The 72,089-nt window shown below is 32.9% G+C and overlaps 2 protein-coding genes and 2 pseudogenes across 3 annotated transcripts; 2 read left to right on the top strand and 2 right to left on the bottom strand.

The window, feature by feature from the left end:
* Positions 1-42,316: 42,316 nt before the first annotated feature.
* LOC107900270 (myb-related protein 308) lies at positions 42,317-43,642 on the bottom strand. Its single transcript, XM_016825942.2, has 2 exons — positions 43,357-43,642; positions 42,317-43,248 (listed from the first exon to the last, which is right to left on the bottom strand). Exons 1-2 carry the CDS (start codon positions 43,487-43,489, stop codon positions 42,557-42,559), a joined length of 825 nt encoding a protein of 274 aa, XP_016681431.1. The 5' UTR covers positions 43,490-43,642; the 3' UTR covers positions 42,317-42,556.
* Positions 43,643-44,374: 732 nt separating this feature from the next.
* Positions 44,375-44,856, top strand: LOC121220350 (30S ribosomal protein S11, chloroplastic-like; annotated as a pseudogene).
* A 57-nt stretch (positions 44,857-44,913) lies between these two features.
* On the top strand, positions 44,914-45,979 carry LOC121220349 (DNA-directed RNA polymerase subunit alpha-like; annotated as a pseudogene).
* A 10,289-nt stretch (positions 45,980-56,268) lies between these two features.
* Positions 56,269-59,160, bottom strand: LOC107900955 (protein LEAD-SENSITIVE 1). 2 transcript variants are annotated; one of them, XM_016826756.2, is made up of 2 exons: positions 58,600-59,160; positions 56,269-57,172 (listed from the first exon to the last, which is right to left on the bottom strand). In XM_016826756.2, the coding sequence occupies exons 1-2, from the start codon at positions 58,691-58,693 to the stop codon at positions 56,481-56,483; spliced, it is 786 nt and encodes a 261-aa protein (XP_016682245.1). In that variant the 5' UTR covers positions 58,694-59,160; the 3' UTR covers positions 56,269-56,480. The 2 variants fall into 2 exon arrangements, with proteins under 2 accessions (XP_016682245.1, XP_016682246.1); XM_016826757.2 differs by having other exon boundaries at positions 56,269-57,085; positions 58,600-59,153.
* Positions 59,161-72,089: the final 12,929 nt, after the last annotated feature.

The following is a 72,089-nucleotide window of genomic DNA, read 5'->3' as shown; positions in this document are numbered from 1 at the left end:
TTCTGTGGGATGTGGCAATAATTGGTACTATATATCATTTGTTGACATGTTTAGTCGTTTCACTTGGTTGTTTCTCGTTCAGAAAAAATTTCAAGCTCTTGAGCGTTTTCTTCAGTTTCAGAAGATAGTGAAAACTCAATTTGGGAAGGATATTAAGCAATTTGAAAGTGATTTAGGTTGCAAGTATCGTGCAGTTACATCAGTGCTTGCTTAACATGCTATGGCTCATAGAGTCTCCTCTCAACATACATCTAAGCAGATTGGTGTAGTGGAACAAAAACATTGTCATATTGTTGAAGTCGATCTTACGCTCCTTGCTCAAGCAAACCTACCATTGAAATTCTGGGGATACACCTTCACATGTGCTATGCATTTGATAAACAAATTCCCCACCCCTGTCTTGAGGGTAACTCCCCATACATGGTTCTTTATGACACGGATCCCTCTTATGATCATTTGCGAGTGTTTAGATGTTGTTGTTTTCCTTACCTCTATCCATTTCAAAATCATAAATTGGATTTTCGGTCTCAACCATACACGTATTTGGGATATAGTTCTTAGCATAAAGGGTATCAATGTCTTACGCCTGATGGTAAAGTTTTTATTTCTCGACATGTTTTTTATGAACATCGATTTTTATATCTTGAATAACCTATGTCTACTAATACACTAAGTGAGCATATTTCTACACATATTCCCATTGTGCAGCCTTTGTCCTCATCTACTGTGCTTTCTGATGGTTGTCCTGATACATCAGTTGGTCTCACTACTTCTGCTTCTAAAGACCTAGCTCATTTGACAGAAGATTTGAATGTCTTGCTTCCTAATAGGAGCCCTTCCTTTTTGGATACTGCCAGTTCTAGTTTGGTCACTCCTACTATTGCCCCTACACCTCTGCCACTTGGAAATACTCATCAGATGGTTACATGCTTTAAAGTAGGCATTTTAAACCTGAAGTTTTAGTTGTTGAATCTTTGAGCATAAGCCACGCACAATTGATGAAGCTTTTTCTCATGAGGAATTGAAGGTAGTGGCTCAGGCTGAGTATGACGCATTGATTCGGAATTGCACTTGGGAGTTAGTGTCTTTACCACCTAAAATAAAGGAAAATGGTTGTAAGTGGTTATTTTAGGTGAAAAGGAATCATGATGGTACTGTGGCTCAACGTAAGGGTCGTTTAGTTGCTAAAGGGTGTTCTCATGTACCAGGGTGTGATTTTAGAGAAACATTTAGTCTGGTCATTAAACCAACTACTATTCGAACTATTTTGTCTATTGTAGTATCCAAAGAAGTTTATATGCAACAACCTCCAAGGTACGTACAATATGATGATAATGGCAAACCACTTCTATATCTGTTAAGGAAAACTTTGTATGGATTGCGGCAAGCTCCACGAGCTTGGTTTGATAAGTTGAAAAAGTTTCTTCTCTCATTAGATTTGTTCTTTCGAAGTCTGATGCCTCTCTATTTATCCCTGTTACTAGCAAGTCAACTATGTATGTATTAGTATATATGGATGATATTATCATTATGGGAAATTCGTCTATAGATATTGATACGTTTGTACGATAACGTCACACTGAGTTCTCTCTTAAAGACATGAGAGATCTGTATTATTTTTTGGGAATTGTGGTTACTCATTTTGCTACTGGGAACCTTCATCTGTGTCACCGTAAGTATGTCATTAATCTTCTAGAATCGGTGCTCTTTGACCAATGCTGAAGCGGTACAAACCCCTATGGTTAGTTCTTCCACTCTATTTAAACATGATGGACATCTACTTGATAATCCTACTTAATATAGGAGTCTTGCTGGTGCATTACAATATATTATTCTAAAATGACCTGATACTACTTATGTTGTTGCCCGCATTTGTCAATTCATGCATGCCCCAATTGACACTAATATGATTTCTTTAAAACAAGTTTTACATTATTTCTGTGGTACTGTTGATCATGGGTTGATGTTTCACCTTTCTACTTGACTATCATTGGTCGGCTATGCTAATGCTAACTGGGATTGGATTTTGATGACCGCTGATCCACCACCGGTTATTGTATTTGTTTTGGTGACAATCCTATTTCGTGGTGCTCAAAGAAACAAGTTCTGTCTCACTCCACTACTAAGGCTGAGTACTGAAGGTTGGCTACCGCAGCATCTGATGTTAGTGGACAATCTCGTCGTTACAAGAACTAATTTTTTTTCCATTAATATTCCTACTATTTGGTGTGATAACTCTAGTGTTGTCGTTGTGGCTGCTAATTCGATTTTACACTCTAAATTCAAGCATGTTGAACTTGATCTATTTTTTGTTCGTGAGAAAGTGGCTACTAGTTCACTTCTTGTCAAGAAGGTTCCAGCTTGTGATCAGGTTGCTGATATTCTCACAAAGTCATTGTCTGTATCCTTTTTTTGTCGTTTTCAACATCTTTTTCGTGTCATTGAATTTAAGGAAGATCGGTGAATGTTAGAGTATAACTAAGCTACAAGTTAAGCAGTTAGTTTCTTTAGGTTGTTAGCATTTCTGTTAACATCAATTGAGGTACAATGTATTAGTATAAGTATGTGATTTAGTAGAAAATCAAGATTATGCAATACATTCATAAAGTTCTAAAGAAATTTGTTTCATCTAGTTTCAGATTCATTTCTCCTTAACTTTTCCATTACCTTTTTCCATTCTTCCTTTCAAATTGATAGTTAATTAATGTGTAGGGTGACCGCTGCCAAACATGCAAATGTTTGACTAGAAAATACTACACCAGTTATATATGAAATTAAAACAACAGTGTTTGCAAGTATACGGGTCAAATTGTAATACAGTATGTGTTACGACAAAACATTGGGATGTATTCCAAAGGTCGTACCCAAGGGAGGATGAATTAAATTTATTGAAAATATCTTTACAATACTAAGTTTAAATAGTAATAATTAAATTCTATATTACGATGAATCATGAAATAGATTAATGTTAAAAATTAAATAACTAAAATAAATAAACAATAAAATAAACAAACAACTAAATCAATTAAACCAATCAGGACGATAAACTCATTTGAGGGGTCGCAATTAACTTTAGATTCGACTTTTAAGGTGGATTAGCTATTAACAAACCAATTATTACCTCCCGATCTCTAACTTATTAATTAAGTTGTTAATACTCGTTTATCTCCTGACCTCACTTTTTCAACTAAGATAAATAGCAATTTACTCAGAAAACTTATCTCCAAATCTCTTTAACCTTTGATTACTTCTTAGGGTTTTCAAGCCTAGGGTTTAAGAACACATAATTTATACCAACTAATCCTATCGAAAAACCCTTAGTTGTAACAGCCTAATTTTCTACAGTATCGGAAATGATTATTTTGCAACTCCTTTTTTTGATGATCAAGTTAGTAAATATTATTTAGAATGTTTACGAGGTTATTACAGTATTATACTAAATTTTGGTTTAATAATTTTAGTTACGAGGAAAGTTAGTCAAGGTAGAAGTATACCAGTTCAAAAGTTAATGGTTTTAGAAATTGAGGTATCAGGAACTCGTTTCTTTAAATTGAGCTCATAAATATTTAATATATATATATCTGTTCATTTGAAAACATATTCCCAAAAATGTCTCTCTGTGTGCATAACATCGCAATACGATCAACCATCTTGGCGCATTCCTGGCTTGGTCCCTTCTTGCGAACTGGTTCAACCCAAGGACCTGCATTACAAATAAATGCCCATAAGATCAATGCAACTTAATGAGTGTTGTAAAATGATGATGTTGAATTCCTCAACATGAGAATTCTAAACTTCCATTTAGATTTTGGAGGATTTTTTTTATATTCCTGGTGGTCAACTATATGCCAACCTCTAACTCAATCACCTTATACATGTTTCATTTGATTGGTGGAGTACAAACTTCCCAACTTATAGTGGATACCATTTTTCATTCACTTGAAGAAAGAAATTGGTTACATTTCCTAAAATGATAAACCCACAAAAACTACTCTCGGTGAATTCATATATTGTCTCTGGCGACTATCAATCACACCGTATCTTCAAATTGGTCCAGACAACGAACTTATTCTGATGAATCAAATGTTTTAGGTCATTAAATAGAATCTAAGATGACTTCAATACCTAACGTGATAATTTCTCATTATAGTTACACCAAGCTTTTTGTCCTAGCAGATTATGAATGGCAGGTTTACCAGTTGGGTGTACTATTGAGAATTCTTTTAGAAAATGCCCTAAGGGAATATCCAAAACTCGCCACAAAGGCAAACTAACAACTCGTCACTTAGTCGTTATAGAATTTACCTCAAAGGCTTTCCAGGTAATATGCCACAAAGGCTTTTCAGATAATTTACCATAAAGGATTTTCAGATAATTTGCCACAAATGCTTTTTAGATAATTCACCATAAAGGCTTTTTAAAAAATTCACCACAAAGGCTTGGTCTTGTTTTCCGCTAAGGCCCCACACCATCTATTGTGTTTAACAATATGGATTTGCCTAAATTTAGCATAGCCTAAGGTTTTCCCATCATCGCCCTCGGAACACTTAGAAACCCTAGTAGACAAATGCGGCTCATCAGCCATTACCAGGATATACCATGGTCATGGTCTTTCACATACCTTCCATAATTGCTTATTCTCGTGTTTATTGTCCCAGTGGACCTTGTGTTTACGATCCTGACAGACTATATGCTTGTCATATTGGTCTTCGCATTTACTATCCTGACGGACGTCATCAAAGCACCACCACAGGGTCTTTTATCTTAACACATACTTTCTCAACACTTCGTTCGAACCCCCTTATTGCCAACCATACTGTCTTGCATAACTCAAAAAACATAATGGACACATTTACATATATTTCATTCATAATCTTAACAGAATCATACTTCCTAACCCTAACTTTCCATTCATGTTTACCACACATTGTCATATTCATGCAGCGCATCGTACACTGCAGAACATACATACAAATGCTTCATATAGAACATACAACTATACATACATACAACTTTTCAAGAAGATATGCACATCGATCATACAAGGAATCATTATAATATAGAATGCAGAAGTCAGGTCTAGGGACTCACTAGAGACATACCTTTACTTCGACCTAGAGTTTCTATTTTGATTATCTTTCCCAATCCAGTAGCAACAATTGTTTACAACATCATGGAATTTCCATTAGAATCCCTATTTATAGATAGTTTACTAACATTTCAACTACGTGCAATTCCATACAAGGACTTTCACTCACACCCTACTGTTCTTACACCTTTCATCATCCTTACTCATCAACAATCATAATGTATGGGGCTATAAGACTTACCAGAAGGTTGAATAATCAATTGATTAAACGAGGTATTAGCCCTATCTTATCAAAGAAGAAGATAACTTTTGGGTTGAAAGAAAAACCAAAACATAAAGTAGAAAGAGAACCATTTGGAAGGACTTCCTCCTTCACTAGATATAAACTCCCTATCCCCTACTGTGGACTACGAAAATCGCCGGCCTTTCAATATTGCCTCACACTACATCTAATGTAGGTAAGGCGTACTCGCACAATTTCCTTTAATCCATTAGGATTTCTTCTTGGATGTTTGTTTGCCACTCTTATGGACCGTCAAATAATGGATGCTCCTAGGGTAAATTAATTGCCATGGGTGGATTAGTGTTCATCGACTGATGATTGTGCTTGTAAAACCCATAATAGCTTTCATCCTAGGATTAGGGTTACGAAGTATCACCATACATTTTAAAACATTCTATAACAATAGCATCCAGTTCACTAGAATACTTAACTTTTTTTACAAACAATTCAAATCGAATTAAACATAAAGTTAGAGACCCTAAATTGGGCCTACGATGCCTTAAAAATAGTCTAACAACAATTAAGGACCATTTCGAAGCAAACCAGAAAGTTCAAGGAAAAACTAAAAATTTTAAAAAAAAATAGGGGTCACACGGCCGTATGACTCAGTCCAAGTCGTGTGGTACAGGGGCACACTCGTGTGGTGAACCATGTGGCAGACCGTGTACCTTTTGAAATAATTCCACACGGTCATGTCACAGGCTGTGTGCTAGCCCTTGTCATTTGAAATACCCTCGCACAGGCGTGTCGTAGATCGTGTGTATGCTGCACTTGAACACACTCAGGGCACACGCTCGTGTGGATTTCCCGTGTGTGACACACAATCATTTAACAACCCATGTCCTAGTTCATGTGTACCTAAAATTAACTCAAATCATGCACTTTTCTTCACCCATATACATAAGTACCAAAACATATTCAAACATACCATTTACAAGCCATCAAACATCTTCAATGACATTCAAAACATGCAAACATAACCAATCTAAGTGCCTGACCAATGTGCTATCATTGACACCACAATGTATTTCATAACATTTCATTTCCATAGTTGCATACACAAGACACAATTTACACATCAAAATCTACATCCATTTCATTTCATACCATAACTCAACTTAGATAAAACATGCATATTTCCATAGTTATTCAAACACAACAAAACAAACTATAAGTGTAAACTTGCACCAAACTAAGTAATAATACAATATATCCAAAAGGGTCCTATTACAAGCCATATATACCAAACCAAATCAAAGTTTACCAAAGATTCCTGAATGGTGTGGTTTCTTTATGCTGATCTGATCTCTCGATCCACAAATGAGTCTACATGAAATAAGACAATTGATAAGAGTAAGCTTTCATAAAGCTTAGTAAGTTCATCAATTGAATAGTAAAGCTTATCAAATCAAACATAAATAATAATTCAAATAAATACTAGTAAACATAGTTACTATCAATCACAACTTTCAATAGATGAATAATGATCAAAATATTATTTCAATATTTATTTTCGAACCATCAGTCCAGTGAGACCTCATTTCGAGTAATCAGTGGATATCATTCGTTTGAGAAAATATTCAATAATCAATGGGTATCGCTCATTTAAGCAAACATTCAGTATAATCAGTGGATATTGCTCGTTTGAGCAACTATTCAATAGAATTAGTAGATATTGCTCGTTTGAGCACTTCAGTAGAACCAGTAGACATTGCTCTTTTGAGCACGTTCAATAGGATCAGTAGATATTGATTGTTGAGCACTTTCAGTAGAATCAGTAGATATTGCTCGTTTGAGCACTTCAGTAGAATCAATAGACATTGCTCGTTTGAGCACATTCAGTAGGATCAGTAGATATTGCTCGTTGAGTGCTTTCAGTAGAATCAATAGATATTGCACGTTTGAGAACTTTCAGTAGAATCAGTAGACATTGCTCGTTTGAGCACATTCAATAGGATCAGTAGATATTGCTTGTTGAGCACTTTCAGTAGTATTAGTAGATATTACTCCTTGAGCACTTTAGTAGAATCAGTGTTCCCCTTTTTTTTTCTTTTTTAAGATCATACCATTATACAATATAACATTTAAGAAAATTATATTAACAAAGAATATAATAATCATTAGAAGTATAAATAAATGTACGAACTTACAGGATTGATTTGCACTAATGGCTTAAAGTATCTCAGTCAGTGATCAGTGTTATTTCAATTCGTTATTTCCATTTCAATTACACACATCAATAAAATTCAACACTATGAAATTAGGTTTATATAATACATTTATAAATGCACTAAAATTAAACCAAACGAACTTACTTGACTAAATTGCAGGAATGATGAAGGTACAAGGATAATTCGGTAATTTTCTCTTTTACTCAATTTTTCACTCGTTCTTGATCTAAAATAATATTTTCATTCAATTAAATAATTCAAATAGTAAAATCAGCTCATTTTATGCAATTAAGTCATTTTTTACATTTTTACGAAATTACCCCCAATATTTTATTTTTGTGCAATTTAGTCTCTAGGTCCAAATCATTCAATTAAGCCATTTTCAATTAAATCTAAGCTTAGCCGATCTATTAACCCCTTCATTACAGCCTATACATGCTATTTTTTTGCATCAAGTCCTTGTACTTTTACTATTTCACATTTTAGTCCTTGAACATTAAAATCAAGAAAAACTACTTTACAAAATAGTCCTATTTAGCTAACCAAGCCTGATATTATACCATAAAACTTCAAGAACAACTCAATATCATCAATTTCATAATCCAAAACATTTGACAGTATTATAAATTACTCCCCGGGGTTAGCTAGATTAAGCTAATACGAGCTCAAAAATATAAAAATTACTAAAAAGGGGCAACAATTACCTATTAAATAAGGAACCCTAGCTTGGATGAAACTTGCAAGGTCCTCCCATGTTGTATTCGATTCTCCCCCACCAAGAAGAAAGAAAAAATGATGATAATATCTTTTTATTTCTTTAATTTTAATTTTTTACTAAATTGCCCTATTAATATAACTTGTAGAACTATTAAATCATGTCTATAATATAAGTATAAGGTATAATTACCAACAAAGGAAGGTTTAATTTCTCAATTGGTCCTTTAATTATTTTAAATTTGAAATAAAGAAGCTTAATTTCAATTTAGTCCTAAACTAATTAGGACTACATGAGCAAATAACACAAAGGTTAGTGGATCTAATCATGCCACCACCGCTTGGAATTTTTTACCATGGTTTAATTACCATTTTGGTCCTTTTACTAGTCTAAATCTATAACAATTGACTTTTACCTTTTTAACAATTTAATCATTTTCCCGTAATTAAGTAATAAATCATAAAAATTGCTGGATCAAACTTCAATTCATGTAATGACCCAAAAGTTAGTGGAGTTAGAAACGATGGTTTCAGAATATTATTTTCCGAGGATAAGATCAGTGAATATTATTTATTAATATTTTCGAGGATATTACAGTATCATATTGAAGTTTGGTCTAATAAATTTGGTTATTTGGAAGTTAGAAAAGGTACAAGTGTATCGATCCTAAAGTCGATGGTTTAAAAAATTTAGGTATTTGGGCCTTGTTTTTGTAAACCAGACTCGTAAATATTTCTATTAAATATTTACGAAGTTGTTTTACAAACAATTTGAATTTCACTTAGATAATTTCGTTGAATTAGTGTGTAATTTGAGTACAGGGACTAAATCAAATAAGTGATAAAATTAGGAATTAATACCAAATTATAAGGTATAATTAGGTTAAAGGACTTATTACGTAAATAAGCCATTATTTAAATAGGTATGTGATAGTGGACGGTTATAGTAATATTATAAGTATTATATGTTAAGTTATTATAATACTTAAATTATAATTAAGTTATAAAAGAATATATAATATTAATAATATTATTATTAGATATTAGTGAGAGGAGAGAAGATAGACAAGCATATTTTCTTTTAATTTTCTTCTTTTCGAAACAAAAGGAAAGGGTGAGAAGTCACGCATGGCCAAGAGCTAATGTTGCATGTCTAATTTGGTTAGTAGATTTTAATTTTTTTTTACATGAAGTTTATGTTTTTGAAGTCTTAATCTCATGAGTTAATGTGCCCATCTTCAAATTTTTAGATTTAGTGAAGTTTGTGAATATTGCCATTGTAGGGAAATTAAGTTCTTGGTATTATTTTGTTGGATATTAAGTTTGGTATTTAAATAGACATTTTTGTTAAATGATTCTTGATGATTTTAAAGTTTAGGGGCTTAATTATGGAAATGGTCAATTCAAGGGTTAAATTGTGAATTAATTGAAAGTATGAGTTGTTTTGGACCTTGTGGAATAATTGGTTAAAATGGGATTTTCTTGGTTTTAATTAAATAATATGATTTATAATTGAAGATTTAATTGTATTGAGGGTAAATGTTGAGTGCAAATAACTAAAAATGAAATTAAATGGTAGAATGATTTGAATTTGAACTTGATATGGTGCTTGAATTAGTTAATAAATTAATTTATTATGTTTTGATCATGAAACAAGTAGATCGATTGTAAATCGGGGAAAAGAGAAGGTTGAGGAATAACCGTCTTCAGTTTTAAGTAACTTCGTAGTCCCTGAACTCGAACTTTATAAATTGTTTTAATTAACTTAGTTACTACTTGATGGTTTATTATATCCTTAAAGTATTTGTTAATCCAATTGAACGGAGGTTTATGGAATGTGGCATTATGCAATAAATTATTATATGATTAGTAGATAATTTGAGTGGATGTGTTATTAATTATGAAATATGATATTGAGTTATGAAAAGTACAATTATGGACTTGCAAATGAGTAATTGACATCGTCAATTCGTTCAAGTAGCGCTGGGCGCAACTTTCGTTAGTTTATCTGACTAGTGTGGGACACACATTCGTTGGTTTATCTTATTAGCGCTGGGCACAAATATCGTTGATTTATCCAACTAGAGCTGGACTCACTAATTATTTCATCGGTTTATCTGACTAGCGTTGGGCACAAATATTGTTGGTTTATCCTACTAGAGTTGTGCTCACTAATGATTTCGTCGGTTTATCAGACTAGCACTAGGTGCAAATTCTGTCAATTTATCTAACTAGTGCTGGGCACACATTTATCGGTTTATCCGACTAGCGTTAGGTGCAAACACTTTCGCAGATTATCTGTTAGGCACCGGGTGCCGTGTACCAACTGGACTATACATCAAGGTGTTATGAATCATCTAAGAAGGATGGTTATAGGTATTACTAAAGAATATTATATTTACTTATGTATATACATTTATTCATTAGAAGATATGATATATTCTTGAGTTATATTAAAGTTGTGAAATAAATTCAAATGGTTTAGATATACTTGTGGTTATTTGAATAAGTGAAGTTGCTTAATGTGGATTGGTTTGTGCCATAATATAAGTAAATTGTTGATTGATCTATGCAAAGCTACTCATATAGCAAGGGATGTGAATTAAGATATATGTTCAAACCAACTAAAGGTGAATACTTGTAAAAATTGAGTATAGCATGAAATAATGTGATGAAATGCATGAAATTGAAATAGTGATATCTTGTAATTGTATGTTTAGATAGTAGTATGATGATATAATTCAATTTGAGCATTCATGTATCATATCATGTCTTAAAATGTTCAAATTATTGAATATCACTGAGTTTTACTCAGTATGCGATTTTGTTTTCTGTGCGCATGTTAAGTACTCTATTTTGATCGCTGACTCAACATCCAACAACAATCCCGATCTCAAGTGTGGTGATGTTTAATTTGTAATGGCATGTACCTAGGATGTCTTTGGTTACTAGTTGTTTTTTGAATGTGGTGTAAGTTGAGTTATAAGTATATGTTTATGTTTGAAGCTTAATGTTAGTATGCGTTTTGACCAAAGGCTTGATATGTGTATGAAACTTAAAGCTTGATGTCTTAAGCAGCTTTATGTTAGGCTAAAATAAGTGGTTTTGGCATACTTTAAACTTTGATTTGGATGATGCATTTTTGATGTGTTTTGATGATATAAAATGTGGTACCAATAAGGATACATTGGTTAGGCACTTAGGATGATTATTTTGGCATATTTTAAGTATGTTTAATTGTATTTTGTATAGGTTAAATGATTGGTATTTTAATTGCTTAAGGCCCAAGTAAGCTTGAAATGGTAAACTTATTGTTTAAGGTACATTTTAGGTCCACACGGTCAAAGACACGGGCGTGTGACTCGGCCAGAGACACGGGCGTATGACTCGGCCGTATGAGACACACAGCTTGACGATACGGCCGTGTGTCACCAGTTGAATACTTAAGGTGCAAGTCAGTGAGTTACACAGGTGAGGACACGGGCTGGGACACAGCCGTGTGACCCTAGTCCAAAGGTTACATGGCCTGAGACACGGGCGTGTGTCTCAGCTGTGTGAGGCACACGGCTTGGCCACATGGCCATGTGACCCCTGTTTTCTATTTTTGTGAATTTTTCGTAAGCTTTCCAAATGATTTCAAATTGGTCCCGATTTGTTTCTAAATTATTTTTAGGGCCTCGAGAGCTCGATTTAGGGACGATATGTGTAGGTAGAAATGGTTTAAGTTATGTTCATGATTTTTGAATGAAATTAATTATAAATGTTCCAATTGTACGGTAATGCTCTTAACCTTAATCCGTGACGGAGAGGGGTTAAGGTTGTTACAATTCACATATAATATGAATTTTTAAATATTTAATAAAAATATTTATAACCTTAAATTACGGAAACGAGGTCCTAATACTTTTTTTTCAATAACCACTTGACTTTTGAACCAAACCACTCATACTAACTTTTAATTCAATCGGTTAAAATTCCTCAAATCAGAATTCAATAAAAATTTATAATTTAAATACTAATTATACAAACTTACTCATCGAATTTCAGGTCCTGAAACCACTAAAAAATGGGCTACTATAGCGCCTAGGTAATTGCTCTATATCTAGATATGGCTCAATTGGGGTACTTGAGCTTCAGGTCATAAACCACCTAAAAACTGAAAGGAAAAAAATTAAAAATAAAAGAAATAAAAATATTGTATCTATAGTCTTTAACTTTCTTATTTATCTTATTAAGTGTGAAGATATATTTTTAAATTTAATGTCAAAACCTCACCGACAACGGCGCCAACAACTTGACCGCCACCAAACGTGCAAAAATTTTACTAGAAAATACTACATCAGTTATATATGAAATTAAAGCAGTGATGTCTGCAAGTATACTGGTCAAATTGTAATATAGTATGTGTTATAATGGAACATTGAGAAGTATTCCGAAGATCGTACCAAAGGGAGGGTGAATTAAATCTATTGAAAATCTCTTTACAATAATAAGTCTAAATAGTATTGATTAAGTTCTATATTACAATGAATTAAAAAAGAGAAGAATGTTAGAAATTAAATAACTAAAATAATAAACATTAAAATAAAAAAAAACCTAAATCAATTAAACCAATCAGGAGGATTATCTCATTACAAGGGTTGTAAGTAACTTCGGATTTGGGTTTTAGGGTGGATTAGCTATTAACTAACCAATTCTTACCTCTCGGGCTCTAACTAACTAATTAATTGGTTAATACTCGCTTATCTCTTGACCTCAGTTTCTAAACCAGGATAAACACGATTTACTCAGCAAATTTATCTCCCGATCTATTTTAACCTTTACTTTATAGGGTTGTGAAGCCTAGGGTTGAAGAACATGTAATATATACCAACTAATCCTATCGGAAAACCCTTAATCTCTGTTAATCACATCCCCATCCACTCGTTAATCTCTCTTAGGGGATTTAGCTACACATGGTATTCATGATCACAATCTCAATTGAAATAAACATGTAAATAAACACAACTAAATCTAAAGACAAAAGACATGATGAAATAATCTTAATGATGTTGATTGAAGCACTAAGTAGAAAATCCCTCGATTAAGATAACAAGAATCATCGCTTGCAAAAGAGAATAAACTAAAATACCTCAATTGAATAAAAGAAATCTTCGATCGAAATCGATTCCAAGAGGAAAGAACAAAGCGTTTTAGAAAAAAAAGGAAAACTAAACCTAAATACTACTCCTAAACTACGAGGGTTTTTGGATGTGTCTCAGACGACTTAGTTACATCAAACCCCTAAGGTTTTATTTATAGGAGTGTTGGCAGCCCGAATTAGGTCTTCGACACATCCTAGGTCTTCAGCACTTCCTAAATTTTCCTATAAAGTTGATTGTGCGGACGAAAATAGCGTTGCAATGCTTGGGCACCACTTGACCCTATGTCATGCCACACACAAGCTATGGCACGACACAAAATCAATTTTATGCAATTGGGTTTATGAAATACTTTAGCAGCTCAGGAAGCTTGTACATCACTCGTCCCAAGTTCCTACGTCCATTGGGCCTATAATTCATCATCATACACTCAAATCAATACATTAAAACTACCTAAGGCCTGTATTGGCCTAATAGGTCAAAAACACTCACAAATGTGTTAAAAACACTTATTTTATTAATATTTAATACTAACTACTAAATACGAAAAATAAAGTAATAAATACGAAAATAGCTAGAAAACAAGCTCTCTAAGTGCGAAAATATCAAAAATAACTACTACATTTGATGTCAAGTCACATGGACTAAATTGTAAGAGTTTATCGCTATAGATTTTTAAATGTTTAGAGGACAAAAAGAGCAATTGAACCAATTTTTATTAATGGATAATGAAATTTGATGTTGGCGTCTACAAGTTTTAATTAATTAAGATTAAGGTTAACTAAATAAGGTTAAATTAATAAATTAAGATTAAATTATTTTTAATAAATGTGTAAAGGTTAAATTTGGTAGAAAGGAAGAGGAAGTTATCATCTTTCTCATAATTTACCTCCATGTTCAAACGTTGAAGGGAGAAAAACCCTTAAAGATTTTGATTTTCAATCCTTAAGAAGGTAAGCTCAATCAAGTCCTTTATTTGTAAATTTTATATTTTTGAGGTCATGCGAGCTAGATTATTCTGACCCATTCACCGCCTCTAGACGTACCAACGTCCAATGTAGAAATCTTGCACAAAATATATGAAAAAGCCGTATCCGCAAGTATATGGGTCATGTTGTAATATAGTCATAACGGAGTAGATGAGTACTTCGAGGATCGTACCCAAGGGGGACGAGCACTAAATTGATTCGAACCTAAGTATTAATAGATCTAATTAGAACTTTAGATGAATTATATTACGATCATATAAAGAAAGGTTTTTGAGATTCTTAATAATAATAAAACTAAAAGGAAAAGAAATAAATAAATAATGAGAAAAAAATAATAAAATTTATCAAATTAGAGTATGGGTTATTAGCTTGCTTCGATAATCATAACCAACTGTCTTTTTGGGTTTAGCTTGCTTCAGTAATCATAATCAACTGTCTCTTTAGGTTTTCTTGTTCAATCAACTAGTCGATATCGCAGCAGGATCTTCCACTAGAATAACGAGTTGGTGAGAACTACTTATCTCTCAACCTCACAGCCTAGATCAATTCAAGGTTAAGGTGTTCATAGATAGGCCATATCAATTTTGAGTTAATTCTCACCTTAATGACTTTCTAGGGTTTCAGGCTTAAGGTTTAAGTTATTCCTTTCCTAAACTGTTGATCCACTAAGAGAAACCTACAAAATAGTTAATTAATCATACCTCCACTCTCTAATCCCCCACATGAGGATTAGTTCCTCATAGATCTCATAAACTGATGCGAGCATCAAGGTCTAATCAAGGGAGCATGGACATGATTGGCTAACTCTACCTTAAGGCCTTATTACGAGATCGAAAGCTAAGCATATCAAGTCCAAATTGATTGTAGTAGTCCAAGAGTTTGTGCAAAAACCCTACAAGCTTATTCACATGAAAAAGGAGATCAAGATTCACAGAATAAGATTCTAAATCTTAGTTTAAGAAACCACATTCTGGAGTTGGAACGAAATGGATCACATTGACAGGCTTAAACAAGTCTAATCTTGCAATGAACAAATCCAGCATGCAATATCAGCCCATGGGGACGTCCATAAACCTATATTGAAATTTCAACTAGAGTCTATTTGGATCACTTTAGGACTTAGCTTATTTTTCAGTTTTAGTTTGGCCCAATATGTTAATGGCCCAATTAATAAGCTTAGTCAAGCAAGTTGTCTTCCATAATTTTTAAGGATTTGTTTGGCTAAATTGTAGGGATTTGTCTTCCACAAATATAGGTATTTGTTTCTCTTTTACCCAACCTCCTTGTAGTATAAAAAAGAGTGTTATCCACCATCTTTAGGACATTGTGAGTTTTTATTAGTACAAAAAATACTCTTTGAGTTTCTTTTTGCAAGATTTGTTTCTTGTTTATTTTAGAAGTTGCCCAAACAATCATTTTAGATTGTTGGGGATTGTCTTCAAGCTTCAACTTTCCAAGGGAGTTGTTGGATCTCTTTTTTGGAGGACAGATTAAAATCGATTTAAGGGAGTTGTTGGATCTCTTTTTCCAAAGGCTTCTTAGGGCGTCTATTCAATCAACCAAACTCCATCTTCCATCTTCAATTTCATCCACCCATCATGCTTTTCATCTCTTATTTTACTTTACTTAGTGTTTATTTTATTTATTTGCTTTCTTGAATCTAATCACTTCAAGTTCTTATTTTTTTAAGGTTCAAGAATCTAAAAATACGTTTGGTATTAAGGCTACATTTTTTCATTTAAGCCAGTCTAGCGCCTTAAGTCAAATATACAACTTGAAAGTTTTTCGATCCTAATACACTGCTTATATCATAAACAATATCAACTTGATCTAAAGAATAGATATGGATAATAATTCAAGAGTATAAAGTTTAGAAGAAGCCTGATTTGTATTAAAATAGAATGTCGAATCCTTATAAAGTTTCATCATGTTCACCAATCTTATTTATTCCGCAAAGAAAAGAACAAAAACTGAAATAAACCTAAAGCCTAAGAAAAGAAAAAGACTAAAAACTAAACCTAAGAAAAATTTATACAATATGAAAATTTTCCATAACATGTGTTAAATGAGCTCATTTATAGACTTTAGAGTGGTCGTCGTCCTTAACCCTAGGTCAGCTACTATCCTCATGCTTAATGTTGTCTTGTGTAGACCAAATACCCCTGGCTCGTAATTATTTTCCGTACGGAGGTGATGTCGCGACACATCAGGTCCTGTGCCGCAACATTGAGGGCAGTATGCTTCATCTTCAAGGTGTCTTTAAGGGTGTGTCGCAACATCCTTAGGCTGTGTCGCGACATCGAAGGAAATCTTGAAATTCTTCTATTCTGCTCCCTATGTTGCGACATCCAGCCCTCCGTGTTGCAACACAACGACCAATATCAAGTTAGCAGGTCTTCTAATGGTCTCTTGCACGTTCACAAAGTGTATTAGCTCACATTTAGGTCTCGAATTTGTTAAGATCTGTTTTGTACAAGTAATCACGATAATAATAGGGAGCATCATAAAACTGACAAATACTTCTTTCAGTTACCAGGACATTAACTCCTCTAAATTTAACAAAGGTTCACATCTCACAGAAAGTTTTTTCGCTTCCCTTTCTTTCAACGCAAGATAAAATTCCTATACAATGGGTATTACTGTTGGCTCTTCAAATGGCAAGCAGAAATTAGCCCACACTCTTTCTGTTGCAATCTCCCACAAGACTTTACAATTTCTCATTAATGGATCAAATCCTTGTTCTTGGACAGTGGCAAAGGAATCTTGTTTTCTCCACAATGATGTGTAGGTAATGAGAAGAGTGATGTGACCTATTTATCTTCGAAGAAGAAATTAATACACTTTGGGAATTATAATTGTGTTAGGAAAAGTATTTCTAATTTTTAAAAGGTTAAAGAGTTCTAAATTTACTAGAATCTAATTATAAAGATACCAGTTGTTAGTTTAAATTCGAACAGTAGATCACGCAGGTATGTTGCGACAACCTCAGAGGTGTCGCGATGTCGAAGGTGGTTTACCTATTCTAAATTTCGTGCAATGTCGTGACATGAAGTATTGAGGTCATAACACTGAGACTAGTTTCTGCTATGCTCTTTTCTTGCTTCAGCGTTTTTTGTCATGTCACTTATTTCATCCGTTTCCCATTTTTTCTTCAACTAGTCTTTGTTTTTATCTTGGCTCCACATGGTTTTGCATTGTAAGGTTTGAATGTCAATGAATTCCTTATTTTTCCCTCCAAATTAATATTAGACTCTTTACCCATCTACAGGAAAAAAATGACCTCCCTTTCTAATAAGTTCTATTTTTTGCTGAGTTGAGTCCATCTTGATTTTAGCTTACCAGGAAATAATTTCAATCTTGAATTAAATAGCATCACTTTTTTTCAAGGTAGGAACTCTCGCTTCCTGATCTTTGCATATGCCTAATTCTGCTCCTTTCTTTGTATAATTTCGTATTTTCATAAGCCATGAAATAAAATTCTTTTAACTTGTAATTGAAATAGTCTTTCTTTGTTTACCAGTTCTATCTAAATTCAATTCCTTGATTACCCATTATGCTTTTCTTTTTTAATTCAATCAGTAAATGAAAATTTTTTCTATAAACTAATTTATAAGGAGACATCCCTAACGGGGTTTTATATCCTGTTCTATAAGCTCATAATGCATCATCTAATCTTGTTGCCCAATCTTTCCTACTTGGATTTATTGTCTTTTCTAAAATTCCTTTAGTTTCTCTGTTGGATACCTCTGTTTGGCCATTAGCTTGAGGAAGATATGTTGTTGTCATTCGATGTCTCACATTGTACTTGGCTATGGTGGCTTCAATTTGTTTACTACAAAAATGTGATCCTTCATCACTTACCAACGCACGTGGTGTCCCAAATCTAGCAAAAATATTTTTCCTTAAAAATCTCACTACTGCTTTAGTATCATTGGTAGGTAATGCTACAGCTTCTACCCATTTAGAGACGTAATCAACAACTAGCAACATGTATTGGTTTCTAAAAGAACTTGGGAAGGGTCCCAAAAAGTCAATTCCTTAGACATCGAATACCTCTACTTCAATTATCCCAATTTTTGGCATTTCATCTCTTCTTGATATACTCCCAGTTCTTTGGCATCTCTCACATCTTTGTATGAACTCATAAACATCTTTGTTCATTTTCAGCCAATAGAATTCTATTTACAGTACTTAGCGGCTATTTGTTTTCCGCCAAAATGTCCCTTACAAGGAGATGTATGAAATCCTTTTAGAATATCATTTATCTCCTCCCCTGCTACACATCTTCATACCAATTTATCTGCACACTATCAGAAGATATACGAATCTTCCCAAATATAATTTCTTGATTCATGCATGATTCTTTTCTTTTGTTGCCATGATATTTGTGGTGGAAAACGCCCTTAGCGATGTAGCTTACATAATCTGCATACCATGGAGCCATTATTTCTGAACCTTATTTTATGAATGTCTACTTTGAACAACTGTTCGTCAATGAAAGTCTCTTTTATTTCTTCAAACTCTAGCTACTTCAAGTCATTTTCTATTCTGGATAAATGGTTTGCAATTTGATTTTTCGTTTCTTTCCTATCCATAATCCATAAATCGAACTCTTGATGTAGTAATACCCATCTCATGAATCTAGCTTTTGTTTCCTTTTTCTTCATGACATATTTTAATGCTAAATCGTTAGTGTAAACATAAACTCCATTGCCCATCATATACGGACAAAATTTTTCACAAGTGAGCACAACGACAAGCATTTCTTTTTTTGTTGTAGTGTAATTACATTGTGTTGAATTAAGTGTCTTACTTGCATAATGAATGGCTCAAAATATGTTATTTCTCTTTTGTCCCAACACTACTCCTGCAGCATAGTCAATAGCATCGCACATTATAATAAAATATTTTGACTAGTTAGGACTAATAATTACTATGAAAAATAAGGTTTTTCTTTTTTACCTCAAAAGCTTTGATGCATTCCTGGTTGAATACAAACAATATCTCTTTCTAAAAAAAGGTGATTTAGTAGCTTAGAGATGTGGTCGAAATTTTTTATGAATTGCCTATAGAATCCAGCGCGACCCAAAAACTTTTTCACTCCCCGAACTGTTGTAGGGTTCAGAAGCTTCTTAATAACCTCAATTTTAGCTTTGTCTACCTCTAGGCCTTTTCTTAATATTTGATATCCTAAAACCAACCCTTCCTTGACCATGAAGTGACATTTTATCTAATTAAGCACTAGGTTGGTTTCTTCGCATCTTTGCAGGACTTTTTCAAGATTGTCCAAACATTCTTGAAAGGAATCTCCATATACTAAAAAATCATCCATAAACACATCCAATCCTTCCTCCAACATGTCAGCAAAAATAGCAGTCATGGATCTCATAAAGATTGCTAGGGCATTGCAAATTCCAAATGGCATTCGTTTGAAAGCATAGGTTCCAAAAGGACATGTGAAAGTTTCTTTTTCTTAAATGTTTGGATGTATTGGGAGTATCCATAAAGAAAACAATAATAATCCTTCCCTACCAATCTATCAAGCATTTGATCAATGAAAGGAAGTGGGAAATGATCATTTTTTTGTTGCATCATTTAGTTTTCGATAGTCAATACATACTCTCCAACCAGTGACTGTCCATGCTAGAATTGATTCATTCTTATCGTTTTCGACCATTTTCAATCCACCTTTCTTTGGAATACAATGTGTACGATTAACTCATTCATTGTCGGAGATAGCATAAACAATGCGTGTGTCTAACCATTTGAGTAATTCCTTCTTCACCACTTCCTTTATATTCAGATTAAGCTGGCGATGTGCATCTACTATCGATTTTTTTCCTTATTCTAATCTAATCTTCTATTGACATTGCGTAAGGTTAATTCCCTTAATATCAATGATTGTCCATCCTATGGCTTTTTTGTGTGTTTTTAAAACACTTAGTAAAGCTTCTTCCTATTCTGAACTTAGCCCAATAGTTATAATCATCGGTAGAGTATTTTTCTCCCCCAGATATTCAAACTTTAAGTGTTCTAGTAAAGTTTTTAATTCTAACTCAAGGGCTTTAATAGTGGACGACACCATTTCTGCTGCATTCAAAATAATTCGTTCTGGTTGTCCCTTACTTAGATGCCACCAATCAAGTTGAAGAGCTATCTGGGCATTTTCCTGTTCAGTATCATCTCATTTCTCTTCTTCTGGTTAATATTCTTGATTAGCCAAATTTGATGTAGATGTCTCCAGCTTATTACACTTTTGCTCTTCTCTTTTGATTCTTTCTGATTATCCTACTTCTAATTCTTGACGTATCCCCCAGGAAAATTCATTTTCACTAAATCACTCTAATATTTCCATGACTTCCTTTCTTGTTTTCTTCTAGATGCTTCCCTCGATCATGATATCAAACTTTCGTCTATTTTGACTATCCAATTCGTCATAAAAATGTTGGATTTTAACCACAAAATGTATGTCCTCTCCCAATACTAATCTAATAATCATTTTAAATCTCTCCCAAGCTTGTCCTAACGTTTTAGCAACATGTTGTTTGAATTGAAATAAATTTTCATAAATACAAAGTACCTGAGTCATAGGTAAGACCTAACGAAGGAATAACTGCATAAAATCAATCCATGTAGTAATAGTATCGGGTGCGAGTGCATCTAGCCAAGCTTTCACGTTCCCATCCAATGCAAAAGGGATTAGTAATAATTAGATAGTGCCTGACAGAATTCTAACGTAAGCAACAGTGTCGCATATATATTGAAATTGTCGTAGAAAAGCTATGGGGTTCTCTGTCTTAGGATCATTAAATGTGGAATTATTGGAAATCCACGTTAGTAAGGAAGGATTTAACTCAAAAAGTGAATTATAAATAATGGGACAAGTAATACTAGACCACAACCAGCCTGTATCAAAAAAATTTCCTAGAGCTTACACCATACTTCCTATATTTTGAAATAAAAAAAGAAATAAAGAAATGTTAGTAACCTAGGATTTAAAATTTGTATCTATAATGCAACAATTTCCTAATTATTCTATTAACATGAAAAAATTAAAATCAAGTTAGTAACATTGCCTCCTAGGCAACGGCGCCAACAACTTGACCGCCTCTGGACGTATCAATGTCCAGGGTAGAAATCCTGCACAAAATATATGAAAAATCGATATCCGCAAGTATACAGGTCAGGTTGTAATATAGTTACAACATAGTAGATGAGTACTCCGAGGACCATACTCAAGGGAGGCGAGCACTAAATTGATTTTAACCTAAGCATTAATAGATCTAATTAGTACTTTAGATGAATTATATTATGATCAAATATAAAGAAAGGTTTTTGGGATTCTTAATAATAATAAAAAAACTAGAAGGAAAACAAATAAATAAATAATGAGAAATCAAATAGTAAAAATTATCAAATTAAAGCATGGGTGATTATCTTGCTTTGGTAATCATAATCAACTATCACTTCTGGTTTTCTTGTTCAATCAACTAGTCGATATCCCAGCAAAATCTTCCAATCTTCCACTAGAATAACGAGTCGGCGAAAACTACTTATCTCTTGACCTCACATCTAGACCGATTCAGTGTTAAGGTGTTCACGGATAGGCTATACCAATTTTGAATTAATTCCCACCTTAATGACTTCCTAGGATTTTCAGGCATAGAGTTTAAGTTCTTCCTTTCCTAAACTATTAATCTGCTAAGAGAACCCTGCAAAATAGTTAATTCATCATACCTCCACTCGCTAATCCCCCACAGGAGGATTAGTTCCTCATGGATCTCATAAATAATATAAACTTGATATAAAGAATATACATGGATAATAATTCAGAGTATAAATTTTAGAAGAAGCCTGATTTGTATTAAAATAGAATGTTGAATCCTCACAGTGTTTGATCACGTTCACCAATCTGATTTCTTTCACAAAGCAGAGAACAAAAACCGGAATAAACCTAAAGCCTAAAAAAAGAGAAAGACTAAGGACTAAATCTAAGAATAAATTTATACAATATGAAAGTTATCCATAACATGTGTTAAAAGAGCCTATTTATAGACTTTAGAGTGGTCATCGTCCCTAACCCTAGGTCAGCTACCGTCCTTATTCTTAATGTTTGATTGTGTGGACCAAAACACCCTTGGCTCGTAATTATTTCCTATACAGAGGTGATGTCACAAGTGTTGAGACATTGAGGGTAGTATGCTTCATCTTCAAGATGTGTCGCAACATCCTCACGTAGTGTCGGGACACCGAAGGCAGCCTTGAAATTATTCTATTCTGCTCCCTATGTTGCGACATCTAGCACTCCGTGTTGCAACACAGTACCCAATATCGAGTTAGCACACCTTCTAATGGTCTCCTGCATGCTCACAATGTATATTAGCTCATCTTTAGGCCTCATTCAGCCCTTAAGGTCAATAAAAGACTCAAATTACACAATTTATTGAACTTAGATAGAATTACAAGAACTTAACTAAAAGTTACCAAAAGTGCTTGTATTCAGGCTTCTAAAGTGCGAAAACTTGCTTAATCTACTACACCAAATTATAGTAGATCACCCATGTACCAATTTGTAAGACTGTTAAAATTTTTAAAAGTTTTCATTGATGATTTCTTGAATAAATAGGTGTTAAATTGATAGGTTTTAACCTTATATGTGAAAAAGGACTATATTGTAATGTGTAAATTGTTAATTTTGTCCAAAACAACCAAAGTGTAAAAAATGAGTATTTAATGAGAAATTTTTATAATTATTGATAGTGGAGGGTCTTAAAAGGATGTAGTTGAAATTGGTTTCAAAATTGAAGCTCAAAATTGAAAGATATTATTATTTCGATTTTAGGGAATAAATTGAATAAAATATAAAACTTTTAGGGCATTCAAAAAATAAAATTAAACTGGTTCATGCATATTATTGGATGATATAAATTTTTTTGATGTTGATAAATCGAATTGAATAATTGTATAGATCAGGAATTGAACTAAACTTGGGATAATCGAGGAAAAGACAGAATTTCCTATTAGTCATTGAAGATTAGGTTGCTTGTTGTTTTGAACAGGTAAATTGATATGGTATGAATGTATTAATTTTTTTATGTATTTGGATTATGAATATGTGTGTTTGGCTGAAATTTGGATTGTTTGTGATTTGGTACGAAAGGTGAGATTTGGACTTTGAAAAGAAATGAATATATAAGTGTGCTGAAAATGCTCTGGTGAAATTAGTAAAGGTTTTGCACAAACTTGTACGGATCGTATACCGATGGACTAGTAACCTGATGTCGTTTTAAAGGTTTAGCTTGGACTGGTAACCTTACATTTATATTTTCAGGTTGGCCAAGCAATTGAATTTGTCATTAAAGGTTTAGCCTCGACTACTAACCTAACGTAAATATGTATTTAGCTTGGACGAGCAATTATTGTACTAATAGACACCTCTGTAACCGAATTCGTTTACTAGAGTTCATTGCGCTAGGTAGCTAATGGAAAGAAAAATATAAATAAATTAACATGAGACTGATGTTCGAATGAATAAATGTTGAATTGAATAAGAATATGATATTGAGATATTGATTTTGAAATGAATTGGATTGGTATATCTTTAAATGATATTATATTTGATTTACATACTAAGCTCACCTTGTTGTTATGTGGTTTCCATGTTTAAGCAAACTTCTCAGGTTAAATATATTTTTGTATTAAATTGTAAATTGAGATAAGTTGTTGTTTAATGTCTATGAACTTACTAAGCATCGTATCTGCTTATCCCATTTTTTTTCCTTTTTTCATGTAGATTATCTTATGGAATGTGTCAAATCAAATCAACTAGAAGCTCACACTATCCTATCACCAAATTGGTAGATAATCTAATCATTTTGGACCCTAATGTTTTGGGATTTATATAGGTGTTTTGAGTCGTAAAATTCATTATGCTATAAACTTGGTATATGTAACTAGATTTTTTTTCTTGATATATAGTTTGATATGCTTGATCTAGTAATGGTTGATACCTAAATGAAATGGCATATTGTGGTTGACATACTTGAGGATATATGGGACAAGAAATGTCATGTTCATGAGTTAATCTGGTACATGTAATGTCGGTGAATGGATTGTTGAATTGGTATGCCCTAATGGTATTGAAATGCTTAAACTTAGTTGATAATTTTGAATTGAATGATTAGTTTAAATATTGGATTGGTTATTGAGCTTATTTGGCATGTTTTGGACATGTTTTGAGTCATGTTAATTCAACACTTGTTGCATATTTGGTATAGTTTGGTTGGAAGACTTGAAATAGATACCAAATGGTTCATTTTTACGAAAAATTGAATCCACGTCCCGACAAACAACCTTCCTCATTGCATTGTCAACCAACAATGTGTCACGTCACAACGTCGAGTAGCCTTAGGTCACGATGTGACAAACTATTTGGTGATGTCACTTCTTTGGCCCTGAAATTTTGAAACTTTGCAATTTGGTTCTACTTTGTGCTCGAGTAATCAAAGCAACTTTTGTAAGCTCGATTAAGATTTGAATTTTGTTGTTTATTATAATTTAAAGGCAATTAACTGATTTTAAAATATATAAATTATTGTTTTACAATGAATTTGATGGTAGTTGCTCTGACAACAACTATACCATTGACCCGCATGATCTTGTTTGCAGAAAAATAAACGATTTTATAAAACAATTTAAAAGAGCAGGTTTTTAACTGCCAGCAGACAATATCAATTGTAATATTTATAGTTTTGATGGAACACAAAGTATTTCAAGAGGTCGAACTCAAAGGATTACCAAGTCGGTAAATGTGTTTATCAAGTTAATTAGAGGTTAAGAAATTACTAGTCTAAGAGAGTCGAAAATTATTAGTGAAAATCCAAATAAAATGGGTTTTAAATTAAAATTAAACTAACTAAAGTAAACTTTCTTCCTATTGTTTTAGGTAATGTAAATGATCAAACGATGGTTGATTGATTAATTGAATGCTCATTAAACTAATGAACCTATACCAATTATATTGATTGTTACTCTTAGTTAGGAATATCCTCTCGGTCTCACCTAGGCATATAGATTACCTCTCGGTCTCACTACTCGACACGATTTTATTGAACTATCTCAGGATAAACTCTCCTCTCGGTCTCGTTTATCTAGGTTTTTTGCTAAAGGCATCAATTCTAACGTATTAAGAATTTCGATATAATTGAACAACCAATCAATCAACAATAGATGTTAACTTAATCTAACAAACAACCAGTCAATTAACCATCCAATAATTAGCATGTAATAAAGTTTAACATCCAAACAAACATTTCATTGAATAGTTAATAAGCACAATATAGAGATAAGGATAAGAAATTCTCATTTAGATGTGGAACCTAAAAAGAAAAGAAGAAATAAAATCTACTCTAAAAATAAAAGAGAAAACCTAAACTAAAAATGAAAAGAAAACGAAAAGGAAAGAAAAGGAAAGAGAAAGAGAAAGAAAACCTAACCTAAAAACTATAAACCCTAAAAAACTATTTAACCACCAAAATTATGAGATGAAAGGCTCATAAAGTTGTATTTTATAGTCTACTAAGATTTAACCTAACATTGATCATTTTACTCTTAAGTAAAAAGAAGACATAAGCTTGTTTCAACACAAAATTTACCTTGAAATTTTTTTTCACTCATCAGACTTCGGTATCGCGATACCCACAATAGTCTTGAGATTTAGAGTCTTGTGGTCTCGGTATCGCAATATCCATTACTTAGTATCGCGATATCACTGTAGATGGCTTCGATTTTTCTTTATTTTAGCACTTTCAAGGGTTTCATGACTTCTATGCTTCGATATCATGATACCCCCTTCTCGATGATGTTTTCTTCACATCCAGGCCACCATAGACTCCCTACACTACTCAATCAACTTGTTAGGATCCCCATGGCACGATTGGCCAATTAGGGTCTAAAAAATGGCTTAAACTAATAAAAACAATTTATTAACAACAAAACTAAAAATCGACAAAAACATATAAAAGAAACTTCAATTGCTTGCGAATAAGCTCCTTAAGTGTAATGGGGAACCTAATTTGACATATCAAATTACAAAAAATCAAGCATCATGTAGCTCAAACTGAATGAGCTAATCGGGTGAGGGGTGTTACACTATCATATCTATTATGAAAGGGTCGCATAATCTTCCAATAATAATTGTGTTCGTATCAACATATTATGAAAGGTGATTCTAAGGTCATATGACTACCAACCTAGAAAAAGCTATTTATTCTCTTATGAAGGGGTCGTTTAATCTGTCAACAATTATTGTGTTCACATCAACATATTATAGGTTGGGGAGAAAGCAAGTCGTGATTATGGCAACAAGACATATCTTCATGAAGACTCTAACAAAAGTGATGGATGTCAATCATAGTAAAATAAACTCAATTATGGTGCAAATTTTTTCACCTGAAAATGATACTTTTCAAGGAATGAGTTTGTTAGACAACAAATTGGTATCCCGGTTAGATCATTCCTAATAAATATTTAGTGTAGCCAATGCGATTGCGAGAGGTTTCAAGCACTCTGGTACCCATGTGTACATGTTGTGGTTTCATGTGCTAGTGTCAATGTCGACTGCATACAATATGTTAATGATGTATACAAGCTTACATGTGGTTTCAATGTATATGAACATGATTTCCCCTTAATGGTGGATGAAGAATATTCAAAAATACCTCCCCCTTTTTTAAAATTAACACCTAATCTGAAACCAAAGCTTTTAAAATCGCACTGATAGTCGAATCGATCAGGCAATCATCTTGTCGGTTTGAACTATCCATCCAATTTGATTAAATAAATCATTGAAAAATTCATAAAACAAAAATAAAAATCTAGTTCAACCGTCTAGTTTAATTTGATCATATTGGTTCCAAGTTCAACTGATCTAATGCCTCTCTCTAAAGCAGTACCCTGGCTAATTATTGATCCAATTGATCCAACTCAACCAACCTTTTTTGGAACTACGTAGACTTTACAAAAGTCGAGTATAGTCTAGTCAAATTTGTAGTGAAATGGATATTAAGGAGAAAGGGAAAATCGAATAGATGTGCATTATACAAAACTATAAGGCGTACCTTTATTTGATTTTGTACTAAAATGCTATTTTTGATTTGGTAATGAAAGATGTTTTTAAATTTGTTAGTGACCCTAAACTTTTGTATTTGGATTGGTAATAAAATATGGCTTTACATTACATTGATGAAAAATGTAATATTTGTTTTTTTTATATTGTACAATTATATTTCAATTGATAATCAAATGTTCTATAAGGTTCTTATACTTGGCAACATACTTATACAAGTTGGCATAATGGAGAACTTTACATTGGTAGAAAAGGAAGTACAATCAAATTAATAAAAATTTTTTAAAAATAAAACATTCAAAATATTATGGAACACCCCACGCCCGACCCGTTTGTCGGATCCGAGTATGGAGTGTCATAATTGGACCTAGTTCACCTATTCTGAGTTTTAGTTAACCTTACTTCTATAAAATAGATTAAGATAAAACTATTTAAAAATGTAAAACCGATAATAATTTTTTCCAACCAAAGTCTTATGCCACGAAATGCTTAGTCCCTCGAATTTCTAACTTTGGTCCAACCGTTTATTTACAATGGGCCTCTTAAAACTTATATCAAGGCTAACTATTCCATTGCCCAGATTCTAAGGGCGCTATTTGACTACATCATCGCAATTCCTGAGGCAAAGCCTCTGATGACACCCTCTTCATATATGAATGACTTTGATCTAACAACAATCCCCAATCTCCTCTCCATCTATCTTGGTCCCTCCTCAAAGTCCTCAATCATCCTTACAAGTCTTGTGAACATCAGCCACACTTCTAAAAGTTCAAATGAACTTAGTGAGTTCATTTGTTGTACCATAATTTAACCTTACCATACCAGGGTAAAAAACGTAAAATGAACTAAACATAATTTACACCCCGCTTGCATGAGGAAAATGTTTGATATCAGGGTGGCAGGCTCCACCAGATCTTTCAAGCTACTCAGATCACTTTGGTCGAACTCTCTACTTGATCGTAATTCAAACAGCTAGCCACATTAGTGAGTCCTATCCCTGCCCTTCATCCTTTCTTCCTTTCATTCACCCTGCATACTAGGTGTTTGTTGATCTCTAACATTTTTGGTTGTATGCCTATCTTCCCATCATGTACCTCTATACTAGTTTTCTCGTCTTTCTGTGCAAGGGTCCTTAAGACATACCTTCCTTGGTGGACTTCCATGGTCAGATCAGTCCTTATCGGGTTCCCTCTTTCCATACCATAGTCTCGAAGGATTCATATCATGCTAACTTATAGTCGACCTCTACACTCTGATGGACCCATTACTGTTCCACCTTAACGTTCACAATGGTGGGATTACTACAAGTAATCCACCTCTCACACTAGACCTTACTTGGGACCTCACCTATTCCATACACAAAGGTCAGTTTATCTTATTGGACCAACACGTTAGCATCCATCTGCTTATGCAAGCCTGTCATCCACTTGCTCACTTACTCCCTACGGGCTATTTTCATGGCGGCGTACCCACAATAGACTTTTCTCAATGAGGAATGGTCTTGACAAACATTCTGTCTCCTCTTGATTTTCGTTACTTAGGTAAACTCTTGCACGACCTATCTTTCTCTAATTCTTTTTGGGTCTTCACCCATACCTTGTTGGCTCCCATATTTTTTTTCACCTTTTCTTTTAACTCTTCTTCTATTTGTGTGGTTTTTCATACTTTACACTATGGCAATATACCGCGCACTTAATGTCCTGGAGGATTATCGACATTTATGTCCCGATAGACTCTATTGGTTGCCATAGTTGAGCTATGGTCTTATACCTTTCTCATCTTTTTTCCCTTGTCCTAGCGGACTTACCCCGTGTTTATTGTCATTCTAGACACTATATGTGTTTACTTTCCTAGCTGACTTTCTTTATTCTGTGTTTACTGTCCGAGTGGACTAACTTTGTTATGTCTTTACTATCCTAGCGGACTATCTTTGTGGATGTCATGGAGTCTTTCATCCATGTTCTTACTTTATCATATCTAGCTGCCATTACATTTTTCATCCATGTCTTATGCTACGTACCTCAAACCAGACTACCGTAGTGCCTTTAATCTATGATCTTACGCTATATATTGTCTACAAAATGTCGCCTCAAAGGACAAGTTGATATCGTAATTGCGATAAATACCATTCCATCATTTCATTTCTTGAAACCTGTTCCCATTTCTTCCATCACACTACCTAACCTTGATGCTCGAACATCGCAATATCCCCTACGCAATGCCCGAAGCTTCGCCTAAAGTGGTAACTAATAGGTTCTCTCCCCATTTCCCTTCCTAACTTCATCTAACCACTTGAGGTTTCCCACAGTCATGCAATACATGCACTTATTATCATGCTTCATGTATATACAGTCGTTGCATACTCAAACAACATAAATCATAACGTCCATAGAGTTTTAGGAACTCACATGAAGCTTCATTGCTCCACCGCTTCGCTTTCTCGAACGAAAAAACTTCCATTCTTCTAGCAGCTAAACATTACAATAAAAAATCACGGGTTATACTCAATATTCTTATGTTAAACCCATTTTCTAGAAACATGCATAATCCTTCAAATGGTTTTGAAGTCTATAACTTCATTTATTTAGCTTTTTTGTACACAAAAGAGTTAAGAACCTTACCAGCTTACTAGTTTCCTTACTTTTCCATCTCGATCCTTATGAAATTTGCTACAAGCAAAACCTTCCACGACTAGTCCTTCTTTGAACTATCGAAAAATATGAATAACGTAAGAAAATAAAATATATTCGAGAAGGAAATCATCCTTGGAAAGTTTTTTCTCAACTATTTATAGCCCTTTCTGCCCTAATTTCAATCCTATGAGAACTGTCCATATTATTATGTCTCTGATCTGTCGTAATTCGACGTAGCAAATTAAACTAATTATCACACTTTAGAAGCTTGAAAACAAGCATTTTCAATAGGTTTGAATTATGTTTTCTTAAGTTTTTAATAAGTTAATAAAATGTGGAAATTAAGTCTTTTATTGACCTAAAGAGTCGAATGAGGCCCAAGGGTGACTTAGAACACTTTGTGAGTGTACAGGAGACCTTATAAGTTATACTAAACTGATACTGGTAGCTACGACGTAACACGAGATGTCCGATGTCGCAACATAGGGAGCAGAATGGAGAAATCTCAAGACTACCTTCAATGTCGCAACACAGTCTAAGAGTGTCATGGCATACCCTTCAAGGTAGCTTAAGAGGAGTATATTGACTGCTATGTCATGACACAAGTCCTAGTGTGTCGCGACATCCACTCTGGACAAGAGATAAACACGAAACAGGGGTGTTTTGGTTTGCACAATCAAACTTAAAACTCGAGAACATCAACTAACCTAGGGTTAAGGATGATGACCACTTATAATCTATAAATAGGCTTCTTTTGGCACTTGTTATGGACATCATTCAATTAGCCTAGGTTCTCTCTTTTAAATTTTGTTTACTTTTCTTTCTTTCTTAGGTTTTTAGAATTTATTTTCAGTTGTTCTTTATTTTCAAGAGATTTGATTTGTGGAGATCATCAAACTCTATGGATTTGATTCCATCTTTAATACAAATCAGCCATTTTCATAAACTCTACACTTTAATCCATTTATCATGTTCTCTCTTTTCATCTATTCCATATTATTTATGAAAGCCATGAGGAACTAATCCACCTATGGGGGATTAGCGAGTGGAGGTATGATCTATTAACCATTTTGTAGGGTTACTCAACAGATCAGTTGTTAGAGAAAGGAAGAACGTGAAACAAACCCTAGGCCTGACAACCCCAAGAAGTCATTAAGGTGGAAATTAACCCAAAATTGGTATTGTCCATTCGTGAACACTTTCACCCCAAGCTAGTTTGGACTGTGAGGTCGGAAGATAAGTTTTCCTCGTTGACTTGTTATGTTAATGGAAGATCGGAAGATCCTACTAGGGTAACGACTAGTTGATTGATGAGGAACATGAAACAACAATTGATGGGGATTATCGAAGTGAGCTAATCACCCATAATCAAGATTTGATTTATTTTACTCTTGTCTCTTGAATTTTATTTTATGTCATTTTATTTTATCATTATAGAAACGTTAAAACCCTACTATTACATTCTCATACTTTAACTGATTTAGAGTACTAATTAGATCTTTTAGTGTTTAGGTTCAAATTGATCTAGCACTCACCTCTCTTGGTTATAATCCTCGGACTACTCACCTACTTCGTTGTAAAACTATATTACAACTCAACCCGTATACTTGCGGATATCGCCTCATATTTCTATATTTTCTTATAGTATTCACACTCTGGACGTTAGTACGTCCGGAGGCAATCAAGTTGTTGGCACCGTTGTCGGGGAGGCAATGTCACTAGTTTAATTTTAGTACGTCCGGAGGCAATCAAGTTGTTGGCACCGTTGTCGGGGAGGCAATGTCACTAGTTTAATTTTAATCTTTGCATTTAGAAAGAATAATTAAGAAATTTTTCAGTTATAGACACGATCCTTACTTTAGTTAACTAACTAACTTTACTATTACTTATCTATTTTTCATAGGAAGACTCTAGTGCATATTCGGTAGCAGAATTACAGCTGTCATAATTAAATAAAGTCGGTCAATAGAAGAATGGATTATATGTGGTCGAATAATGAATTAGATTATGATACTAATATTCACGAAGGAGTTTATGAAGACTAAGAAATACAGGAGAACCAACGATTGCTGATGCTTGAATTAAGTCAACTCCGAGGAGAAACCCCAATTGTTTCCCAAAACGACAACGACGAACTTGGTATACCATCAGTAAGGTAGCAAGAGGTGCTAAGTCCGGAGTTGAGAAAAGAATAGAATGTCGCTATAGACTCTTATGAAGAAGGAGAAATCCCAGACTATTATCCATCTCAACAGACAGAAGAATATTTAAACAAATTCAAAGCAACTGCAGAAAGAAAAGATATAGATCTAGTGGGGGAAATGGTCAGTGAATCGAAGAATAAGATCAGCATAGAACTCATGGTCTCAAAAATTATGGGTTCTACCAATAAGGTTGGAACACAAGAGCAGTATAACACAGACCAACCGTTAGATACAATGGTAATTATGGCTGATCTAATGGAAGAGTGTCTGCCGATTCAAGAATCCCCAGAGCAAAATGAAGAGATACTAATAGTCCCAAATGAGGGGCCTAAATTGACTATCTTTCCATGACCTTAGTCCTAAACCAAGAACCTAGAGATTTAACGACCTAGGAATTTTTCGGATGCTGAACAAAATTGGAAAAATACATATAGACAGGACCTATGATCATATAACAAGACTCAATCAAGCTGGACAACTAATGAGCATAGGCCTTAAGTTGCAGGCATCGCAGAAGTTCAAGCATTGTAAGAGCCATGCAAGAAAGCTATCTGTAAACAAATGGAGGAACTCAAAAGACCATGAATGGACGAATTTCAAAGCCTACAGAGTTGGAATAAAAGAGACTTAGTGCAAAATTCCTTGCTAACCCCTTTTCAAAAATCTGTGCCAATCACCACCTCAAGTACACCTGAAAAGCTATTTTGGATCAATGAGATGAGTAGAGATATAATAAACGACAAGTATGAACCATACTTTCCAACCATCTTACGAAGCAAGAATGCTAAGCACAAGCTAAAGTGGTTGAGTGGTTATGTGGATTCTCAAATGGTTAATAGCTATGATCTGCAAAAAAAACTATCAATTATCCAAGCAGGTCGGAAAGGCAAGTTTAGATAAAGAGACAATCGTAGACAAGCAAAATGGCATGATGGGTATTGGACCAATACAGATAGAATCAAATTACAGAGAGCCAATCGGTGTATATTGACTGAGCTGACGGACGAGTCCAGTAGTATGACCTAACATCCTTACATAAGACTCTTACTAATTGTACATATTTTATATTTCGCTAACCAATTCATTCAAAAATTACAGGTGGATGAAAGATAGGTTTAACAGTCGCTGAAAGCACTTTGAAGGCCAAAAATTTGAGAAAGCAAGGTCAATGTAGCAACACAGGCAATTTCGTGTTGCAACATTAAGGACAATAACGAAAAAATTCAAAAATCAACTCGATGTCGTGACATCACTAACTTGTGTCTCGACAAAGAAGTTTCTCAAATTTTCAAATCTACAAGATGTGTCACGACAACGAACCCCGGTATCGCAACATGGGAAAGATACTTGGAATGTCGCGACATAAAACCCTTGTGTCGTGACATCGCTACAATTTTCTACAAGGTTGGCCCGACCTATTCGTGCAACCCATTTTTTTAATCCTTAATCTACCAAGTTTTTAACCTTCAAAACCCTTATTTTTAACTTAAAACACCCTAACCTAACATTATTAACCCTTCTCAACACCAAAACCCTTTCAAAAAACTTCAAAAATCCAAAACCCCACTTCTAACTTAAAACCCTCAACTATACCAATCCTATTGCTACTCTATGGGATTTTAGTGGGAAGCTTCATCAATCATTTGGAGACGCAAGAGAAACATTTGCATCAAGGTTAAGGTTAAGTAATTCTTTTTTTTACTGTTCTACTTAATTATTTTCCTTGATTCACTTGTTTTAAATTATTAAGAATGCCGCCTAGAAAGAACAAGAGAATTATGGTTCAAGAAATATTAAAGGTTTTGGACTCATCTCGATTTCATAATGTTAATATGGAAAAATATTTTCTTAAGTCACAAAGGAGACCATTAATCCAATAATGAGGGTTCGAACCCTCCATGGTCCACTGTAAAGAAATCTGGACTTTGGTCCATTACCATTAATGGGAGCAGTTCTGCGTCACTCCCATGAATAATGAATCATACCTGTGGTTCAAGAATTTTATGCGTCCCTTAAGGACCAAGTGATTAAATGAGGCTATAATGCAGTGATAACTGATGTCGAAGTACAAGGGGAAGACATTACAATCTCCCCTAATGATATTTGTGAATTTTATAACATCTCATTTTATGAAAAAGATTTTATTGATAATGTTAATTTAGACAAATTTCAAAATATTGACATAGAAGATGTTATAAAATATTTAACACAGGTAGGAGTAGTTGGAACTACTAGCCAAACACGGAGCTTCCAACGATTTTCAATTAGGCCATTATATTTCCTATTGCTAAGATGTGGATGCAATTCATTGGTACTAGAATTACACCCGTATTGAATGTTTCTATGTTAATGTCTTTCGAGCTATTTTTTTATATTATATTTTGAAGCATAAACAAATCTGTGTAGGGCATTGGGTCTTCTGATAAATGAAACGGTGGATACAAAGCCAAAAATTTGGGTTTGTTTTTCCTTATCTTATGACAATGCAATGGCAAAAGGCAGAAGTGCCAATGATTGAGAACAAGCAATTCATAAAGCCAACAAGAAGCATAATTGGGGATACATTATATACACAATACATTGAGCTTCAACAAAAGAAAAATACCGAATGGAACCAAAAAAGGAAGGAAAATATGGACGTTCCAGAATCGCTAAAACAGCGAGAGCAGTCAAAGGCTAGAAAAGGAGCCTATAGAAGCACAAAAGCAAAGCTTTATGGAATGATTAGATGGATGCAGGAAACAGGACCAGTGCTCCAATAGTTCACAAGAATGAATGGATTATAAGCTCCAAATTACCTTTCAGATATGTTCAGCTCGATACTAATTTATCATGATGATAGGGCAAATCCCGAGGAAGAAGGTGCTGCACAAGAGTACCCTGTGACAAAAGACGAGTATGAGGCGACATTCCAGCCCAGCAAGACAAACACATTCGAAATATAGGAGCTCCCATCAACATTATGGCTTAGGCAAGGGCAAGGGCAAAGGCAAGGAACCGATTGAGTAGAGGCGTGCTCCTCCTCTAAATGATTCGAAGGAGGATTGAATTTTATTTATACTTTTGACTAGATTGTACTAATTTTTATGGATGATTTTTAATTTATTTGTAGTAAGTAGGAGTAGGAGTAATTGTAGAATTTTTAGTTGTTTTGTTTAACGTTTTCTATGTAGGAACCCAACGCGAAGGAGACACTAACAATTTGAGCTTTACATGATCAATTAGGTAATTTCTTTCCTTATCTTTTTATGGGCTACACATTGAGAACAATGTCTCAACTAAAGTTTAGGGGTAACATAAAAAATGTGTATTTTTCTGGAATTTTGCATTTTCGTTTTATTTTTCTTCTCTTTTGTGAGCTTAAGCTTGTAAAAATATAATTGATTAGTTAGGAGCATGCACATAGGTTGCTTGTGTTTGCAAATAAATTTGACATGATGATAGGTGATTATAAATTTTTTTTATTATTAGACTACTAAGTTCTATATGTTACACTATAAATAGGTATTAGGCAATCAATTATACCAAATCATATAGAAAATATAAGGAAAAGATCATGCTAGTATGAATGATAAATGGTTGAATTTGAGTTTGTTTGGGGGAGTAAATTTGCTCATATTGAGATATTTAGGGATGACCTAAGGCATTGTTTGAAACACATCCAAAGCCAAAAATATGGCCTATTTATGTTCACCTTTAGTGCCGATTTTTTAGCCTGCTGACACTTCTTGATGAACCTTATTACAAACCTCAAGCCTAAAAACGTTAATTTGTATTTGCGCTTTTTCTTTGGTCCTGCACTGCACAACTATAATTATCTTCCATACGTATAGAGGGTTAAGTAGATACATCACGGTGAAGTTTGTAAAAATAAAGTGAAATAGGAAAGATTAGTGTGATATGGGAACTATAGGTTAGCCTGAAAGTGCAAAACAAAAGAAAATTTCAAAAAGAAAAATTAATACAAGTAGAAAAAGTTCTCGAAAAATAAAAAAGCATTCTTGAGTGAAATGAGCTAAAAAAGAAACTAAAAAATTCCCAAAAGAAAGAAAAACTCATTCACTAATGCACAAAAACTCGTAGGCTAGTCGTAGTTACTATGCCATGCTATTATTTCCTATACATATGGAGAGACAAAGAAGGTGAGAGAATGCGAAATAAGGTGGTGAGCGGGTAAGGGTCACTAATGAGGGAAGAATTGGGACCAATACGATGTCCCAAACTATTTTCGTGTTTGTAACTCTCTTGATGCTTACTATCTTTGAATTTCATACCTGCACCAAGCCTAAGAACGTTACAAGTCAAAAAGTCCTATGTGACCTAAATATCATTATACATGAATGGTCATCATACTAAACATACGCATAAACGGCTATTTGTATGATTTATTGATGGATCCCTACAAGTAGACCCTCAATGCTTCTATACTTTATAACATATTGAATTTAGATGTTTGAAGTCAAAAGTGGTAAATCAGTTATTCATCATGTTAAAGTTATTAGTGAATGTGAAATGCCTAAGTCATGAGCTCTGAAGTCTATATTTGTATCATATTTACTCAAGGGTCGTCATTTTTATTTCTTATTTTTGTTCATGTTACCTGAGGACAAGCAATGACTTAAATGTGGGGTAGTTTGATCTACCGAGATTCGGTGTAGCAAATTAAACTAATTATCGCACTTTAGGAGCTTGAAAACAAGTATTTTCAGTAGGTTTAAATTATGTTTTCTTAAGTTTTTAATAAGTTAATAAAATGTGCAAATTCAATATTTTATTGACCTTAAGTTCCAAATGAGGCCTAAAGGTGAGCTAACACACTTTGTGAGTGTGTAGGAATCCTTTAGAAGGGATACTAAACTGATACTGGTCGTTATGTCGCTACGTCGTAACACGGGATGTCCGATGTCTCAACATAGGAAAAAGAATGGAGAAATCTCAAGACTGCCTTCAATGCCGCGACACAGTCTGAAGGTGTCATGACATACCCTTGAAGATAGCTTAAGAGGAATATATTGACTGCTATGTCACGACACAAGTCCTGGTGTGTCACGACATCGACTCTGGACAGGAGATAAACACGAAATAGGGGCGTTTTGGTCTGCACAATCAAACTTAAAACTCGAGAACATCAGCTAACCTAAGGTTAAGGACAACGACCACATAGAATCTATAAATAGGCTCATTTGGATCATTTTATGGACATCATTCAATTAAACTAGATTTTCTCTTTTAAATTTTGTTTACTTTTCTTTCTTTCTTAGGTTTTTAGAATATTTTTTCAATTGTTCTTTGTTTTCAAGAGACGAGATTTGTGGAGACCGTCAAACTCTGTGGATTCATTTCCATCTTTAATACAAATCATGCATTTTTTTAAACTCCACACTTTAATCAATTTATCATGTTCTCTATTTTCATCTATTCCATAATGGTTATGAAAGGCTTGAGAAACTAATCCTCCTATGGGGGATTAGCGAGTGGAGGTATGATTTATTAACTGTTTTATAGGGTTACTCAACGGATCAGCTGTTTGGGAAAGGAAGAACTTGAAACAAACCCTAGGCCTGACAACCCCAGGAAGTCATCAAGGTGGGAATTAACCAAAAATTGGTATTGCCTATCCATGAACACCTTCACCTCAAGCCAATCTGGACTGTGAGTTTGGAAGATAAGTTGTCCTTACTAACTCATTATGTTAGTGGAAGATCGGAAGATCCTGCTAGGGCAAGGACTAGTTGATTGACGAGGAACCCGAAACAATAGTTGATGGGGATTACCAAATCGAGCTAATCACTCGTAATCAAGATTTGATTCATTCTACTTTTCTGTCTCTTGAATTTTATTTTATGTCATTTTATTTTATCATTATAGAAACCTTAAAACCTTTTTATTTTGTTCTGCTACTATAACTTATTTAGAGTACTAATTAGATCTTTTTGTGTTTAGGTTAGAATTGATCTATTTCTCGCCTCCCCTAGGTACGATCCTCGGAGTACTCACCTACTTCATTGTAAAACTATATTACAACTCGACCCGTATACTTGCGGATATCACCTCATATTTCTATATTTTATTGCAATATTCACACTCTAGACGCTAGTACATTCGGAGACAGTCAATTTCTCACTAAAGAACCAGCTGGTTCATTCTGACTGAACTAGATTCATTCTAATTGAACTAGATTTAGTTCTCAACCATGTCCAATCCAGATTCCAGCTTTCCTGTTTCTCCCAATATAGGTCTTCATCTTACGGTCTTTTTTAATTTAGTCCCTCAATTATTCTTAATTTTAGGTTAATTGAAAACATGGTGTTACAACTCCTCCCCCCTTAAAAGAAATTTCGTCATCGAAATTTCCCATCACACCAACCTGGGAGGCGAATTTAGAAAACCCTTATTTATTCTTTCTTTCACATGGTCTGCGTACACATTCACCCATCTTTTCATCGACTCCTTTAACCTATTTTCCACTTTTTATTCTTTCACGTTATCTTGCTCCGCCAGCCCGGAATATTCCTTCTACACTTAACATGATATAGGTTTTCGCTCCTTGTCGAATACCTAATCACTCTACTATTGGGTACCTTCTGCCCTATAGCGTCTCCTCACTATCTTAATTTGGTAGGCATTCCATGGCGAACATCACCTGTCTATAAATTCTTCGACCTTATCATTGGCGGATGCTTTCACAAATCCTACATTTGCTCATGCTCTAACTCCGCCCATCTTGCAAATCCTTAATCATGGCGAATCTCGATCATCAATTCGTCGTCGACTTCTAATCCTTCCACTGCATTACTTTGATTATAATCATTTCTCTCATCTTCTAATTTGGTGGATACCTGAAAACGAGTATCGCTTAACTAATGGTTGTTTTATTCTTAGCGAAATATTTCAAAATTTCTAGGCTTACTCATACTCTAGCATTACCCATCTAATTGGTAAATTTTTTCACATTATAGGGCAGCTAATCTTGCCCATGTCTTATCCTTTACCACTTATCTTAGCGAAGTATCAAAGTGACTACTCTGAATCCAAAAACCTATTCCAATGGTAGAAAAAGCTTTCTGTCTTACTCCAAGAGGGCTGCTACTGAACAATCCCATGACTAATTTATTTCTTATTGAAAGGTTACACTCTATTGGGTAACAGTTGGCAACTATTCGTATCTTAGGACTTCCAAAAGACGCTTCCTTTTCCCGATGCTAATAAGTGGTCTACCCTCATTTGTAGGTTTGAACGATTTCTCATTACTAATTAAATTTTCGTAACTTCCCATGCTCTCCTTTTGGTTATAAGTACACTAAGACATTAAAGGGAAAGCTCATAAGAATACAACCTTTTTGGCTTCACCATTGGCTAATTACATTCCTTTGCCTTAATTACATGCCTGTTGGCTAAACTCTTATCTGGGAACATAAACAAGATATTGATTCTTGTTCTACTGAGACACATTCATTGATTATATCATGGTGGGTTATTCATTGCCTTAAGAAATTTGGTTCCCTTACCTTGGTTATGTTCTCAGGGTGAATTCTAGTGGAATGTTGGTCAAATACTACCACAGACTACCTCCTCCTCTCTGGGAGGAGATGTTTTATCACCTAGGACTACACATATACCACGATCATCCTAAAACAAGGCAAGTGTTTATTTTAAGAACTGTGTGAGTTCTACTAGCTCATCCTCACTGCCTCTCTTGTGCACCCTCTTTCTATCCAATAAAGTTGATGGACTCATTCCGAAGGTCAACAACCATAAGCGGATTCCTTACCAGACTACCACAGCGTCTTTCATCTATGTTTTGATGCCATATACCTTCACCATGGTGTCCTCCCAAAGGACAAGTCGATACCGCCATCGCGGTAAATACCATTTTATTGTTTCATTTCCTGAAACCTCCTCTCATTGTCTCCATTACACCACCTAACATTGATGCTCGAACACCATAGTGTCCTCTCCGCAACGTCCAAAGCTTTGCCTAATGCGGTAACTAATAGGTTTCTAATTTAAAACCGAACAAATTAAAATAAAATTAGTACCACTATAAATACTATTATAGAAGGCCGGAATTAGGGGGTTGGCACCTCTAAAATGGAAATTTTTCCATTTAAGCTCTTAAAAATTTTTAAAATTTTAAATTAGTAAAGGTAAAATTGCACTTTAGCCCTCCTAAAAATATAAAATTTTGATTTAATCCTTTAAAAATTATAAAGATATAATGGTGAAAATACATTTTTGCTATCGTAAAAATTACAATTTAATTTCGACCCCTAAAAAAATTTTCTAATTTCTCCCCTACTATTATAAATTAAAAGAACAACACTAACTTACCTACTGAATATTAATACTAAATAAAGATTGAAAAAGAGTGGCTTTATAATGAAAAAAGAAAGAAGGAAAGATTGGTTTTATGACAAAAAAATAAATGAAAGATCAGTTTTAGGTTTAGGGTGTAAAGAATGGGTTTGATTTGTAAAGAACCCTCTTGCGAAGGCTTAAAAAAGACTAAATCTACTCCTATTTTCCATGCAAAACATGTTGGTTTTACATGGTATGAATGTTTAAATATTTTTTTTAATTGAAAATAAGTTGAGGCATTTGGTTCTTGGAATCCCAGGTTCAATCTCCACCGCATGTAATTTAATTTATCATGTGTGGGTTGGATTATATTTCAATTCTTCATTTATTTATTTTTATTCTACTTTCTAATTACTTTGGCATATATTTATAATTATAATATTTTTACTTCTAATTTTGGAATATATTTTTTAAAAGGTTAATAAATTTTGATTATAAATCAGTTGAAAAAGAAAATTGTTCACTACAAGGGGAGATCATAGTTGGCTTACCAATGAAGTATACCATAGAAAAGTTGTAAATTTTAAATTTTAAATTTTATAACTGTTAATGTAATCTTTAAAAAGTAATTTCATAATTGATCTAAATTTTAGAATTGAAATTCTTAATAATGAGTATAATCCAGTTCTTAGGTTAACATGTTTCAACTGCCATGCTATTTCTATATTCTCATATACAATATGTATTGAGTTAGTGGGTCTTTATTGATACATCCTTAATGTATAAATTTATACATGAACGATAAATAATAAACCGACACCCTTAAAACCAATTTAAATAAATAAATTTTAGCAGAAAATACTAAATAATTCATTATAAGTGTACATATTTATATATCAACAGTATATTAAGTATAAACATCAAATTAATTTTACAATTCATTATTAACATTGGATTAAATTTTAAATATAAATGTCAAATTATGTAATATGGTTGGATGATTAGGGTTAGGCTTGCAACCATTCTCTTTTGAAATTGCCACTGCCATTGCTCTCGACTTCTCCTCAAATGGCTGATTTGATCTTCCCCCAGATTTGTTCTCGCCTACTCCACTGCACATGACCTCCTCTCATGTGGCTGATTCCAATAAAGGAAGTGGCCCAGCCGTAATCATGCGTGGATCCATCAATTTGTCCTTTTGAAGCTTTGAGGAACCTTTCTTGAAGCTGCAAAGGAAAGGCCAATCACAAATATATAACATCACTTTGGCTGCTCGGTCCTGTTTCTGTTTTCTTTTTCTCCTTCGGATCCGTACCCTCATTCTTCCGAGAAAGGAATCTAGATTCTTTTTTTTAGCGAATCTAGATGTTAATTAAAAAAAGAAAAAGAAGAAGGTAAGCACGTGAAATCTAAGATTCAACCAAGTCTTTTGAGAGAAAATTCCGTTTGACCTTCTAACGTAATTAATTAATAACAACGATATGCCACTTTTGTTTTTATTTCTATTTTGTTAATATATGCCATTACACCCTATACATCTATAGAATTTGAGATTTAGTCCTTATATTTTAAAAATTTAAAATTCAATCCCCTTATTTTTTCAATTTAAAAATTTTAGTCCAATCATTATAATAGTTGATATTTTCTGTTAAAATTTTTCAATTTAATGTAGTTATTTTCCGTCAATCATATGACACGTCACATGAAGACAACTTAATCAACATGTCAAATTGATAAATTTTGGTAAAAAGTACTTAAAATTTTAATGATGTGACTAGAATTTTCAAATCAAAATAGTTTGAAAATTTTTAAATATATTAATTAAATCTTAAATTTTTTAAAATTACCGACATTAACAGGATATTTTAATATATGCATGCATACATACATGCATATTTTTTTTCCCAATCAGATGAGCAACGATTCAGCGAAAGCATCCAACTGCAGTTGATCTTCGTTTGCCTTCAAAAGCTGAAGATACTCTTCGTAAAGCTTCTCTAGAGAATTATCACCTTCACTTGATGGCACACGAGGGTGGCACCCCGACTCTGAAAGAAACCCGGTCCCGTTTTCACCATGGCTTACATATTCTGACCAAGGGCCTTGTATAACCTGGGTACCTATACCCTCTTCTCCTTGGCTCGAACACACTGTGCTAAACGTATTGCATTGGTCGAAGCTGTCGTTTCTTGGAAAATAAATTGAAGTTGCCTTACTGGGTTTTGGGAGATGGACTTTTGGTATCACTGCAGGCTCAAGTGTTGTCTTTGCTTTCTTCGGATTCTGCTTGTTATTGCTGCCTCTGCTGTTCTTTCTCTTGCTCACTTGTTGAACTACTGGCTTTGGTAGCTTCTTGTGGGTATTGGGGTCGATTCCTTGGCTTAGAAGTCTTTTGCTCAGATAGGTGTTCCAGTAGTTTTTAATCTCGTTATCGGTTCGACCAGGGAGCCTCCCGACAATGAGAGACCAACGATTGCCGAGAAGAGAATGTAATCTGATGATGAGATCGTCTTCATCTGTGGATATATTCCCTCTTTTAATATCTGGTCTTAGATAGTTCATCCATCTCAGCCTGCAACTCTTTCCACACCTGAGTAGCCCTGCAAGTTTCACAGATTTGGCAAGAAAAATGGAATCATTTTAGTTTCAAACCAAGTACTAGTGCCTGCCTTGTGGATTTGTAAGTTAAAATTGAGGAATTTAGCTACCAGCTTTCTTAGGAAGTGATCTCCAGTGACCTTCACCATGAGTTTGAACGTAGTTGATAAGCAATGTGTCTTCTCTCGGAGTCCATGGACCTCGATGCAACCCAACTTTTGTACAACAAGGAGCCCTTCCCATCTCTCTCTCTTTCCCTTTGTTTATAGGAAACTCGACGAGTCAGCTCACTCACTCTCTCTTTCTCAAATACTTAACAAGCATTGAAACACTTGAGAGACATGAGAGAAGGGAAACAAGGAAGCAAGATAGAGATAGGGATGCTCCAAGGACCACGAGTCCCAAAATATTTGGCTTATCCCTTTTAAAACCGTTAAAAATTATGAATGTGGATTATTTACATCAAACGTCTCCAACCATGACTCAACTTTTAAATTATTCTCTAAACTTTGAAATATTTTTATTTAGTACTAAAGTATCAGTATCAATTTTCTTTTCTATAACAATTTTATTGAATGAGAAAATAAAAGAGTTACAAGCAACACCTTAATTAGAAAATAAATCCCCAAAAGCAACAGCTTGGACAATGAAATATGCCACATGGAACTCCTAAACTTTCCCAAAAACTTTGCCAACTAAATAGCCAATGACTTGGCCTCCCAATACTCGTGTCAGAAAAACCAACTACTCCTACCCTTCAAATAGGTTTCACCACCTCTTCATAGGTGTTCAATAGTCTCCTATGTCAAAGAAAAATATGTAGTACCTATTATCAACTTCAACATTCCTTTCAGGGTATCCAATTCAAATTTTAAGAAATTTATTTTCTTTCAATAAGCGAATTTGAAAAAATTTAAGGTATAATAACTATAAAAATAAGGGTTTCTTTTAATAAAATTTGTGAAAAATGTCGCCTAATCCGTAGGAGGGGACGAATTATCGTAATTTGTTTTAACCCGGGACATAAATAAAGACAAGGATAATCTTTCTATTCTAAAAAGAACTCCTGAAAGAAAAGAAACTAATTTTAAAGAAAGCGATAAACAAATAAAAATAGATCTATTTTGACATGAAATGGATATATCTATATATCTCTGACTTATCTTTATGAAATGATAAAATATGGCAAAACCTATACCAAAAGTTGGTTCACGTAGGAATGGGCGCAGTAGTGCACGGATAAGTGCACGTAGAATACTAAAAGGAGTTATTCATGTTCAAGCAAGTTTCAACAATACCATTGTTACTGTTACAGATGTACGAGGTCGGGTAATCTCTTGGTCCTCTATCGGCACTTGTGGATTCAAGGGTACAAGAAAGAGTGCCCCTTTTGCTGCTCAAACCGCAACAGGAAATGTTATTCAAGCAATAGTAGAACAAGGTATGCAACAAGCAGAAGTTATGGTAAAGGGTCCTAGTCTCGAAAGAGATGCAGCATTACGACCTATCATAGAAGTGGTATACTGTTAAGCTTCCTACGGGATGTAACCCCTATGTCACATAATGGCTGTAGACCCCCTAAAAAAGACATGTATAGAAATAAACACTAAAGAGATTTCAAGAAAAATAAATGATTCAATGGTCTAATCAAATAAAATAATATTACTATGGTTTGAGAGAAAGTAAAAGTCTCTACTTCGACTCAGACACGACATTGGAAGTGTGTTGAATCAAGAATAGATAGTAAGCGTCTTTATTATGGATGATTTATTTTGTCTCCACTTATGAAAGGCCAAGCCAACACAATAGGCATTGCGATGCGAAGAGCTTTGCTTGGAGAACTAGAAGGAACATGCATTACATGTGCAAATCTAAGAAAATACCACATGAATATTCTACCATAGTAGGTATTCAAGAATCAATCCATGAAATTTTAATGAACTTGAAAGAAATTGTATTGAAAGGGAATTTGTATGAAACTTGTAATTCCTTTATTTGTGCCAAGGGTCCCGGATATGTAACTGTTCAAGACATCATCTTACCACCTTCTATGGAAATTGTTGATAATACACAGCATGTAGCCAGCCTAACCGAACCAATTGATTTGTGTATTGGATTACAAATCAAGAGAAATAGAGGATACGGTATAAAAATGCCAAAGAACTTTCACAATGGAAGTTATCCTATAGATGTTGTATTCATGCCTGTTCGAAATGCGAATCATAGTATTCATTGTTATGGGAATGATAATGAAAAACATGAGATGCTTTTTTCTAGAAATATGGACAAATGGAAGTTTAACTCCAAAAGAAGCATTTCATGAAGCCTTTCACAATTTGATTGATTGATTGATTGATTCTTTTTCTACATGCGGAAGAAGAAAACTTACATTTAGAAAACAATCAACACAATGTTACTTTACCTTTTTTTCCGTTTCATGATAGATTAGTTAAACTAGTAAAAAATAAAAATGAAATAGCATTGAAATATATTTTTATTGACCAATCAAAATTGCCTCCCACGATCTATAATTGTCTCAAAAAGTCCAATATACATACATTATTGGACCTTTTGAATAATAGTCGAGAAGACCTTATAAAAATTGAACACTTTCACATAGAAGATGTAAAACAAATATTGGGCATTCTAGAAAAGAAGTAGAAAAAGCATTTTGAAATTGATCTATCAAAATTTTTAATCCAATGGATTTTGAACCTTCAGCACAATCCATAGATTCGGACCAGAATTGAATAAATGTATCTAGGGAGAATTCACTTTGACTTTGAAGTGACTACTCCCTAGATATGCACATCATGATATTTTTTTAATTGATTCAATTTAAAAAAGACCTAAAGTTAGGAATTTATCAATTGGTAATGCTACTCCAATACCCAACCAAAGGGCCACTACAGTACCAATCAAAAAACGGTTGTCACTACTGAACGATGAAATAGATTTTGGAATTTATTAACATTTTCCAAAAATGGTACTATTAGTAATCCCGCGAGTACTGAAACCATTAAAAGAACACCCAATAACTTGTTAGGTATTGTACGAAGTATTTGAAATACCGAAAAAAATATCATTCAGATAATATTTCGAAGGGAGTTGCAAATGGATCCGAGGGTTCACCAATCATTGAAGGTTCTAGAACCGCTAAGCCCATATTACAAGCAATAGTACCGAGAATTACTAATGGAAAAATATATAAAAGATCATTGGGCCATGCGAGTTCCCCATAATTTAATATTTATAACCCATACCTTTAGCTAATTTAGCTCTTAATGTAGGATAGGTGAGTCTAGATCCATCCCCCAAAGGAATCGGACATGATAATTTTTCATCATTTGGCTCAAGCAAAAGTCAATTGAATCAAATGGATACAAACGGACACCTATAAAATAACTTTATATTCAGTATGTTTAAAATAAATCTATATGTTATCCCCACATATATGAATGGTTCCATAAGTAAGAAAAAAGTTACCTGATTCTATTTTATGGAGTTGCAATTATACATTCCAAGGAATTTCATTTTTATAGGTAAATGCTCAATACCCAAGTAGGCGTACAAAGTTGATCGTGATCAAGTGCTTTATGGGTCGTCTTAGGCCTTGTGATTCACCTTTATCCCAAAAATATATCGAGATCTTTTACATACAAAGGACTTATTTGTTACTAATATAGTCTTGCCTTTGCTCTTCTTTAGATCCCTTGCTTCACTCCGGTAGTATAATTAAACCAGATCAATGCAGAAGAAATGAATGCATTTTCTTACTATTATGATAAGAAAGTAAAAAAAAAACTAAAATCTAATTTGGATGATGCCAAATCACTTATTCTATTGGATCTTACGGAGCTCTATTTATACACAACATTGTCAGGTCTGATCATAGAAAAGATTCTCTTCAAGCAAACCAGCCTATACTTTGTATGGGGCTTACACGGTGGTTGAAATAAAGACACATTTGGTTGTGAATTCCAATGAAGCAGATACTAAAATTAAAAGTGATCTAATTTATTTAAAATTTATTGAGTTTCAACTGTTAAATAAAGTATGGGACAAATACTCCAGTAACTAATTTTTAATTGATGATGGACTGATTAGAAATTAAGGTTATTGTACAAAAGTTATATATTAAAATCATGGTCTCCAATTACCAATAGCTAACTTTTTTAACATCCTCTTAAGAAAAAAAAAAGAGTTATCATCTCTAAAATACTTGTGTGTTAATTTGGAATATTAAAACCGTAAAGACTAGAAGGTTTCAAGATAGCGATGGATTCAAGTATACTTCTACATCTAGTTTTGTTCTTGATGATCTAACATGGCAAATCTTAGTTTACGGTTTTAAGTTTTATATCAGAGTTTTACGATTCCAAGAAGTGGCATTCGAGCCATGTCATGTTAAATCATTGAGAATAAATTAATTTTCTTTAATTTTTGAAATAATTTGTATTTAAGTTTTGTGATTTTTATGTTATGATTTGGTATTTTGGTTAATATATATATTAAATATTTCGGATTTATATTGAAATTTTTTTTATCAATTTTAGGATTTTATGAATATAGATTAAATGTATACCTGTAATTGAATATATAATTTGTTTTTAATCTATTCTCAATTTTATTCTTGAATTCCAAATTAAATGGAATATTAATGATATTTGTATGATTTTGATTTTCATTACAACGATAATTGATAAAGAAGACTTGCGTTTCTAAAAGTTTAATTGAAATCGCGACTTTCTATTTAAAAGAAAAAAAGTTGAATCCACGTTCAATTCTTACTGGGGCAGTGATATTGTCTTGATTTCTTTTTCTTCCATTTTTTTTCTTTGAATATATATGGATACGGTATTTTAAAGATGAATTCAGGTAGTTTTTCTTGTGAGTGTTTGGTTTTCACGTATTAAATTATAATATTGATTTTTTAAATTTAAATTTTAGTGGAAAATAATTTTAGTTGCATAATATTTTAGTATATATAAAATCAGTCAAAGATTAAGGTTTTTTAATTTTTTATTGTGTCATTTAAACAACTTTATTTTAGTTATTTCATAGCAAAAATTTTAGTTTTGACCTTGGACTGTTGTGAAAATTTATCGGTATATTAATATATTTTAAAATAACTTAATTGCAATAATAAGACACCAAAGTAACCTCTATTGTTGAAATTGTTGTGTTTTAAAATATAAAATGTTGTGTGCATGTAACTTAAGCTATAGTAATATTGATTAGTCCCAAGAAAGATTAATGTGTAACAAAATTTAAAAATTACATGTGCAACTGTGGTAATAAACATTTAACGATTATTTGGTTTTACATGTGAGTAATAAATTAATCCAAAGAAAGACTTATTGTTCGACATGTTTTTATTGTCGGTGTTTGATACTACACTAAGATATCACTTGCAAGTTAATATTTTTATCCAAAGATAAAATATTAATGGAGTCCCCAATATCTTGACTTGGGGTTTACATTTATTCAAATTATTTTGGTTTAAATTTGAAGTCTTATGTGAGCTTGTTTTGTTTGACTTAGCTATATTACACCTGTTAACATCACAACCAGCATTAACTCGATTCCTATGTTAAATGACACCAACTTTAAATCATGGCAAGAGAATATATGATTGTTCTCGGAGTCATGGATCTTGACCTTGCGTTAAAGATTGATTCTCCTCAACAACTTTAAAGATCGGATCTCGGCCGATCCCTTAAGGATGAAATATAAAGATTAATGAAGTTAACATGAAAATATATTAAAGATCGATTAAGTAATTTAACCGAGAAAATAGTTAATCAAAGTTTAGCGACTAAATTGTAAAAGTCTGATCGCTATTGAGTTTTAATTTAAAAAATGTTTGAGAACCTAGTTAGTGATTATCTAATTAGCTTAAATGGTTATTAAACCATTGTTTTCCATATTGTTAGTGGGAAATGACGATGATTACTATTAACTTTAGTGATTGAAGAATATAAATTTTAGATTAATTAAGATTAATTAAAGACTAAACTAAGAATATATATATCAACATACTGGAAAAAAAAAGATGAAAGATATAGGGAATTAACTCGTGTATGCAACGAACAAGTAAATAAAATAAAATTGAAAAGGATTGAACACACAAATTTTACATGGAAAAACTCCTAAAAAATGGATAAAAAAACCATGGCGGGTAAAAAAGAGATTTCACTATAATAAAATGAGAGTACAAAAGATGGAGAGAATCAAAGGAAAACCCAAAGCCCCACAAGAAAATTCCTACAAAACAAAGAACAAAATTCTCTCAATCTTAATATTTCTGTTATATATAAGCTAGAGTAATTAAGGTCTATTTATAGGCTAAAATTTGTAGCATATAGACTACAACAACCCTAGGTTAATCAGAGTTCAAGTGGGAAACTAAAAACAAAGTTTAACTGGGATAAAAAAACCAAGAAAACTTGAATTGCACGTCGCTACATCATGACGTGGCTTGATCTATCGTCGGGACGTGAAAGACCATTATGTCATTGGGACGAAAGAGTGCTGCTCGTAGGGACATCGCATACTGTTTGGTCAAAATAAGAGGCATTCTCCAACAAATCTCTACATTGACTCGTATTTGACTTAACTCCCTTGCCAAGCCCTGTTACAAGCCTAATTGAATCTTCATCAGGTGCTTACCAAGTCCAAGAAATGCTCGAACTTTGAAACCAGAAGACTCTTTATCAACATGTGGGTCTGATTGTGTTTCGTGCCAATTTTAAGAATTTGAACATCCCCTTGAATGATCACCTCTCAAGCAAAGTGGTAACGAATGTCTATGTGTTTTGTTCTCTCGTGCTGTATTTGATCTTTGGTGAGATGTATGGCACTTTGACTATCATAGTATACAATAGTTGCCCCTTTTCCACTTACCAGTTCACTAAACAGACCTCTTAACCAAATTACTTCTTTTACTGCTTCAGGAATTGCCATGTATTCTGCTTCAGTAATCGGCAAAGTCATTATTTTCTTAACGGATTAGTGAGTGAAGGTATGATTAATTGATAAATATGTAGGGTTTTCTTAACAGATCAACTGTTTGGGAGAAGAAGAACTTAAACCCTAGGCTTGACGACCCTAGGAAGTCATTTAGATGGGAATTAACCCAAAATTGATATGGCTTATATGTGAACACCTTAGCCCCAAATTGGTCTGAACTGTGAGGTCAAGAGATAAGTAGTTCTTGTAAACTCATTAGTTTATTGAAGATCGAAAGATCCTGCTAGGTTAATGACTAGTTGATTGAATAGAAACCCAAAATTAGGAATTAGTTATGACCACCAAAGCGAGCTAATCACCCATAGCTAGATTTGATAGAGTTTATAAGTTAGTTTTCTTCATTTATGTTTTTTTCCTTTATTTACAAAAACCCAAAATATTCTATTTATATTTTATCGTAATATGATTTATTTAAAGTACTAATTAGATCTATTTGTGTTTAAGTTAGAATTAATTTAGTGGTAGCCTCCGTTGGGTACAATCCTCGGAGTACTTACCTACTTCGTTATAACTAAATTACAACCTGACTCGTATACTTGCGGATACCGTTTATTTCAGATCTTTTATGTAGGATTCTCACTCTAGACTTTGGTACATCTGGAGGCGGACATACACCCAACGCACCAGCTTTCGGTTCCTTATCTATTCGAACTCAAGCTTTTACTTACATCAATGTGTATGAGTCACGCATACACGGTCTGTCATCCACTTAGGATTTAGATATGTGATCTGTAGTAATTTGGTGTAGCAAATTAAACTAGTTTTAACACTTGAGGAGCTTGAATTTGAGTGTTTTCATTATATTTTAATTAAGTTTTCATAGTTTAGTCTAAATGCAGAATAAAAAGTTTTCATAGTTGAATCCAAGTATTTTCATTATCTGTCGTAATTCTGTGCTACATCAATCAATACAATTCAGGATTCTCCAAATCTTACTCTTAATTTATTCTTTATGCATATATTATTTGTCAAATTTATTGTATTTATAATATCTATGTGGAACTAATCCTCTTATGGGGGATTAGTGAGTGGAAGTGTGACTAATTGATGACTATGTAGGGTTTTCTTAATGGATCAACTGTTTGGGAGAGGAAGAACTTAAACCCTAGGCTTGACAATCCTAAGAAGTCATTTAAGTGGGAATTAACCCAAAATTGGTATGGCCTATCAGTGATCACCTTAGCCCCAAACCGGTTTGTTCTGTGAGGTTAAAAGATAAGTAGTTATTGCCGACTCATTAGTTTAGTAGAAGATCGAAAGATCCTACTAGGTTAATGACTAGTTGATTGAATAGAAAACAAAAATAAGAATTAGTTATGACCACCAAAGCAAGCTAATCACCCGTAGCTAGATTTGATAGAGTTTATAAGTTAGTTTTTTGAAATTCTTTTCATTTATGGTATTTTGTTCCTTTATTTACAAAACCCCAAAAAATTCTATTTATATTTTATCATAATATGTTTTGTTTAAAGTACTAATTAGATCTTTTTGTACTTAGGTTAAAATTAATTTAGTACTCGCCTCTCTCGGGTACGATCCTCGTAGTACTTACCTACTTCGTTGTAACTATATTACAATCTGACCCGTATACTTGCGGATACTGTTTATTTCATATCTTTTGTGCATGATTCTTACTCTGGACGTTGGTACCTCTAGAGACGGTCAGTATGTCACACTATGAACGTCACAAGTGAATAAATCCATAAATGAATTCATGATCTACTTTTCTTGGGTCCAGTTGGATGTGCTATCAGTTCAGTCAGTCACAACTATGTCTCTGTCTTCTGAGAGTCATCTGCTTCAATGCCCAAGACAAAGCATCTCCCCAATTGGACTTGATATACGGCATATTAGACTAAGGGTATGTTTAGGTTCGTCTACTAATATAAGTTGTCTTTTCGAATTACGATCCGCTTAGTATTAGTTTAAATATTAGGCAACCAATAAGCAACATTTACTTTTATTTTGCTTTACGTGCAAAAACTATATAAAGACATTATACAAAGTATTAATCTAATTCATGAATAATTTTATTAACCAATCTGTTTTAAAAAATTACAAGTATATATTGACAAAAATACTACACTTAGGGCACCAGATCCAATATTGACCATTAAGCTCACCTCATTATCCTTCCTTCTCTCACCTCCCTTTTATCTCCAAATTATGGAGGACATGGTTCAATATTAACAAGTACAAAAAAAAACTAGCAAGTTTTGTGCATTACAAAAATGAAATAATTATTTTTAAGCTCGAATATGATTCATCATTTGAGTACATTCTAGTATATCACTCTTTTCACTCACAATGCTTTTGACACATTCAATGCTTTTATTCACTCATTATGCTTTTAACCTTCACATTGCTTTTGTTCACTCACAAAATTTTCATTTAAGCATATTTTAGCAAAAGTTTATACCAACCATATTGAACCAGTTCCTCACTTTTTCACTCAAGTACACATTTTGAAACCACTATAATGTTGCTACCTAACCTTCAATATCCAAGGCTCGACGTCCATTTCATAGTGCAAAACAAATAATAAGGACAGAGAATGTTTAAGTTTCATACTCAATTTAACCTCAAGGTCTCAAAAATAAAGGTTCCTCAAGAAAGGATAAATAGCGGCTAAAACATGGGACCTAGGGATAGCATAAAGGTAGGCTTATTTAGGCTTTAGCTATCCAAACAATATCTTAGGTCATCCTCAAACATTTCACGTTACACAATTTCAATCATGCTCCTTATAGATTGGTTTTACCTCCAGAGTTGTCAAAGATTCACAATGTGTTTCATGTGTTTATGTTGAGCAGATATAAATCAAATTCAGGCCATGTTGTACAGGCTAAAGAGTTAGAGATGGAACCGAATCTATTTTATGAGGAAGAGCTCATTCATATCTTGGCAATAGAAGTGAAGAGCTTTGAAATAAGAAGATAACATTTACACGAATGAATGACAAAAGATTCAAGCACTATCTATCTACAATTATCTATACAACTTATCTATCATTTGACACAAATTCCTACATATTCTCATAGATAATAATCACCTCTAGCCTAATATGCAATTTAACCTTATTGAACTAGCTAATCTACTTTTAGAGAACTAAATTAACTAAGATCAACCATAACTTGTGTGCTTTGAGAATCAAATGCACATTCAATACCAAAAACCACATATATCAATGTCAAACATAATTCAAACATCATGCATTTCAAACAAAAACATTAATACTTTTTTTAATAGAACAGACAAAACAAAAAAGAATAAAAAATTATGCGTCTCCCCACACTTAAATTACATATTTTCCTTAATAAGTTCCCAATTAAAAATAAGTTTGAGAAAACTCCCTTGATACATAATGTGCATGGTAAAATAGTAGAGTAGTCCTCAAATTTCGTTGAAGCTCTCAATGTTGTGTAACTTTTAATAGATAAACTTACATAGAAAAACAAACAAAACACACCAAAAACAAATATATACAATATTAAAAATAAAAATCCAATACTCATCCATAATTACATCCCAAAATCAGAAATATAGATGTAATGTAATCACTATCGAAGTCTTTGCTTGTCCCAAAATTTATGAGTTTACACTAAACAAATCCAACTTGATACCAGATTAAATAAATCCGTAGGTATTTTCTAACACCAATAATTCAATCTCCCAACTATGGGAGGCAATTTTGGATTTCTTTACTTCCTTTTATTATATTATTTTATACTATTGTTTGTATATTATAATATATTTGTATGGCATTTGAGATTTCAACTAACCTTAAGAGTGGTGAGCATTATAACGGTATCAGTCGTTATGCACTGTTTAAATTTTAAATTAGTATGATTTCGCTCAAGTTTTATATTGGATTGATTATTTACTTGTATAAATTATAGGGTAAAAATTTAAAAATTAAATTACAATCAATACAAGGTTTCAGAATCGGATTGGGGTTGAACCCATCAAGCCATTAGATCATACAATTCAATTAAATAAATCATTAAAAAAATCACTTCAATAGGTTTTTTAACCTAGTTCAACTAGTTTGTACCGGTTAGTCCATCAACTGATCAAATGCCTCTCTTCAGACTAATATCTCAGTCGGTTCCCGATCTGATTCAAACAACTATGACTTTAAGTCTCTATACATACATTTGAAATTTAGCCTCCTTAGTTTTACTTTCAAAAATTTAATCCCTCTACTTTTTGGATTTAAAAATCTACTTTTAAATTATATATAACTACGTAGCATTTTAATAAAAAAGTTAACGATGTTAACTATTTGAACTATTTAATAATATTATAAAAATATAAATATTATATTATATCATATTAAAAATTAAAATAAAAGAATTAAACATCAAATTTAAGCATAATAAAAAGATCATTTATTTATAATAATAATATAAAAGAAAATAGCATATAGAATTCTATAGATTGGCATGAAATAATTGAACTTTTCTTTTCATAAAAAGTTGAGTGTTTTTCCGATGTTTCGTATGTTTCAATCATTTTCGATCAATATTAGTTTGTGTGGGTGTTTATCAATCTATATCAATTAACATTTTTTTTTATCTTGACCATTTTATTATTTTTTACAATTACATTAAAATTAAAATATAATTAATCAAATTAAGTTATTTAACTTAACTAATAATTTTAAATTTTATATTTATATACAAATAAATTTTAAAATATATAATTCATTAATAAACTAGAAATTAGATTATATATAATATTTTAAAAATAACAATAAACTCAAAATGGTATATTAAAATGTAGCAATATTTTTTACATACTAGTACTTGAACAAAAACGATATATACACATATGATATTAATAACCTTGACTCAAATTGAAAAAATATTTGATGCACTATCGATGAAGGAAATTAATGCACTATAAATTAATAGTAAGATAACACATCATTACCTATACAAAAAAAAATATTAAAAGATTTAAAAATAAATATAAATAACTTTATTTAGAAAAATAAAAATTAATTATAACTATTAAACATAAATAAATGCAAATACATTAAACTTGAAATTCGAAAATCAAAACCATAAAATTCGAAAATCAAAACCATAATTCAAAATCTAAAATATGAAATATGAAATCTGAAATCCAAAAACTAAAAACAAAAACCTAAAATTTAAAACTCGAAAGAGAAGCAACATAATTATAGTTAATATTTAATTATGTTTAAAAGAAGTTGGTATTTATTTTTAAGTCTTTTAATAATTTTTTTTATTTTATACTAACAATGATGTGTCATATTATTATTAAATGATGATATATGAGTCTTATACACTGACAATATATCATATATTAATCCTTTATAAAATATGTGATTATATGACATACGCTTTAACATATTTTGAGTTAAATTTAGAAAACAAAAACAAAATGAGAAAACATATCTTGATTTGTATACAACGGTAGTTAAAACTATTGTCAAATAACTTGTATTGCACAAGTTCAAACCGTGTTATCCCTATCTCTCCCCTAATATTGTATAAAAAAATATAATATTTGTCCAACAATTAAAAAAAAAATCAAATGTATATGTCACATCCCCATTAAAAAAAAGTCAAATAAATTATTTAACAAACTTAAATGAAAAATAGTTGATATGGAGATTAAATTTCCCAATAGTTCATGAGGAAACCACTGAGCAGCTAAAGGCTTTCAAAGGTGTATCGTTGTGCCAAGTTGGTTGCACCTTTCGACTCCAAGAATGGTTGACAGGTCGATTAGAAGCATATATGTATATTTAAATCTGACTGGTTTTAATATTATTATTAGAAATCTACATGTACTTTTTTTTTTTATGTTGCAAAGTTTTGACATCAATAAAATTAAGAGTCCAACACTCTACCATACTTCTATTAAAAAAATATTACTGATAGTTAAAACAGTTATATACTCAATTGCTTTTCAGTAAAAGATTTTATATATTTACATCAGAGATTGTTAATTTGTTGTGCATAATAACAAGCAATTACTGTCATGCCTTTCATTTAATCCATACCTCAAGTTCTGTCTGAATATAGCATAGCTTAAACGGCAAGCAACTAGCCTGAGAAAAGTTAACAATGTTATGAGCAGTGAGAAACTTGGAGGAGACAATCACATTATGAGTTCAATCAAGTCTAAGCTACTGCTTTATTCTCATGCAGACGAAATACAGATCATGTCACAATGCCACAACTTGTCTGTTAGAAGCCTCATTTTCTTCAGCTGCTTCATCATGACGCCCTGCCCAGCCTAGGTTCACAGCCAAGTCCTCAACCGCCACCTTGATCACATCAGTTCGAATGCCTATATCAGTTGCATATCGGGTCATACAGTACATCCCGGCTGTAACTGTTGCCACACCTATAGGACTTGGCATCAAAAGCTTTAGCGGGGAAGAAAGAAGAGCAGCCAATGGGGCACCTATCATGGAAGAGGCCTGACCACTTCTTCCAATTCCTAGATTGTCTAGAATCAGAAGACCAGTTTTGCAATACAGAGCAAAATCCTCGCAGTTATTCTCGAATATGTCATAGTTTCCAAACCCGTTTTGAAGAAGATACATTGCCCGGTGGATAACTGTTTCAAGAGGATCAGAGGCTGCCGTGGTGCATGTGCCTCCTCGCACTTTGGCAAGGAAAACAGATGGGGTCACCCCGTATTCAAAACAGTAGAGAGATCCATTTCTAAGGAAACAATCCAGGCATGAGAGTACTACCCCACTGTTTGGCTGCCGGAAGCCGCAATCAGGGAAAGTTGGACAAGTTGATCGAGGGAATGTCGGATCTAATAGATTAGAAGATGTATCAATGCTGAAATCCAAGTTACGCTCAGGTCTAAAATGAACCACCTTGCTTCCACCAACAAAGATACCTACATGATTTAACATTCAACAAGCATATGCACAGTATTGAGCTTGATTCAAGCATCATCATACATCCTAGAAAAGTTTGAAGATACCTTTAAAATAAGTGGTACGACGCCATAAAGTAGTAAGGTAGAATAATGAGTTGATTATGAACTTAAGATTAATGCAAGCACGGAACTTAAGATTAATGCAAGCACGGTATAATTGAGGATTTTGACACTGGAATAAGAAGCAAGAAGTAGAGATATGCTTTGGAATTAAGGCAAAGTGAAGAAATGTTGAGAAAGATGATATGACTCCTCAAGACATAAATAACTCAGTTGATGCTGCCATGAGATCAGTCTTAAACCACCTAGAAATGGAGTCCAAGAATATCAGCTACCATTTCAAGTTTTAGCAGTTAACCTATAGAACAAAAAGAATGGACCTAAAATTTTGTGGCTTAAGAGATGCATGATTGGGATCGGAACTTCGAATCTTTCGTGACAATGCAACTTCTGAACAAGAAGAAAGGAAAGATAGAAACAAATATAAGAATAGGTGCAACATTTAGGATTCTGGCTGTGGGATAGTGGCCGAGACTTATTGTCCTCATAACTTTTTCAAGCTAAGAACTGTAGACTTTTGAAAATAAAGCTAGTGAATGAACTTCATCATAGTAACAAGACAGTATTTGATTGCTCAACGACATAACCAAGTAACTGTGTGGCCTTTGTAACAATTACTTTCTATAGAACACTTTACATAGCTAATTTGACAAAGGCCAATCTTGATTCAAAAGAAAATGCAAAAAGCATCAACGGCCAATGATAACATTCCTGTAGCTTAAGACAGAGACCACCATATTATCTATCTTCCACTCCATTCCCCAGGTTCAGAAAGGGTTTAAAGTTTTCTATTAGCTCTCTTCATCTTAAAATATTACCCCTCAGAACCATTACTTGTCGCAAACGAAGAAAAGAAAAACTTAAAACCTCTGACAGAAAATAAAGGATGTCGTCATGTCAATCCTAGACATTCTACGGCACAATGACAAGGAAAGGTATCTTAGTTTATAAGACCATTTTCAGTTTCAGAGATTTTGGAGTAAAATTTCACCTCTTCATGAAAAAAGGGGTAACTTTTACCTGTGTGTTACCAAGACCCAGAATATTATTGGTACAAAATAGCCAAAAAGATCAAAAGAATAAGAATTGCAAGATTGAGACATGGAAAATTTTCGAACATTTAGTAAAATCTACAAGAAAAAAGGAAGTAAACTGAAGCAAGCAAAACGGAACCACGAATTTAAAAAAAAATTGAAACTCAGAAACCTAGATGAATACCCAGATCACAAGGCAAAAAGTTTCCAAGTCCTTTTTTTTACAGAAAAGAAGAAACCCATAAATTTCCGATGTCCAAAACTCAAGAAAAAGAAGGAGAGAAAAGATACCATGATGAGAGTAAGCGAAAACAGCTCTGTAAGTGTAAATATGATCTCCTGGTTTGATCTCATTCCTCTCAACTCTATTTGTAAGAAGACCCATTTTTGACCTTTCTTCTTTGCATCTGATAATGTAACACTGCTCACGGAGCAACTTACTTATGGTTGACCCCCCATTTTTAAGCCTCTGGGTTCTTAGCAGCTTGGATTAATGTTATTGGTTCAACGAATCGTCGGCTCTAACAACCCTGGCTAAATTGACTTACACATTAAATACTTTTAAGGTCACTATCTCATTTGCTCTTGTGATTTTAATTTCGGATATGAATGTGAAATTGACCATCTTTGATGTACAAGTTTCCTTGGTTGTTTTTCCTAATTTCTTTGGGAAGTTTGGAATTTAAATCCACCATCACGAGGCAAAGGAAGTTGATCAAGCTAAGGATCCTAAGCGTTGTTGGCCAAAGACAATGAGAAGACAAATAAGAAGAAAAAAAAAAGTTGGAATTTTCCAAGGGAAAAGGCACGGAAACTACATATTGAAGGCCACTTTTATATTCCTTGCTACATTTCCAAGTCTACTTCCTTTTTCCCTGCACTTTATATTCTTGAACAATTGAAAATTTTAAAAATATGAAAATATGTAACATTTAGAAAATATTAAAAGGTTGTTTTTATTATTTTAACTAAAATTGCTTTATAAATGTGAAATAATAAATAGAAGAATGTTTAACTTTAAATAAATTAAGCTTGGTTCAAAGCGCAAGCTCATATAATTCAAAAATATTTTTTTAATATATTTCTTCTTAAACTTAAGCAAATTGTGGAATCTACCAAAATATCTACAGTTGGAAATAAAACAGATTAAATCAGAACTTTCTCAGCTTAAAATAGAACAACAAGAAATGAAGGAACAAATTAGATCTTTAAAAGACGAAACCTCAGAAAAAAGTTCATCAGAAACTGAACCTGAACCTGAAGAAAATACACAAGAATATATGATGGTTCTAACTGAAGTATCTATTCAAAGATATTTAATAAAAATAAATATTGTCATAAATAATGAATTTCAATTAGAAACAATAGCCCTTTTTGATACAGGAGCAGACCAAAACTGCATTAGAGAAGGAATAATTCCAACAAAATATTATAATAAAACATCAGAATCTCTTAAGGCTGCAAATGGTAAAAAATTAAAAATTACTTACAAAATTCCCAATGCAGAAATATCCAACAAAGGTATAAAATATTAAACATGTTTTTTAAAGGTAAAAGATATTACCCAAGATGTCATATTAGGAACCCCATTCATATCCTTACTCAAACCTTATAAAGTAACAAATAATTCTATCTCCACTAAAGTTTTAAACACTAAGGTAGAATTTCCTTTTGTAGAAAAACCGAAAATAAGAAACCTCAACCTATTAAAATCTTTATCCATTCATAATGGACAAATTAATAATTTAATTAATTACAAACAGAAGCAAATCTCTTTCCTAAAAGAAGAAATATGTTTTAAAAAATTAAATGAACAATTAAGAAAAAGAGAAATACAAAAAAGAATAGATCAAATCAAAAAGGAAATAGAATCAACAATTTGCTCTGACATTCCTAATGCCTTTTGGAATAGAAAGAAACATGAAGTAACATTACCATACGAAAACGATTTTGATGAAAGACAAATACCCACAAAAGCAAGACCAATACAAATGAACAAAGAAATGGAAGAATTTTGTAGAAAAGAAATACAAGACCTTCTTAATAAAAATTAATTAGAAAGAGCAGTTCCCCTTGGAGTTGTTCAGCATTTTATGTAATAAAAAATGCAGAACTTGAAAGAGGAACGCCAAGATTAGTAATTAATTACAAACCTCTCAATCAAGCCTTAAAATGGATTAGATACCCAATACCAAATAAGAAAGATTTGCTACAAAAACTTTGTAATGCAAATATTTTCTTAAAATTTGATATGAAATCCGGATTTTGGCAAATCCAAATAAAAGAAGAAGAAAGATATAAAACAGCATTTACTGTACCATTTGGACAATATGAATGGAATGTAATGCCTTTTGGGTTAAAAAATGCTCCATCTGAGTTCCAAAGAATAATGAATGATATTTTTTACCAATATTCTCAATTCACAATAGTATACATCGATGATGTATTAGTATTTTCAGAAAATTTAGAAAAACACTTTAAACATATATCAATCTTTATAAAAGTCATAAGAAATAATGGTTTAGTAGTTTCTAAATCCAAAATAAGTTTATTCCAAACCAAAGTAAGGTTTTTAGGTCATTACATTACCCAAGGAACCATTACCCCAATAGAACGATCTATAGAATTTGCTAGCAAATTCCCAGACCAAATTCTTGATAAAGTCCAATTACATAGGTTCTTAGGAAGCCTCAATTATGTTATAGACTTTTATCCAGGTCTTAGCAAATTATGTAAACCATTATATGATAGACTCAAAAAGAATCCACCAAAATATTAAAACAGATATTTTTTTAAGAGAATATTAAAAAATATATGATATATTTTTTTAATATATTTTTAAATATTAAATTTGGTATTGAATTCAAATCCATATAAATGTAAAAAAAATATTTTATTTTATTTTATTTTATTTTATTTTTCATATTTATAATATGCCAATTTATTTTTTTAATTAAGTTTTTGAACCATTTTTCTAATTTAAGGAAATAAGTTATTTTTTAAGAGAGAAACGGAAAGAGCACTCAATTGAATGCGCTTTCTCTCAACGTTTATATGATTGTTGCCCTTGCAACGGTAAAAAAATTTAAAAGGGCCAATAGTAAAAAAATTTTAACCTATGAAAACCCTCCAAAATAATTTTTTTCACTCACATCATGGTCTCTCAATTCTTTCTAATCTCCTAACTCTCTCAATTCTCTCAATTTTCTCAATTTTCACAAGTTTTTGTTCACTCGATATTCTCTTTTTAAATTATTATTATTTTTAATTATTTCGTATTTGATTCGTTCAGGTTAAGTTTTCACGAATGGCGACCTCTCTAATTCTTTTCGACGATAAGCAGATTCCACCACTCAGGTAATAATGGTAAGAAGAAAATTTATTTTCATTATTTCCGATTAAGTTAAACTTAATTTTTTTATAAATTAAAAATTTTGACTTTATAAACAGGCGGGCGATCGTGTTTTGGAAGCATTCATACATAATTTGGCAAAGCCTCCGATCCCGCCATTCGTGGTTACTTACAAGAGGCGGGATTTTAAGATGTGTCTCGTATGCTCGACGGCTACAAACTCGATACTAGACTCATCAACGCATTGGTGGAAAGATGGAAGCCCGAGACACACTTTTCATCTTCCACGCGGCGAGTGTACAATCACACTAGAGGACGTGGCGTTACAACTTAATCTGCAGGTGGATGGACCAGTCATCACTAGAGTAGCAATCGTTCCTGGTAAAGAGGATCTCTGCACGACATTATTGGGGAAGGTCCCAAACAAGTTTGATGGTGGTCGGATATCAATGAATTGGTTGGTCAAAAAATTCAATAAGCTTCCCATGGATGCGATCGAGGTTGTCAAAGAACAATACTCCCGAGCATTCATCCTTTAGTTTATCAAGGTCATTTTAATGCTCGATAAATCTTGAAATTTGGTAAAATAAGGTGGCTACTACACCTAGTACACTTCAAAGAATGTGGAAAATTGAGTTAGGGATCAACTGTGTTTGCTATGTTATACTAAGAGTTGTGTCAGGCCACAGAATCTGTTAAAATGTCAATCGATGATTGTTTGCTCCTACTACAGTCTGGGCCTAGTGGCGGCTACTATTTCTATGTCCCCGAGTGAACGGCCCATACATGTTTCCGTTGGTGACAAGGTAAAAATAATTTATTAATAAATACGTAGTTTTATAGTAAATGTTTTTATTTATCATATGTTTGAACTAACATATCACTTTTACAGGTGGAACCATGAACCGAGTTATGTGGGACTACCCGAGAAGTTGGAAGACATTAGGCTATTGCTAGATCAACACTCAGAAGCCGAGATTTGTTACTTATTCTTTCGAACCTATATTAGTCACATAATGATTTGTAAAATAAAATTTTGTTATGAACAAAATTTACAATTATTCATTTCAGTTTGAATGGATGTCATACGTCAACACCGACATCATATCTAGCGTCCCGCTGGAGTACATCGAGGCTTGGGATCGTAGGATGAATTTCTTACCCATCAGTGAACCATTTTTCTTAGCAGACACGGTGGCCTGTTTGGAGTACTTGTCGTGGTTCAGACTTACCGCCAAGTCGTATTTGCTATCGTGAAGGCAATGAGTAGGCAACTTTGTTAGAAGAGGCAATAATGACTGCACTAGTAAAAGAGTAGAGCCAGACGCGGTCGCACAACGGGTTCATCATTGACTCCGCCCCAAAAAGCGTCGCCTATGTCTACATAATATCCCGATCAATTCACTCCAGTTGTCCCTGTTCATTTCATTAACCTCGTGTTTTTTTCACAAGCACCGTATTACGCACCACCATCGCACGTGACCGATTTTTCTATTCCTATAGGTACATATTTCGGGCCACTGACGTCCCCCGTATTCTACACATTGATGCCAATGTCGATGCCAACCCAAACGTTAGATCAGATGCTGGCACATGCACTATCGCCGATGACGACACCGATGCAAATGCCAATGTCAGTGTCTATGACCGGGTCAATACTGACGTATCTCGATTTTGTTACACTTACGGTTACATGTCGATAGTGATACAAACACCATACACATCATTATTTTATCGCGATGGGTCATCGATACAACCATCTTCCTGTGGAGTGAAGGATACACGATGGGAGGCTAGGATAACACCGCATTCTAGCACGAAGGAAGATGATGGACACAAAAGTGAAGACGAAGGAAGATGAAGCCTATACTGGGAAAGTCAGGTTTCGAGGTGATTTTCCTTTATACGGTCAAGGGTGGTAGTATACGTGGAGGTCTCAATCGACGGTCGTTAGGCAATCATAGATCAAGTTATAATGGGAGAGCCTGTTCACGCTCGTTATGCAACCACGAGCTCAAACTTTTCAGATACTAAAAAAGGTTGCTTGATAAATAACATACGAAATTTTGAGGGTATAATCATAAGGAAAAACTATGGGCCTTCCCGTCATAATCGGCGTAATTGTTTTCTCTATTTTCAAGTAGTTGATACCTTTAACTTTCCTTCTTATCCAAAGGTCGGCATCATCGTGAATGTGGAAGGACTTTCAGATGGGGAGCAACTATTTCTGTGGAGTAAAGGTAATGCTCATTTTGGGCTGACAGTGGTTGTTGTTATTAAACAACCCATTAATAACTACAACCGCTATCGCACCGACCTAAGTTTGACATCTACTTCTGCTAAAACATTTGTTCTCCCCTTAAGAGTCCTCTTGTGTCCACCTCGGTGTTAGCCTTCGGATAAGAATAAAAGGTTAAAGATATCGACAACGTTAAAATAGAGAAAAAATTAAGTTGGTTATATTGGAAATCCCTTCATTTTCCCTATTATTATGACCCCAATCTTATGTATGGTATATATAATGCATCATTTGCGGGGTATCCAAAAAGCTTAAACTTGTGACCGCGTAATGATCATCAACTGGCCCTTAGTTATACTCGAACTCATAACCACATCATGGCCGTCGACTAGGACCTCCACTTAGACTTTGACCCCTAATTTTATCAAGCACAATCACCCCAAAACCAGATTTCCCCAAAATGAGTTTTTGATGTGATGGTCCTATCCCACTATGACATATGAAATGTATGTGTTATGAGACACGTGTCACATCCCCTACTCCTCAAAAATACCTTTGGAATTTCCCAGTTTCAGTCAAAAACCCCGAACCCTTTTAAAAAAATCATAAAAATGTTAAAAACTCTAACCTTAGGAGGGAGAAACGGAAAGGGCGTCCAGTTAGATGCACTTTCCATTTCTCTCTCCAAAATTAGTCTATTTCTCTAATTTTTTTTAAAGAAAACTACTTAAAAGCCTAATTAACAAAATTAGCATATTAGGTTAATTTTGTCGTTTATATTATAGAAAAACAATTGTCAAACACGTTTTTAGTGTTGGAAACAAATTTTTTATTTATCAAACTTGTTTGTAAAAATAGAAAATATTTTAAAAATCAAATTAAGCCTAATACTTTAAGGCATTGATTTGTAGCTTTTAAATATGAGAAAAATATTTAGTACACTGTCAATAAAATTTTTAGACTCCACAAGCAGGGTTAGGGGTTTAGTAAGTGTTTTATAGAGATATAGCAAAATATTTAGAAAATATATATTTAAAAAAACAAATATCAGTTTTTAAGGCTGGTTTGTGGAATAAAAAAAATACACTGCCAATGAACAAAATACTCACATTTAAATATATATATATATATTTGTTTAGAGTAGATCATCTATTCAAGTCTAAAGTTTGGTTTGATATTTGAGAATGTTGGAACAAAAACATTAGGTTCAAAAATCGGTTCGAGCAAGAAAGTTAAACCCATTTAAAATATGAGTTAGACTTAAGTGACATTCAAAACTCAAGCTCGGCTCGAATTTTTTGAAATTATTATATTATTTTTATCTATACTATTAATAAAACTTCTGACTGAGTTGGTATCATGGGTTAATCGGGAACCAACTTGATTAGGAAATAACTAATATACCTTTTTATTAAATGACTATATATACTATTAATAAAACCCCTGACTGAGTTAGTGTTGTAATACCTCTCACTCAATCCGTTAAAAGATTTGAGCAACAAATTTTACATTTAAGCACATAATCATATTTTGAAATCACATCCATACACTTGCTTTATAACATTTCTATTAAACATTTATAGTTCATATTTACAGTACAAACCTAAGTACATGACATCTCTAAAGTCCAAAATTTATATATATATGCCAAAAAAAACTTGGTCTTGTATCTTGGATTAGTGGTGAGATCCAAATTGAAGTAACAATCTCTTAGCTCGATAAATCAAACCGAAATCGCCAAGATGGGGTGAATTGGCCTTTAAAAATTTTGGTGGAAGCAATGAGAGAAAATGAAACAATGAACACAAAGATTTAGAGTGGTTCGGCCCCAAATAAACTATGATACACTTGAACTAAGGAATGAAAGTAAAAGATCACAAGTGTATACAAGAAAATTATGGAAGTATTGGGCACAAAAGTTGTTTAATTGATGATTTTGCTTGAATATGCTTTCTTGTTATTGTAGGAACTTTAAAAGCTGGTATTTATACTTTCAAATTGATTTCCAACCGTTGAGGTTGTTGTGGTAGTTAATAGAGTCGTTGGGGATGTGAAAACCATAGCACTTAATACACCTACAACAGCGAGTATCGATACCAAATAAAATGGTATTGATATTTTTTGTAATAAATGCTAACTTCAGTGACCGTTGGAGTTTAACTATCGATACCAAAACAATTTTTATCGATACTTTATGAAAAGTTATCGATATCGTATCGATACTTTGTTAATTTTGTGAAAAACAAAATGTCATTTTGGTATTGTTTATTTTAAGGGTATCGATATTTCAAAATTATCGATACTTGGCCAAAAAGGTATCAATATATTTTGGTCTAGAGCAATTCTAACTTGTTTGAAAAATATTTTGATTTGTTAAAATCATTTTAACTTGATTTTAAAGTTGTTTCAAAAAAATTTCTAAGAGTTCAAAGTAAATATGCAAAATTTTATCTCTTAGACTTCAAATTGAAAAATCATTTTGTCAATTTTGTTAAACTTTAACTTGTATTCAAAAACACTTTAATTTGTTATATCAAAATATTTTATCAAATAAAGCTTGGTTTAACACAATCCTTGTAAAGAAGTAGTCCACGTGCCTTCATTCTACTTTCTTTCATCTACGCGTATAAACAAATGCGTTAAACTATGTGAATAGCTTTAGTAAGTACTCAATTGAATTCAATCTTACCATTTTTATATATATACAATTTAATTAATTTTAATAATATTTATTCACGCAATTTCTTTCACTAATATATTTAACTTTTAATTCATTTTCCAAAACATAAAATCATTTAAATTAACTTTATAACTTATAGTTTTCACTTTAACATATATTATCACTAATTAACTTTTACTTTCACATATCAAAATCTTTCTCTCATTTCACAAACATAATATAAACACTTAATTCACATATATATTTTAACATTTAAATCACATGTTCACTTTTAACTTTATTTTGACATATTATTACACACACTTTTACTTTCACATATCACTTTTGCAATTCTTAGTGAATTTTAGAGGAGTTCAATAATTTCAATACATTGTAGAGATCCAAGCCAAACATAAACTCCCAACCTATAATAGAATTATGATAATGGGAACTCTAGAAAAATATACAGGAACTCTAGTAAACACATCACAAAACCCAATACTCCTCTCTTAACCCCCTTTAAACCTCCATATCACCAACTCGATTCCCATTCGAACCCCCAACCCCTCTCAACTCCAAAATCATTTCATTGTCATATATCATATTTCCTTTGAGTTCACTAAGGCATTTATTCACATATCACTTTTATATAACATACTTGATAAATCACATATTTATCACTTTGTATCATATTACTTATTCACTTTGAATCACATAAACATATTCACTACATTTTTATTTCACATATTCACTTTATTCACAATTCATAAAAATACAAACATAACATATATTCACAACACTTAGCACTTTAGATTTCAATCCACTATCATTAAACACTTTACTTTCTTCTAACACTTCACTTAAATATTTTATTTCACTATTTTAGCACACATAATAACTTTTGAATATTTTACAATTTAGTCCTTAAATTCATGAAATTCAATAATTATTATATCACTTTACATTTCATTACTATCATATGACACTTCATTTTAGTCTCTAATCACAATATTGGTTTCACATAACACCTTTTATACAGTTTACAATTTAGTCCACTTTATAGAAGAAAATAGGGTTAAATATAATATTAGTACCTGAACTTGTCCACTTCTCCTAGATTGATACTTATAGTTTTTTTTGTCCCAGATTGATACCCGAACTTTTTTAGTCAACTAAATTGATACTCGAGTCTAACGCCGTTAAGTTTAGAACACATGGCAAAATAAGATTATGACATGTGGCATAAATGATGTCACGATGATTTCATAATTTTAAAAAAATTAAAAAAGAAAATCTTTTGACTTTTCTCCTTCCCATTTTTCGAATTTTTGTTTTTTTCTTCCCTTCTTTCTTCGGGTGGGTTTGGATAGGCGATTGGGTGTGATGCGGTACGTTTAGCTTACTTTTTGTCACACGTTACAGTATCACTACAGTATCTAATCTCACCGCCACCGCTGTTTTTACACTAACCGCAGGTAAACGCACCGCCCATCCAAACTCACCCTTCTTCTTCCTTCTTCTTCCCCTAATTTTTCTATTGTTCTTCTTCTTCTTCTTCTTCCCTCAACCCATGTTTCTTCTTCAACCTTAAAACCCTTCTCTTCCATTTATTTTTTTCCTGTTTGTTTCTCGAGAAAAAAAAAACCTAGTTAAAAGTGTCTCTCCCAATTTTTTTGACGTTCCTTTTTCTAAATTTAAAACTTTCCATCGATTTTACTAATTTTTTTTCTCTATCTGGGTTTTTCTCCAAAGTCTGGTTGCTTGACTTAGGCTGATTATCAAGACTCTGTTTTCGACCTCCATTGAATTTCTTGGTTCCTCCTCCATTGGGAGTCTCGAGAAGCATTTGAATTTTACAAACATTTCTGTAATGGGAAAATTCGTGAAAATTTAAGTAATGAATCAAGAATTTTAGTACCAGAAGCTATATAAAATGTTTGTGTGGGCAATGGGTTTAGGATTTGGTTGTAAAAACATGAATGAAGGTTTTGTTGTTAAAACGAAATTCAATTGCTATAGCATTCTTGGCTATTTTAGATATCTAAATGGGTTTTACACCGCGGATAAGACCGTTGGGATTCTTCTCTTAGGTCGAAATTTAGTACCCCATCAGCAAATAAGACCGTTCAGGCTGTGAAAATGGAGGGGAATAGCAACATTGTTCCAAGCATCATCGTCTATGTTACTATTCCTAACAGAGAAGCAATTCCTTTTTTTTTTAAATCTTGTTTTTTGTGCTGAGAAGGGTAACTGCTATTACTGTAATCAAATGGAATCTGGGTTTGTGGAAAGAAATTGTGTTTAGCAATCACATCCTTTAGGAAAATAGCTAATTGATAAACGATCATATTTCATTTTTTTTCAAGCTTGCTCATCTGTTATAATCTTGTTGATTTGCTATTAATTGGCACCATGTCATGTAGAAATTTCCGGGGTTTTATATAGGTTTTTTTTATTATGCCTTCCTTATTTTAAAGTGGCTGATGAATTTGTCGGATGATCCTTTACTCAGTGGTGTATCTTTAAAGTAGTTGAAACTCGAACTTGAAACTACCATTCTAATTCATGCACAATGTATACTGCAAATAAGCTCCAAAAATTGTTTGAAGGGTCAGGTTGCAAAAAGAAAAAGAAAACACGACGCAGAGATATGCTAGAGAAGACAATGCACAGAAAATGAAAGAGGAGTAGGGAAAAATGTTGAAGACAACGGTCAAAATTAGGTAAAACAATGGTTCAAAAGGGGTCTTGGGAGTGCAATAAGTGGTGGCGCACGAGTGTTCAGTGTTGCCACATCTGTAAAATCTTAATGCCATTAGGCTCATGTACTAAATTAGTGGACGGAAAAAAAATTTAAGTACCAATCTAGGGCAAAAAAAAATCATAGGTACCAAGTTGGAAGAATTAGATAAGTTCAAGTACTAATTTTATAGTTAACCCTAGAAAATATTTCCATAGCACTTTAAGACATGAAATTTAGTTGCGATTTTTAGGAAAAACCTTAAGAAAAATGCATGAAATTTTTTCCTTTATTTTCACTCTTTTTCTTTTCTTTCTTCCTTCCTTCCTCCTTTTTTTTCCTTTCTTTCCCTTTTATTTTTTCTGGCCCAAGCTGCTTCCATTCAGCCTTTCACATGTGTATAAAATTTTACACTTTTCTTTTTTATTTCAATTTAGTCCATACTTCACCAATCAATCAAATTTCACCACATTTCTACCTTAATTTCCATAAATTCTCCCTCTCCTTTACACCTCAACAATTAGATATTCTAATATCATGATCATGTCTCCAAATATCAATTAAAAAAGGAAAAAATTGCATTTAGGTCTCTCCTCCATAAATGAGAAAATTGCACTTTAGTCCTTGTACTTTTCTACATTATTCAATTTAATCCCTATCTCAATTTTCCAATTCCACATATCAATACATATCTATATCACATTCATAAAAAATTTATTCAATTTCAACTCCTTCCCAAAAATGGTCAATTTGCAATTTAATCCTAACAAAATTTCATTATTCATACTTTCTCTCCAAATATTTAATTCACCTTTAAAATAATTATAATTTCTCAAAGACTAAAATTTTGGATTATTACAAGCATCACAAGTTAATCGGGTACCAACTCAGTTTGAAAATGACTAATATACCCTTTTATTAAATAACTATTATTATTATGGTATTTTTTTTGTCTTTTCATACTTTTATATAGTTTTAGAATAAAATTAACAAAATTAATATGTCTAAGGATTGAACTCATGTTTAATGGATTTACAAACAAATCCTTTACCACTAAACCATTAATAATTCTTAAGTGAACTCAAAAGCTAATTAACATTTAACATAAAATGTTTTATCTTACCAAATTTGTGTATCTATACTTGCTATTATTTAAGCTCTTGACTAAGTTGGTGTCACTCTCAATTGGGTTACTAACTCGATTAGAAAAATTACAGAAATGTTCTTTCGTAATTAAAATAAGTTATTTATTCAAGGGTACTTTAATCTTTTATTTTTTAAAAATTAATAAAAATATGCACACGGTGGGATTTGAACCCAAATCAATTGCATAGTAAAACCTTTACTTTACCACTTAGCTCAAACTTTATTTTATTTTTTTATACATTTTAATTTTATTATTCACACTTTATTACTTTAATTAATTATATATGTTTATACTATTAATTAAACCTTTGGCTGAGTTGGTGTAACACCCCTAATCCGTATCCTTCCCCAGAATAGGGTTATAGAGCATTACCGGAGTTTACAAATTAATTTTCAGACATTTCATTTCATCAAGCATTCATATCTATAACCAATCAAAATCAAAAAATTTATGAGCTAACATTAACCAATTTAAGTTATACAAGTCATTATAACCAGAATCAAATCATTCAAAATTTCCAATAGAACCAATGGATAATGTGATATGTCTCCAACAAACTTCCAACCCAATCAAGTTTCCGATAATCATTTCAAAACATCTAATAATTATACCTATTACCAATAATAATTCAATTCCAATAATAAAACACACACATATATATAATATTCATTACCAAATAGCATTCATTTCTATTAAAATTATACAAAATATAGTTCATACGAACTTACCATGCTAAATTGCAGAAATAACAAAATTCAGGGACATTTTGGAAAATTTCTATTTTTTTCTCGAATTTCCACCCAATCTTGATCTAAATTAATATTTCATTCAATTTACTAATTTAAATAATAAAACAATTCATTTCATGCAATTTTGTCACTTTTTGACATTTTTACAAATTTACCCATAAAGTTTCACATTTGTTCAATTTAGTCCTTGGACCTAAAACATGTAAATTGGTCGTTTTTAATGAAAACTCATGCTAGTTGAGTAATCATATATTTTCCTCCTCCTCCTCTCCATTCCACATCCTTAATGTATATAACATGCTTATAGGTAACATTATCTATAATTTCACCATTTACTTATATATTCATTCAAAGCTGTCCACTTGAGTCATAGTTACTAAATTATTTATATCTTGAGCTACAGAACTCAAAATTAAGATCTGTTAATTTTATCTGAAACTAGACTCACATATCTTCTTACCATAAAATTTTCAGAATTTTTGGTTTAGCCAATAAGTACAGTTTATTCTTTAAAGTCATCCCTGTTCCGCTGCCTGACAGTTCCGACCCTTCTTCACTAAAAATTAACTATCTCCTCGTAAATAATTCAAATGATGTTACCGTTTATTTATATTAAAAATAGACTCAGTAAGGATTTAAACATATAAATTTAAGCCTCTAATTATTTTTCTCCAATTTTTGATGATTTTCCAAAGTCAGTACAGGGGAACCCAAAATCATTCTGACCTTATCTCACAAAACCTATTATATCTCATAATTTACAATTTCATTGCTTACACAGTTTCTTCTATGAGAAACTAGACTCAACAAGCTTTAATTTCATATTTTTTTCATCCTCTAATTCAATTTATACAATTTTTGGTAGATTTTCAAAGTCAGACTACTGCTGCTGTTT

Source organism: Gossypium hirsutum, chromosome D08, assembly GCF_007990345.1.
Source record: "Gossypium hirsutum isolate 1008001.06 chromosome D08, Gossypium_hirsutum_v2.1, whole genome shotgun sequence".
In the NCBI taxonomy this organism is placed as follows: Eukaryota; Viridiplantae; Streptophyta; class Magnoliopsida; order Malvales; family Malvaceae; genus Gossypium; species Gossypium hirsutum.
This window is presented reverse-complemented; position numbering and strand designations above follow the sequence as displayed.

Excerpts from the sequence above, each read along its gene's own strand:
- LOC107900270 (XM_016825942.2), bottom strand. The coding sequence starts at position 43,489 with ATGGGAAGGGCTCCTTGTTGTACAAAAGTTGGGTTGCATCGAGGTCCA. Across the intron at positions 43,249-43,356 it reads ATCACTTCCTAAGAAAGCTG|GGCTACTCAGGTGTGGAAAG; the intron begins GTAGCTAAATTC and ends TGAAACTTGCAG.
- LOC107900955 (XM_016826756.2), bottom strand. The coding sequence starts at position 58,693 with ATGGGTCTTCTTACAAATAGAGTTGAGAGGAATGAGATCAAACCAGGA. Across the intron at positions 57,173-58,599 it reads TTTCGCTTACTCTCATCATG|GTATCTTTGTTGGTGGAAGC; the intron begins GTATCTTTTCTC and ends TAAATCATGTAG.